Source organism: Mya arenaria, chromosome 16 (genome assembly GCF_026914265.1).
Source record: "Mya arenaria isolate MELC-2E11 chromosome 16, ASM2691426v1".
Taxonomy (NCBI): Eukaryota; Metazoa; Mollusca; class Bivalvia; order Myida; family Myidae; genus Mya; species Mya arenaria.
Genome location: NC_069137.1, coordinates 28,175,847 through 28,247,935, shown reverse-complemented (window position 1 = coordinate 28,247,935; position 72,089 = coordinate 28,175,847). Strand labels below are relative to the sequence as shown.

At 34.2% G+C, this 72,089-nt stretch overlaps 1 protein-coding gene across 1 annotated transcript; it reads right to left on the bottom strand.

Annotated features, from left to right (window-relative positions):
* Positions 1–37,887: 37,887 nt before the first annotated feature.
* LOC128221535 (uncharacterized) lies at positions 37,888–68,599 on the bottom strand. Its single transcript, XM_052930139.1, has 10 exons — positions 68,502–68,599; positions 55,366–55,477; positions 54,842–54,933; positions 53,854–53,921; positions 51,824–52,012; positions 51,043–51,194; positions 50,085–50,179; positions 49,559–49,594; positions 38,443–38,530; positions 37,888–37,994 (listed from the first exon to the last, which is right to left on the bottom strand). Exons 2-10 carry the CDS (start codon positions 55,472–55,474, stop codon positions 37,888–37,890), a joined length of 936 nt encoding a protein of 311 aa, XP_052786099.1. The 5' UTR covers positions 55,475–55,477; positions 68,502–68,599.
* Between the last annotated feature and the right edge of the window lie 3,490 nt (positions 68,600–72,089).

The window sequence follows — 72,089 nt, the reverse complement described above, 5'->3', positions numbered from 1 at the left end:
ATAGTATGCTCAGCAAATGTGCATTAATGACAATTTTCCTGTGAAAATGTTTTGAAAAAACACTCTCATTTTATTTTGCGTTACATTACTTAAGCTTCACATATAAGTACATTATTAATCTTAATTTTCTATTGCAAACTCGAACAGGAACCAATCTAGTGACGAACTTCTACAGTGTGTTTATTATATTTTTTAATTTTTAAATAATATCCGGTAAGAAATGCGCAAAAACAATGCAACAGGGATAGTTTTAAAACAACTAATGAATGCGCTGGTGCTGATGCACCCGCGCAATAAACAACAAGGCATTTGCCATTGGCGAATATATTTGATAAAGGGCCAGTCATTTAAAACATGCAAAATGACATAAATACAACAAAATTCAAGGCTATTTCAGATGACATATAAAATATACATATGACGAACATTCAACAAGCAGAGCGGCGGGCAATAAGATATCTTATATGGAACTAATAATATATAAACAACTAGGTTTGCGCTATTGCAGAAAAAATCGATAAAAAGTGCATTCGTGCAGTTGTTCTGGTTCAGAGGCCCATACTTTCGAATGCAGGTCCATAGCCATTATTGACATGCACTTGCAGATGAAATAGAAACGTATGCAAACAAAAAGGAAATACAAATAAACACGGTAAATACCACAGAAACAGATAAGAACATTGACATGGCATACAAAAGATAATTAAGAAAGACAGCCCGAAGACCGAGACCGCGGCAATTAAAAAGATCTCTGCAAGGGACCTCACCCAACTTGCTATATATAGGTCCTGTTGGAAGACAATTTCAGTGTAAAAGGGGGAAACATTTTATGAGTGCCTCTATATCATTGTAAACAACTGCCTTATCTAAGACATAGTCTGTTTCATGGATTAAAACACGAATCGTTAACTGCAAGCTTAGTTTTATTTACTTTTAGTGTCTCAAACGTTGTCAAATAGTTCATTTAATGCAGAACAAAGCAGTTACCATGTATGACTTCACTCGGCAGAACCAAATAGTTCATGCTCCGATAGTGTGTCGTGAAACCATTTATTTAACAGGGGACCTATCGGATAATAGTTTGAAGCATTCGAAAAGCGTTAACATCACGCCAGTTACTGGACATGAATTTGAATGGATTGTGTTGGGAGTCACTCATAATGAAGTATTACCACAAGTAGAACCAAATAATTTTAATATTTACTCAGGATATTGTTATTATCAATACAATACGGCAACGACATCATATATTGGAATGCTTACCTTTTACTAACATCGTTATCGAAATAAAAACAGGACAATTGGTCTCAAGTATTTAATTCGAGTGTTTTTACGATCAAAACAGTTTTGATATAATTCATTTAAATAATTCCTTCTACGATGCCCCCCTACGCTATTAATGTTTTATTTCCAAAAGACCAATTCCAGGTTACCGATAATATGCAGTGACGTTAATAATATAATCCAATTAGGTTTAAGATAAAATTGTTTCTTTATTTATACGGACGCGTATTTGAATATAAGCAGACACATTCTTAATAAATGTACTTTGCCTGTGTTTTATAATGAACTGACATGTTCAGAATACAAGATGATATCAAACGGTCAGTACATAATTGCCTCTCGTTGTTTATTGGACTTATATAATTTCAATTTCTTTAAAGTGGTCATAGCAGTTTCGGTTTAAAAAGAACTTCGCTTCAACAAACAATGTAACACAGTGCGTTGTTGCCTTACTTGTTGAGAATAACATGAACTATTCATGAACTATGCATTAAGTTCATGAATAGTTCATAAACTATTCATGAATGACAATTTGGACAAATCGAGTTCATGAACTAAATGGGAGTTCATGGACTTGAAAATTCATGAACTAAGTGGTAGTCTCCCACTTAGTTCATGAACTTGATTTGTCTTAATTGTCATTCATGAATAGTTCATGAACTAATATCATGAATAGTTCATGAACTAAGATCATGAATAGTTCATGAACTCCGTTCATGTTATTCTCAACAGGGTAAATTTTTCATCATTACTACATGTCCATTTACAGCAGATTTCACATTTTAACACACATAACACAATGAGTAAGGTCCCTTTATATTGCTTATTTCAGTCCTTGACATTCACAATTAGTCTCTGAAGACTGCAGGTCCGTTTCCTTAATACACTTGATGACAAATATGATTCGACCATGACGTTTTCTTAACTGCTGAGATTTTGACATCCATCTTCCAACCTGAAAAATATTTCTAATATTATTTTTTTACTGCAAAAAATTGCCAATAACTTAAGGTGAGTTGGTTATAAAATCAGTGCGATTTTCAATGTCACAGGTATATTAATTAATGATCGCTTATTATATGCTTTCGAACCAAAAAGCTCAATTCTATTGAGAGTCTGAATTATTAAAAAAAGATTCTCATTCCTGTCTGTCACCCCCCACTCCAAAATGTTTTATTTGATGAATAATGGTAACTGCAAAAAAGGATAAGGAAAATTAACCAAACTATACACAATAATTATGTTTAATTTTATTAAATTTGATTTTGTCATGGACAGTACATTCATAGGGTGTCACCTTTGTGCATTGCAAATAAATTCCACACATATGCCATAGATGTTTTTAAACCAGGATGAGAATATTTCAATGTGCTTTAAAAAAATGTCAACTAACTGAGGGATTTGAAAATTTATGGCTTAGAATGTTTTTCTCATTCTCTGCTTTAATGATATCTCCTTCACAGTAGTCTAGTTGATTCTTTTGTGGACTGACGATTTGTTTTTGTAAGCTCCTATGGCTAAACAGGTTAACAAGAATGTCAAAATAAAAGACAAACATGGCTCGTTAACTTAGCATCAAGTTTCTAAATAGACAGAATTATTATTTGGCAACACTGGATAAGTGATTTGAGATCATGAAAAATGTGATGTTAGGGTAAATATTTTGAAAATAATAACAGTCATAAACTATAAAAGATAAATGACGATTTGTTCCTACTTCTAGACAAAAACTAGCTTAACAGAAGTTTTATTAACAATTACATTAAGAAACATATATAATAGTTGTTAAAAATATATAACAATGAAGACTTAACTGTATGCTACTCAAAAACACTCGCTAAACTGTGTTTCTACACAAACGTATATCGTACATTTGTCGGGAAAAAATATTAAAAAGAACATATTTGCTCACAACTTTTAAATGTTATAATGTCGTTTTAAACAATAATATTAGTGTAAAAGTTAGTTATGAAAGTTATTGAATAACACCCATTGCTTTGTTTTAGCTTACATAAAATCGACGAAATATCACTTAATTTATTTGACGCATTGTCGAACACGGCTGAAGTTCGAAATTACTTAGCGTAAAAGAATAAGACTAATTTGTTAATATATGTGAGGCAATCGTAACAAATTGTCAAATGAATTGCAATATTTTCATATTCATAGAGATCGTAATCCTTTCAATTTTACTTTAATTATACTTATAATTAATAAAGACGTAAGCGATCAGTAAGCGATACCGGAAGTGGGTAAACAAAGAAACACCGGACATCGGATTGTGTCATTTTCAATGCATTTTTCAATGATTGTAGAGTCGTTTTAAGTTTATTGAACCTGTAAAGAATATACCTTAAACCTGTTTGACAACTAATTAGCCAGTGCTGGCAAAGATGTTTTGTAAGTATTTTTGCAAATAGGGTAATTCTGGATACATATTGCGTCAACCATCGAATTCGGACAGCCACGAATACGTGTTCAATTATACCATCAGCATATTTTTCTTGGATTAATTTAATACTGTACCCTTAATGGTCTTAAATTATATTAGTTGAAGTGTTATTTTTTTTACAACACGGTCTAATAGTGAGATCAATACCAGCTCCCATTGTGATTTTCTCTATCTTGGACGATCTGATAAAAAAGCAAGTAATAATATTTAATTGTTTATTTAAACAAATTTTTAAACTGTTTCAAACCTGCAACTTGCTGGATTTCTTATGCCAGTTGATAAATACGCATGGAAACTCCACGCATTTATACGTATTTGCACTTGAATTATCCAAAATGCCTTTTTTAAATGGCTTTTTAAGTTATAAGTTTTCATCCGTACTTCACCAAACAGTCACCACTTTCTCATCTCTCAAAAGCCTGCCTGTTGCTGCCGCAGACTTCTGCTGGACGTCTCATCTTTTGAATGGTTAAACAGTTCATCAAATTCATTAAATTTCAATGATTCAAGTTCATGAACTTAGGTTCATGAACAGTTTCATGGACTTATGTTTTGATGAATTCTGTGCAAGAGCATTGAAGATTTTTATTATTATAGCATAAGGTTCGTGAACTTTTTTTGATGAACTTGATGAACAGTTCATGAAATATTCATCAACTTTGGTTAATGAACTGTTGTTGAACTATGTTGATGATTTTTTCAAGAACTTGATGGACATTAAATAAATGTCCATGAACAGTTCATGAATGTTCATGAACAGTTCATGAATGTTCATGTAAAGTTCATGAATGTTCATGAAAAGTTCATGAATGTTCATGAAAAAATCATCAGTTCATGAACAGATTCTTAACAGGGCAGTGACGCCCGATTGTTTTCTTTCATGTCTTATATTTGAAATGCAATATTTCTTTCAGCGACTGGTTTCTCAAACTGTCGCTGGTAATATGTGAAAGTGACCTGTACAAGTGACCTTTTGATGAGAATTTCATAATACACGGTAGTTTCTATTTCACTAAAAGTTAAACAATCGGAAACGCATGTGAACTCAAACGGCCGTGTAAATGTGGATATTCACCAAACCTGTTGTAATGTTAAGTCATCAATGCGGCGATTTCAAGAGAAATAATTTTGTAAGTAGTTAGTAACGTCTTAATGAATATTTTTTTTTGGAACATTTTAGCAATATGTTGTGATAATTATTGTACGTTGGTACAGATATTCATATAAGCGATACATGAGTATAGGTTAATCAGATCAATAGGTTTAGTTGGCGTAATTGAAAACGTGAGGTTTTGGCTGTGAATATGACATGTCCTTCAGGATTTTTTTTGCAATTTAAATACTTCATTAAATCTGAATATAAATATTGATAGATTCAACCAGGACTGCATCGACTACGCATCAAATTGTCGGTTGATTAATCATATGTATGTCATCCGGTAATTTCTTAAAAGGAAAACAAGCATATTCATGTTCATGTGGTCGGATAAAAAAATTCAGTCCTCTGTATCCTTGGGGCATCCTTGTGTCTCACCGTCAACAGCCCACGTTCTTGTAATATGGGCTGTCTCACGTCAACAGCCCGCGTCCTTGTAATATGGGCTGTCTCACCGTCAACAGCCCGCGTCCTTGTAATATGGGCTGTCTCACCGGCAACAACCCACGTCCTTGTAAAATGGGCTGTCTCACCGTCAACAGCCTGCGTCCTTGTAATATGGGCTGTCTCACCGACATTTTCAATTTAAAAAGTATTAAAATGGTTAGATTCATGTTTATGATACCGTTTTAAACAATCTGTCTGACGATTCGTTTTAAATATCAGTTTATTTTGGCTTTACTTCTTGTCTTAATTTCTCTTCAATCGTTTATGTTTGTTGAGCTTGTGTTCTGACCCCGATTTCTCCACCTTCCAAGTTTATTATTTAAGCTTGATATAACAAAAGAAAAAAAACCACTATTTATCGCGTCATCGTAAACAAACAATTGCTCTTAATCCGATGCACAAGGTCTTTCATAAGATATTTCGTTGAATCATATAAAAAGAATGGTAATATTCACCGAATCGAGGGCGTTTTTCAGCAAATACAATAAACCAGGAAACCTTGATGCACCTGGTATTACTGACCTTGATGTTAACAAAATGAATTGTTTGTCAACACTACTCGATCAAAATCTATAGTGTGGCTTTGTTGTGATTGAAGCTATTTCAAAAAATGCTTTTGCATTGGTTGTTACCAGGAAATGAATTTAATCCAACATTTTCATTATTGTATCTATATAGGTAATGTATTTCTTATTTGAAAAGATTTATTCACGAACCCTCAATACATTATTTATTACATAGTCTAGGGCATTTTGCCACAAAAACATATTTATATTATCGACATTTTTTCGAATCAATGCAAATGCTTTTTGGTCCAAAAATTCGTAAACTTTGGTCAATTCCTTATTACCCAAAGACATGTCGCAACACCGCCGCAATGTATGAATTCTTTACTAATGCACAAGATTCTCCTCAAAACGAAACAAAGCATGTAGTCTCGAACCGCTATCATTTTTGGCCTTCCTTAACACTGAGAAATGACCTTAAAGGAAAGTCTCTTTCCAATAACCGGTTTATAGGAAATATTAACTGCATCACCTGATATTTATGCAATACGATACATAAGATGCTAAACTGCATGTCAACGCTCACAACTATTAACATATATAATCGTAATATGCCATATCATTAGGCGGCGAAATATGCTTCCCCAGAATGTACTTGACTTTTTAATGGATCATAGTGTTTCGTAATTTATGAATCAATCAATTAGTTGTTTAACACAGGATAGAAGCGAAGAGGGAGGTTAACATAAATTTTGTACACGTCAATGTCCATTCATTTAATAAACTGCCTTTTGGCAAATGCGAATTGTTTCCGACGAACGCAATTTTTTTCGGATATATTTGGATTGCGAATTATCGCATAGCAATAAACATGTAAATTAAAAATTATATTGTAATTGTTTGTAATATGTCAGCAATCCCGGAAAAACTTAAATCAACAGAAAGTGTTAACAATTACTCATTAATGATATGTTAAATGCATTGTTGTCACTAGTAAAGAGATTGGTTATTTTCCTGCTTTTCTCAGATATACAAAACAATACTTTCACGACCTACGGTTGTTTATTTTCTCTACGAACATATTTTACTTGAATCTAAAATATTAAAACTAAACTGAAATATTTATAAATGCTTGTTATATTTTTTATGCATCCTCAGTTTAAGGTCGTCCAAACGATTATTTGGAATAGAAAATAAAACAAATGATAAATCCAGTTTGCCTTTTGATCAAGTCCAGAAGATGTATTAAAGATTAAACTTATTATTATGTAAGTTGAACACAAAGTTTTTCTCATTACATGATATATATAATACATTCAATTAAACATTTTCATAACATGAAAGGTTGGGAATCTTAGACATGAAAAAAGAACTAATAATCAATATTTTGATTTCAAAATAATGCTTTGGATGAGATACTTTTACATTACACTAACATTTCACTAACACGTCACAGTGAGTATGGACTAACAACTAATAAGTTAATTTATTTTGCTTAAAAATAAATTTTATTATTTTCGCGAGATTGAATTTAAGGTCTGTTGTTCCGTTGCTAAGCAATCGGAACACTCTCGGCATCTATCGGTCAAGTCAATACGGACTGGTTCTCGATATTTGACACTAGTTTAAAGTGCTTTTTTGAATTAAATTAAACCGGTCTATGTAACGGGAATCTTTCTTTGCTAGCGAAATCTCGTGCGGAGAGGACCGAAATTAAAACGCTCTTGAAAAAATAAGAAAATTAAAGAAGTTTAGTATTTTAATATTTTACACTCGCGGCTTTATACGCCTGTTATAACAATGCCGGGTAGAGGACGTCCTAAAGGGAGGAAAAGGAAGGTGGCGGAAGCGGCAGAAGAAAGGGAAGAAGAACAGCCACGTGCACGGCGGCTAAGGCAACCGCCTCGTGTAAACTTGGAGGCACAACCCCCACAGGCGCCGCAGATACCTTTGCCAGACGCGGAGCTGGGAAACAACAGTGAAGGTAATGTAATTGACTTCCATGACATCATTGCAAGGTCTAATATTTTGCCCCCTATAACCACAGAAAATACGGAAAATAGGCAAAGTCCTGCAGATACTGGGTGTGGCTTGATGGGGTCTGGCCAAGGTGGAGAGTTCCAAATGGGTGCAAATTTTGATGGTAGCATGGACATGTATAGGTTAGCAAACGATGATCTTTCATCACATGTACCAACGCAATTAAAGGAACAAATAATGAGGGGAGAATACATAAATTTGGCTGTCTTGTTAAAAGGGGCAATCGAATTGAACGATATGTGTAAAAGTTCCACACTCTCAATATCACTAGATGACTCACTTGAGGCCAAACCAAAAGAATGCAAGGAAAAGGTACAATCCATCGAAAAGTGGACTGATGCATTTTTGATTTACATGTCCATCTATCTGGCTTTGCAACCCCTTAAAACAAACGAAATGTTACAATATATGTACAATGTTAGAGAGGTGCTTCACGCCAAGGCGGCTTTGCATGGCGCTCATATGATGAGCAGTTCAGGCTACGCCAGGCCATAACTCCGTCGACATGGTCCAAAATCAATAATGACCTGTGGTGGCGTTGTATGATTGTTCGTGACACGTCCCAGGGAACTCGAGCGGTCCCGGTAAACCATAGTCAAACACGCTCGTCTACACGTTTTGCGTGCATTGATTTTAACAAAGGGAATTGCTCATGGGCCGCGTGTAAATTTAACCATGTCTGTTCACGGTGTGGTGCAAGGCATGCTGATATTCATTGCAGCTATTCACCGCCAAACCCGTATGCAAATGTAACCCATGCAAACACAAATTTATCTCGAAACAAGCAGCCCTTTCGGGGCAGGGGTAGAGGTTTCAGATTTCAGAGACGTTAAAAACCAAGACATGTTCGTCAACAATTCAACAAACACTCTAGCACATTCCCCGGTAAATGTTGAAAAACTTGCAGTTTTCTGTTAAGACTATAATCCATTGGAGGCTGATTTCTTGACAAACGGTTTTCGCTACGGGTTTTCTTTGCAGTATAAGGGTCCAAGAGAGGGCAGAGATTCTAGAAACCTCAAGTCCGCAATAGAGCGACCAGATATTCTTATGCAAAAAATTACAACTGAAATTCAAGCAGGTAGGGTTGCCGGGCCCTTTAAGGCAAAACATTTTAACAACTTGATCGTTTCGCCCCTTGGCCTTGTACCTAAACAAAACCCTGGGGAATTTCGGTTAATACACCACTTATCTTACCCAGACGGAAAATCGGTCAATGATTTCATCGACCCAGCGCTGGCTTCGGTACAATACACACATTTCGATGAGGCAATAATTTTGATTCAAAAGTTTGGTTAGAATTGCAAGTTGTTCAAAATGGATCTTAAATCAGCATTAAGAATGATTCCGGTGTCCCCATCGGACTTTCCTTGCTTGGTTTATCAGTAAATGGGCAATTTTATTTCGACAAGGCTTTGGCTTTCGGGACAAGCATAAGCTGCTCAATTTTTGAACGCTTTGCGAAATTTCTTTTGTACTGTATCAGGCAGCGCATGGCGTCAGGTGATTTAATTCAGTATTTAGATGACTTTCTCGGGGCCGCTGAAACAAAATCGGAATGCGTCGAAAACATGCGCATTTTCAGGGAATTGACCTCACAGTTAGGTGTACCAATAGCTGAAGAGAAAACAACAGGCCCCTCAGAAATTTTAGTATTTTTGGGTATTGAACTTGATAGTATTAAGATGGAAGTTCGCATTCCATTAAAAAAGATACAAGAAATTAGATTAAAAATCGAATCCATGCTTACTAAAGATAAAACAACTCATAAAAAAATGCAGTCTCTTATCGGTTCATTAAATTTCTGTTGCCGTGTAATACCAATGGGCAGGTCATTCTGCAGGGGCCTGCATGATTGACAAAACATGCGGTCTGTCAAAACCATACCATCATTGTAGAATCACTAAGGAAGTTAAGAGAGATTTGTCCATGTGGATCTTGTTTTTCACGAGTCATAATGGTAAATCAGTTTTTCACGATCAGTTCTGGCTTTCTAATAAACAGGTACAATTGTTTTCTGATAGCTCGGGCAACGAAAAGCTAGGCTTCGGAGTGATTTTTAAGTCTCATTGGTGTCAAGCAGTGTGGCCTGTCTGCTGGGTTGAAAATGGGCTTTTGTCTGATATTACTGTTGAGGAGCTTTTCCCTATAGTTGTTGCACTTTTTGTCTGGGGGAAACATCTTTCAAACAAAAAGATTCGTTTCAATTGCGATAATATTGCAGTAGTACACATCCTTAATAAACTCACATCAAAGTCCGAAATGTTGATGAAACTAGTTAGGGTACTCACGCTTAGATGCCTCAAATTAAACATAATAGTTAAGGCTAGTCATGTCCCAGGCGTGAAGAACAATATTTGTGATGCACTACTATCTCGCTTACAGATGGAAAAGTTCAGAGAACTTGCACCGGAAGCCAATCCAACTCCAGATCTGATCCCGGAGTTTCTTTGGAATATATTTGCGCTAGAGCTGGGAAACTTACAGCCGCTTGGACGGCAATAAACTCCCAGTTGACATACATAACCATGTTAAGTGCATTTGATCGCTTTAGGGATAAATATAACTTAGCAAAAAGTTGGCCAATTTCAGACCAAACGGCAGTTTTGTTCATTGCTTTTTGTTTTGAAACTGGTCTAGCATCTTATTCTATTAGCATATACCTTTCAGGCGTAAACTACTTTCAAAAATGAATGGGGGCAAAGTTTGGATGACATGTTTATAGTTAAGAAAACGCTAGAGGGTTGCCATCGTTTAAAGAAAAAGTCAGCCGATGCAAGGCAACCACTCACAAAGCCAGTACTCTCAGAACTTTGTGTAGCGGTACCCAATGCATGTTATGATCATTACGAGGCCTGTTTATTTCAGGCATTGTTCACACTTACGTATTTTGGGCTATTTAGAGTAAGCGAACTGGTAGTGCCATCAATCGCCTTAGCTAACAACACAGTGCAACAGTCTGATGTGTTGTTAAATGTGTCTGAACAGAAAGTAAAAATTACTATTAGAACATGGAAAACAAATCAAAAAGGCCCCCCTTCTGTTATAAAACTACCAAAGGAAATAAATGACCCATGTCCGTACAAAGCCATATCAGTTTTCATAGGACTTCGTCCGCAAGTGAAAGGTCCGTTTTTCTGCCACCGCAACGGTGCAGCTGTTACACGCACACAGTTCAATTCAGTATTGCGTAAAGGTCTCATACTAACGAAATATGCATGTACAAAATTTAAAAGCCATAGTTTTCGTATTGGCAGAGCAACCGATTTAACTGGGCTGGGCATGTCTTCGTCAATTATTATGCAATTGGGGCGCTGGAGGTCGGACGCTTATAAAACATATATTCGATGAATTTTGCATTACTTTAGATCAATTTACAGACGTTTGGATAATAGGGGATTCTATACCCTATTGGGCGGGATGCCAGGCGACCAGTAGGGGGCAACCCAGCCTGGGATTGAAGACTTCGATGGCCTGGCTGTGCTTTCGTGGGGCAAAAATCCGGACTATAAGACAGAAGATTGAGACAAATGTACTCTTTCACGTTAGCCCCCCTAAGTTGATATGTCTCCATCTGGGTGGGAACGATTTGGCAGGCGGTCATTTGGGTGCTTTGTTTGCCTCGTTAAGAAGGGAAGTAGGTTACTTGAGAGTTGCCTTCCCAAACACATCAATCCATTGGGTTAACATATTGCCAAGGTTGGTGTGGCCACAAGGCTCGCCGTTGGACAAGAAAAGAAAGCGGGTGAATCGCTTTTGGAAGGTTGAGGTTTGCCGCTCAGGGGCTCATGGGTTCCTGGTATAAATATTTCGCATGAGGACCGGGGTTTTTTCAGCCAGGATGGAGTACATCCCAGCTTCCTGGCGATTGAATTTTACATTGACACTTTAAGGGATTCGATAAAGAATTACGTATAATTTTATAAACATAATTTTTTTGGGGGAAATTGTTTAACAATTTTGTGGCGGGAAAAAACTCGCAAGCCGAGAGTTGGCTAGGCTGTCATCCATTTTAATTTAAAATTGCATACATATATAATTTATGATTTAGATGTATTTGGGCTTGTTGAGACCTTTTACCTTGGCCGAGCACCTCGGTGCTAGTTATCAGTCGGTATGGGAATCAACAAGAGGGCTATACATGTGAAATTGGGAATGATAAACTAAAATCAATTAGGATGAATATAGATATAAATAACGTTTATTATCCCGTTGCTGGAATAACAAGTTCTTAAGGAGTCTGTTGCATGTCTGTTGCTCAAGGCCCGGAACGTCCTTGTACTTGGCGTCCCGGTGGTTGCGTTGTTGCGTTGCATTGCATTGCGTTGCCATGAGATTGCGAAGATATATTGCGGATGTTGCATTAGCTGTTGGCAATTGTGGGTTGCATTGTTGCGTTGCGTTGCTAGGAGTTTGCGGGTTTTGCAGTTGCTTTTGGCAAAAGGAGCATATGCACGTAGACCGTAGTTGCTTGGTTGTCGCATTTTGCCTAACAGTCTATTCCAGCACGGGCATATCATAGGACACTATAGTATTAATAGAGTACACTTTGAATATACATTTAATATAACGGCTCAGCCTAGCCTCTCTCGGCTTGCGTGGTTCTTTCCCACTCAGACTTCCAGCCGTGTGTCGCTATGACTATCATGGAGTCTGTTCGTTTTCACGGCCATATTTTGCCAATCCTTTTATTTTTGTTGATAAGATGTTGTACCAATTGCAGTTATTATGTAGCAAGGTTATTTTAAGTTTATAATATTTGTTATGCAGAAGTTAAACTTAGGAAATGTCAACGTTGTTTTTTTGGTTTCTATGTAACGAACTGGTAAAATAAGTAAATATTTATATCATATTTGTCATGACGAAAGCTTCATTTTTTTATTTTTATTATAGTATGCAAAAAAGCTTAAATGTAAACCTTAATAAAGATTATGAAACAATATTTATAATGTTATGACGACGCTAAAATGCTTTAGAATTAAATTTGCACAAATAAGCTGAACGGAAATTTCTTATCTTGCAGAAGATCATCATACTAGGCCTAACGATATATTTTCTTCTCAAATACATTTAACGCAAATCATTGTAAACATCACAAACACAAATAAAATGAAACTCATCTTCAATATCACCATTGTGATCGATTCCGTTATTACCATAACGCCCAGTTTAAATACGTACTGGTGAGACAAGAATCTTAATTTAGTCAGAGGAATTCGATACGTTGAAGCCAATTGTAAAATGTTTGTAAGTACACAAGACTGGTCTATTATGTATGGAGTTATACCAAGATTGTTTAAAATTGATCAATAAGGCGTTACTTTAAAACAGAACGTTTTCATATCACTACAGCTAGAGTTTATCTATTTGAAAGACCAGTTGCGTTAAGCAAAATGTTTACATTACTAGCCAAATTAGTTATCCCTTTTTTAAAATCTGATAAAAGATTACTTTACAATGTAATAACGTTTATATTATCGTTATTAAGTGTTTTAGACCAACATTTTATAATTCATGTATATCTGGTTATATACAATCTACCTAGTTCGCCATTACCTGGCACTGTCGATATGGACTGTTTAACATGTATTAATAATTTACCAAATTTCAGGTGAACCCATTCAATTTCCTTATTTTTTCCAAATCCCCAAATTATACAGCCGTTATTTTGCGTTTATTTTCATTTATCAATTTACAAATATAGTAGCATTTAGCACAACAATTGCATTAACTGTTGAGCGAACTTTTATAAAACGTTGGGCATCGCTTATAATATCAGACCTTATTTTCGGTCCAATCTGTTATACGTTTAATAATTATTCATATAATGGTTTTAGAGAAACAACTAGCAAGCGTAATACTTCTTCAATTATTTACATCAATCTTAAACAAAAGGCACTATAATACCTTCCATTAATTGGTTAGGAAAACATCCGGTATAAAGAGTCCCGTTAAAATGACTGCAGAATGAGACAACAACGTCAACAGTTGCAGTAGTATATTCATTTTACAATGCCTCCAACGAAATCTTTATTTTTCTTTTATACTTTTGTTGTATTTTCAATTTCCTGCACAGTGATCGGAGTATCAAGCTCTTCGAAAATGCCCCCCCCCCCCCAACTCTTTTGGTTTATAGTGTCTAAGGTTTTTAATTGTCCTTTTCTTACTATCACAACGTCTTTTCTTGTTTTAAACAAGGTATTTATAAAGCTTATTTACACAAAATAATAGCGATTTACTTTCATTTTTACACTTATCATATTTGTTCAGTACATTTATATATAATCGTTCTGCCTTTAAGCATTCATCACCAAACCAATCAGCCTTTTAACATACGTCTTGATCAACAGTGGGCTTATAGGTTACAATGGTAGTTTTTCAAAATATAGGCTCTGCTACAGAAATGTTGGCCTATGTAAATTGTCCTATACAATCGTTAATAACAACACGACTATCAAACGTAACATCTTTTACAATAGAGATGAAAACAGGCTATTTTTCAAAACATTTTTGTAATAGTGCGTCGAAAAATGTCAAAAAGTGCAGCATTCCATCGAATACTAGCTTCGACATATTCATGAGAATTATATAAATGTATCATGTTCAATAGGTATGCTAAAATTAGTCGGGGTATGATCTTTCAATTCGTTAAATACACTAAAGGTAAAATTCTGAGCAAAATTTAAATAATTTAGAAAATTAAGCAAGAGGATATAAGGGCTATTATGGCAATAGATTCCAATATTTCAATATATGTGAATGTGTTTAGAAAGTAGTGGAAACGATCTGCCAAATCTCTTTGTCACATAAAGTAAAATCATCATTTCCAAAATCACTGGGATCAACATTAATATGTTTATGTTCGAGATGGGGCCAATGCATTCTCCGGCCCAAATCAAAAAATCATAATTATTTCGCATCAGGTATTTTTTCTCAAAAATCAACAATTTTATTATGGTTAATAAAAATACTGAAGATTCTGGGGAATTATAGATAGATCCTTTAACAAAATTACTTCGAGCATTGTTATTTTTAAACTGTGAGTTTATCCAAAAAACATATCTGGTTCTATTTTTGGTATAAAGTGAGATTTTTTATTAATAAAACCCCCGGAGATCTCCTGATTTACAACGGTATGTTTTTGTTTTCGATTATAAAAAGTAAAATTGAGGTCGTCTATGTTTTTGTTCAAACTCAGTGACGTATATACAATGTTTTCCTCGGTTACAATCTTTTCTTTGTTTATGCGACCTTTGTACACGGCTGTGCTCGGTTGTTATCGTTTATGTTCTAATTCAGTGACGAATATAAACAGTTAAGCTCTGTTGTGTTCATTTATGGTCTAATGAAATGATTATAGTTCTTTATATTATAATTCAATAAATTAAAACATATCAAGTAAATTCATATATACAATCAGTTGAGCTCGAGTATGGCTCGATTAAGGTCCTTGATCATCTAATGCAGTGACTTATTTACACAGCTTTATTAGAAAATGCTCCCTAATGTTCTATTTATGTAATCTATGGCCGCTGTGTATTGTATGTACGCTCTTGAGCTCGATTATGGTTTTTTATGTTCTTTTTGTTCTAATTCACAGCTTTGTTATGGTCTTTAATGTTCAAATCTAATAACTTAATTGTTAAGACCTTTTTAGTTCTAATTAAGTAATAAGTGTTCACAGCTGAGTTTGGTTTTGTGAGTCCTTTACGTTCATTTTCAGTGACCTTTGTACTCAGTTCAGCTTGGTTATGATTCTAATTTAGTGACATACATATAGTCTCCTCCGTAACGGGATTGGTCGTTTATGTTCTAATGATGTGACCCACGTACTCAGTTCAGCATAGGATTGGAACTTTATGTTCTAATCCATAAACATACGTACACATTTGAGCTCGGTATAGGTCCTCTACGTTCAAATTCATTTTTAGTATAAACGGATGGTCTAGGTTATGGTATTTTATGTTCTAATTCAGTGACCTTTGTAAACAGTTGAGATCGGTTATTGTCCTTTGTGTTCTAATTCATTGACCTATGTCGAGGTTAAGTTAGCTTATGGTCATTTTGTATCTAATTATGTGGTCTTTGTACACAGTAAATGTCAAATATGTCCTTTGTGTTCTGTTTCTGTGACCTATGATCGCATTTGAGCTCGGTTATGGTTTGTCGTGTTCTAATTCAGAGACCTTTGTACTCAGTTGAGCTCGGTTATGGTCCTTTATGTTGTAATTCAATGACCTATGTACATTTAGGTCCTTTATGTTCCAGTTCAGTGACATGTGAACAGTTAAGCTCAGAAGTGGTCCTTTATTTTCCAATTAAGTGATATGTGTACAAAGTTAAGCTAGGTAAAAGTCTTTATATTCTAAATCATTGACCTGTGTACACTGTTGAGCTCGATAACAGTCCTTTTTGTTCTAATATAGTCATCTTCATACGCATTTAAGGTCGGTTGTGGCCTTTTATGTTCTTATTCAGTGACATGTGAACAGTAAAGCTGAGTAGTGGTCCTTAATTTTCTAATTCGGTTACCTGTTAACACAGTTCAGCTCGGTAATGGTAGTTTATGTTTTTAATTCAATGACCTACTCAGTTAATTCGGTTATGATTTTTTATGTTCTAATTAAGTAACGAGTTTACAAATTGGGGCTCGATTATGCTTCTGTTTATTAAAATTCAGTGACGAATGCACAAAGATCAGCTGGGTTATGTTATATTATGTTCTAATTAAGTGAACTAAATACGCAGTTGAGCTCGGTTATGATACTTTATGTTCTAGTTTACAGTTGAACTCGGCTGGCTTCCTATTTGTTGAAATACAGTGACGTATGAACTCGGTTATGATCCTTTACGTTCTAATTCTGTGGCTGATGTACACAGTTTAGCTCGATATTGATCCTCTATTTTCCAATTCCGTGACCTATGTACACAGTTCAGCTCGGTATTGGTTCTCTATTTTCCAATTCCGTGACCAATGTACACAGTTCAGCTCGGTATTGGTCCTCTATTTTCCAATTCCGTGACCTATGTACACAGTTCAGCTCGGTATTGGTCCTCTGTTTGTTAAATCTAGTCCATACTTAGAATTACCATTGTGGCTCATTATAGAAAGATGCTATTTGAAGTCACGGTATTGATGAACTCTTGTGTAAGTTTTCCGATATTTTTTTGCAAAACAATCAAAACAATAAAATTACGATTCGATGAGTGCGAATATTTATTAGCAATATTTACAAGTAATATGGATGACAATGCATGACATACATGTATATAACAGTTATATATGTTCATTTGGTCATTTATTAACACGCGCAATCAAAACGCGTTACAAATACACGCTATTATTTTGTATCCTAGTCTGAATACTGAACAAGCTAAATTGAAATAGTGAAACAAAAACATACACATTTGATTTATTACCAGTCCAGTTCTCATTATATAACACAACACACATATATAAACATAAGAAATGTTTTCCTTTTTTGGGTATTTTTCAGAGATTCATGCGATAAAACTATCAGAATTAAAGTTCATAGTACATAAAAATATTCAAAAACAATTTGCATGGGGGAGGGGTAGGGGCAAAATAGTCATTTCTGGATGTAAAGAAGGTAGAACAATGCAGCAATGAGCTGACGAAAGAACATGCCAAGACGGCCAAGACTTTCCCTCACCAAACTTTAGATAGTTTGTGTAAGATCCCCATCTTGCTTTACATCATGTGGACCGACTATAAATTTATATTAAATATAAGTAGAATCTAAGTCATTAAACATTAATATTATGTTAATATGTGGATCAACAATATAATAAGATAAAATTAATGTAAGTAAAACCTTTTATTATTCTTATGCCATGTGCATCGACTATATAATTAAGTAGAATATATGTCACTTAATACAATTTGTTACTTTATGTCATGTAGATCAACTATATAATTAAGTAGATTTTCAGTAATTTAATACAATTTATAACTGTTTGTAATGTGAACTAGCGCTTTTGGCAAGTAAAATTCAAGTTTCTAAACGCCATTTATAACTTAATGTCATGTGGGTGAACAGTATAATTAAGTAGAATATAGGTCATTTAACACCATTTATATGTTAAGGATTTGTTTGCGTTTATATTTTTTCATAAAAGTTATATTCATTTAAACAAAAACACCAGTTACACGCATGAACTGAAATATGCTTACATTTCGATTGAAAACAACAATACACTCGCCTATAATTTACTTCGGAAATAACACCCTCCATACAAAACAACGTGATTTTGCATTGACTATCACATACCTACTTAGTATTTATAAAAAGATACAGCATGCTTTATAATTATATATATAACTTGCAGTAAATTAAACTGACATACTTAAATATTAAGGATTAAATGGTATATGCCCACTCTTTGCTTATACAAAGATACAATATGTGGTAACATAAACAAGTATAATAAATAAAACATATTATTTCATATCAATTACCTTAGATCACATGCCTACTCTTTGTTCTTACAAAGGTACATCACGTAGTAAAATAAAAAGGTTTCATTTAATAAACTGAACATAATTAAGATATTAAATTACATGCCCACTCTTTGTTTAAACAAAGATACATCATATGGTAAAATATACAAGTTTCATTTAGTAAACTTAACATAATCAAGACATCAAATTACATGCCCACTCTTTGTTTATACAAAGATACATCATGTGGTAAAATATACAAGTTTCATTTAGTAAACTTAACATAATCAAGACATCAAATTACATGCCCACTCTTTGTTTATACAAAGATACATCATGTGGTGAAATATACATGTTTCATTTAGTAAACTTAACATAATTAAGATATTAAAATACATGCCCACTCTTTGTTTATACAAAGATACATCATGTGGTAAAATAATTAACAAGTTTTATTTAGTAAACTAAACAAAATCAAGACATCAAATTACATGCCCACTCTTTGTTTATACAAAGATACATCATGTGGTAAAATAAACAAGTTTTATTTAGTAAACTAAATAAAATCAAGACATCAAATTATATGCCCACTCTTTGTTTATACAAAGATACATCATGTGGTAAAAAATACAAGTTTCATTTTGTAAACTTAACATAATTAAGAAATTAAATTACATGCCCACTCTTTGTTTATACAAAGATACATCATGTGGTAAAATAATTAACAAGTTTTATTTCGTAAACTAAACAAAATCAAGACAATAAATTACAAGCCCACTCTTTGTTTATACAAAGATACATCATGTGGTAAAATAATTAACAAGTTTTATTTAGTAAACTTAACATAATTAAAATATTAGATTACATGCCCACTCTTTGTTTATACAAAGATACATCATGTGGTAAAATATACAAGTTTCATTTAGTAAACTTAACATAATTAAGATATTAAATTACATGCCCACTCTTTGTTTATAAAAAGATACATCATGTGGTAAAATAATTAACAAGTTTTATTTAGTAAACTAAACAAAATCAAGACATTAAATTACAAGCCCACTCTTTGTTTATACAAAGATACATCATGAGGTAAAATAATTAACAAGTTTCATTGAATAAACTGAACATAATTCAGATATTAAATTACAAGCCCACTCTTTGTTTATACAAAGATACATCATGTGGTAAAATAATTAACAAGTTTTATTTAGTAAACTTAATATAATTAAAATATTAAATTACATGCCCACTCTTTGTTTATACAAAGATACATCATGTGGTAAAATATACAAGTTTCATATAGTAAACTTAACATAATTAAGATATTAACTTACATGCCCACTCTGTGTTTATACAAAGATACAACATGTGGTAAAATAAATAAGTTTTATTTAGTAAACTAAATACAATCAAGACATCAAATTACATGCCCACTCTTTGTTTATACAAAGATACATCATGTGGTAAAATAATAAACAAGTTTTATTTAGTAAACTAAACAAAATCAAGACATCAAATTACATGCCCACTCTTTGTTTATACAAAGATACATCATGTGGTAAAATAATAAACAATTTTTATTTAGTAAAGTAAACAAAATCAAGACATCAAATTACATGCCCACTCTTTGTTTATACAAAGATACATCATGTAGTAAAATATACAAGTTTCATTTAGTAAACTTAACATAATTAAGATATTAAATTACATGCCCACTCTTTGTTTATACAAAGATACATCATGTGGTAAAATAAACAAGTTTTATTTAGTAAACTTAACATAATTAAGATATCAAATGACATGCCCATTCTTTGTTTATAGAAAAATACATCAAGTGGTTAAATAAACAAGATTGATTAAGTCAAACGGACGTATTTAAGATATTGGATAACATGCCCACTCTTTGTTTATAAAAAGATACATCATGTGGTATAACACAGACGTTTCATGCAGCTAAACTATCATAATTGTGTGATAAGGATTTTAAATTACATGCCCACTTTTTGTTTGTATAAAGATACGTATAATACACAAGTTTTTCGTACTGATTGTTAAATCATTGTTTCTTTATGATTTTGTATTTCATGTCCACTGATTGTGTATACGAAGAAACATAGTGTGATAAAATACACGTTTTTCTTAAAGAAAGATATTATTAACTGTATGCTTAGGATTAAAATTGCTTATGCGCATTCTTAATCTTTGCTAACACAAGATACATCATGTCGATTAATAAAAGAAATTCGTGGAGTAAAACTAACACTCCTAAATGTTCTGAATAAAACAACTCATAACATGCACACCCTTTGTTTAAACAAAGATACGCTATTTAGATTAAAACGAAGTGAACTGAAAATAGCACAATTCTGTTTTTAGGATTAAATATTACATGCCCACTCTGTCTTTATACAACGAATCATCATTTGGCATATTACAGAAGTTTTATACATTGAAACTTATACAAATTAGTGATAAAGATTATATATTATATGCCCATTGTAAATACAAATAAACATCATTTTGTATTATTACAAGTTTCATGAAGTGAAAATGTACAACAAAAAGCAACAAACGATTAAATAACAAGAATATATAAAACATGTAATATTACATTATGGCGGTTTCAACTATGATGTAAAGTAAAATATTAAATAAAAAGTTTGTACATGTATGCGCAAAATTATATACCAGTGTAATGCTTTTCAAATCTTGAATTGATATTGATCTTTTTTGCGCATTTTAGGAACTCAACCACAAAATAATATTACGAGGAGTTAGAGTCAAAAACTGAAGTAAGTAAACTTAAATAAAGGAGCAGCTATACCTTGTTTGCCGTTATCCCTCAATTCACTTAACAAATAAAATATATATACATAATAATTAACAGCAACATATTTAATTGAAATTACATAAAGTTTATAATCACAAATAGATTTATCTTTATAATAATACTTCATGGTGAAGCAAAACGGCTTGAGGAATCGATTTACTGAAAAGCATATACTACAAACCTCTACAGATACGAGTTTGCATTTTGTGCAATCACGCGTTTAAATATATATACATTAAATATATATAATAACAATTACTGTTTTATTATGTACACACAATATATCTAAATACATGTAGACAAGTCTGTTCGGACTTATTTATATGCATTCGCCAAACGATCAATGATTTTTACCTACATCAAATACTATTTTCATACATTAATTCAGGAACGATTGTTTGTCATATACAATAAAATAAAAACATTTTTACTTGTCAACTTAACTAATTTATAGCAATGGTCATTACAATAACCAAACATCAAATCACACATAATAAACCATATAAGTTTGGCATCAAATTACAAAACGATGACATAAATAAAGGTCATCTTGATTTATCTGATTTAACAAAATATGAATTTGAAATTTATCCCATTTACAAAAGAGCAAAACAAGAACATGTTCATAGTTTCATATACCAACAATCGAAGAGAAAGCAAGAATAAATTAAATTTACATTTTTCATATTTAAGCGCATTTTGATTTGTTTTTACATCTTAACGATCATAGTCCATGCTGCATCAACTGCAATGTAACTTTGGCAGAACTGTTTATCGACTGATTTGTGGACAACCTAACAATTATATATTTGTAGTCGTCTTGATAAAGGCACAACTATGCTTTATACTGCGAAACTATGTTGGTAAAATTATACTGGCTTCTAAAACTTAAGTATATGAATCGATAAAGCAAAATGGCATCAAAAAGATCAAAATTACATGAACAAAACGGTCCGGACTACACAAACCTTGTATATGTATATATATACACACCATTTGCACACGCTTAATTAGTAAAACCATATAATTATAATAACTCATCATATCACCCACTGTGATTTGTGTCACAAGTTACATTTTTGATGAGAAGCCGGAATGGGATCAGTAAAATATATAGAAACAAATAACAGTTTTTGTTATATAAACATATATGTAACACATGAGAAGCCGGGATGGGAACATTAAGAACATCACACACATGCAGACATACACGTACCCTAACACACTCTCCAATACGCGCCCACACGTACTCACACACACACACACACACACACACACACGCACACGCGCACACGCACACACACATACACACACACACACACTCATGTAGATAATGCCTATGTTACTGCACATAATTCTTATTGAGATTCATGTTCCTTTAATTTATTAATTTTGTTTTACCATTCACGATGTACTTCATTTTATTGAAGTTGTTTAACCAGTCAAAGTTTTGTACATTTCTTAATTCTTCATTTTACTGAAGTTGTTTTACCAGTCAAAGTTTTTCACATTTCTTACTTCTTCATTTTATTGAAGTTGTTTTACCAGTCAAAGTTTTTCACATTTCTTACTTCTTCATTTTATTGAAGTTGTTTTACCAGTCAAAGTTTTTCACATTTCCTACTTCTTCATTTTATTGAAGTTGTTTTACCAAAGTTTTTTACATTTCTTACTTCTTCATTTTATTCATGATGTTTTACCAGTCAAAGATTTTCACATTTCTTACTTCTTCATTTTATTCATGATGTTTTACCAGTCAAAGTTTTTCAAATTTCTTACTTCTTCAATTAATTCATGTTGATTTACTATTCAGTGGGATTCATCTTCCTTTTAATTTCCTTTTAGTCATACTGTTTCATCAATCAATGTTATTCACATTTGTAGCTACTTTATTTCATTCATGGTGTATTTCAAATCAATGTCTACTTTACTTGTATTGCTTTCTTCCATTAGAATTTGAATTGCATTTCTCATGGTAACATTGTTGACTGTACTCTTAATCAGAAGGATCTATTTCATTTCATTTGTTTAGAAAATACAGTGGTTATAGGCCAATTGTGAATTCAGGTCTAGTAAGAATTTATGTTCAGTGCTGTTTTACTTTTTGGTGATTGTGAAAATGATATATTGTGCATTTCTACATAAGATTATAAACAATAAAATAACAAATACTGGCGCAATTTAGTTCTTACTATCAAAAACCAGTATGTTATGTAATGAATAATTTATGGTTTTGGTATAGACTAGTTTGACAACAAGCCATTATACTGTTCTGGGTTATGGGAGTGTTTTTCGCATTACGACATAATTATGATACTTTGATAAGATTTACATTTTGCGTTTTATCTTTATTAAGGATTGTTGGGATAAGAGTGAGGTTTGTTAACATAAACTGGTTTAAACCCCCAGTAAATTTACATTTTACTGACCGTTCCAAGGCGGTACCTAACAATTCTTGATAGACATACCTATTTTTATATATATATATAGTATGTATGCACTGTGCGGTTTGTGGAGTTTTGTGCTGTTCTTCTATGTTTCTTGTCTGTGATTTTGTGTACTATGTCTTTGGCGTTTGCCCAGTGCCACTAAACTGGGTTTATGTGAACAATTTTTCCTACTGAGCTTGTTTCTGCAGCTTTTCGCATACGAATTGTTATACATTAAATTGCATAGATAATCGTAAGTCATTCTTTGTGGATTCCCATTTAAATGTTTTCATCATTACTGCCCTAACAGTACACCCTGTATTCGAACACCGTTAAAATGACCTGGCTTTCCGAGTTGTAAATGTTATTTTTTATTAGTATTTATAGTAAAGATTTTAACAGAAAATCGTTCACCAATTTTCATCTCTTCAATATCTTCCATTAATTTCTTTCTCACACCAATCTTCTATTCCCAGTATAAATCCTGATCCATTGACCGTACGCTCCATCTATTCCTCAGACACGGACATGTTGGGTATGTATTGGGCTCATTCAAAATTAAATGTTCTATATATGCTTTTGACTGTTCAATGCATGACATTTTGCCGTAAGCTCGTTTTATCTACAATGTTGCACAAGGCTGATAATTGATACAGTTCATTATTTTACAATAGAATAACATCACATGTACAAAGTTTGAAGTGTTTTAAGTCAGTGCTGAAGGGAATCGAAGGTCTGATATGTATAGTTTTGTCAAGGTCTCTTATGATTATAATATGAACTGGCCTATAACAAGTTCAAGAGAGATTCTAATGAACATTTGTTGAGATTCACTGGTTGAGTAAGAACACAGTCAATATAACTGAGATCGATGACTGCTTTTTTAACTGACAAATAGGACATGATCTTAAAGATACATGTCTCCACACAACCAATTATAACCAACTCTGTCTCCACCACCTTCGAAAGCGGAGTCTTTAGTGCACACTGGGACAGGTCAAGTGGGCCATCATGGAATCATCATACTGAGATTGGTTAGTTTGATAGCTTTCGTTCATTCAAATAAACAAATAACCTAACATGTCTCCACACAAACTGCAACCACATTGTCTGTCTGAACCTCATAAAGCTTCAGCACCTCCAGTCGATACTGAGACAGGTCCGGTGGGCCCAGAAGGGAACATGACAACATGCAGCGATATGCAAGCCTGACTGCATTTGGAAATTCAAATGAACAATCCATATGATCTACCTAACATGTATTCCTTCAACCTGCAACAACCTTTTTGTATTAACCTCACAAAACATCAGCTTTTTTAAGTGGACTCTGGTTCTGGACGTTTAACAACAAAAAAATCACCCTCATCTTCTGAAATAACACCATCAAGCATCAGCTTTTTAATTGGACAATGAGATAGGTCAAGTTTGCCTGGAAGGGAACACGACTCCATACTGAGATTTGTTAGATTCTCTGCATTTGTAAAATCAAATGAACAATTCACGTCCTTTACCGAACATTTCTCCACACGGCCTGTTACCACCTTCTCTGTAATAACGTTATGAAGCATCAGCTCCTTCAGTTGATACTTAGACAGGTCCAGTGGTTCCGGAAGAGAACACGATATCATACTGAGATTAGTAATGCTATTTGCATTCGCAAACTCAAATGAACAATTCATATGCTTTACCGTACAAGTCTCCACACAACTTATAACCACCCTCTTTGTCTTAACCCCATAAAGCACCAGCTCCTTCAGTGGGCACTTAGACAGGTCCAGTGGTTCCGGAAGGGAACACGATATCATACTGAGATTGGTTAGTTTGGTTGCATTCGTAAATTCAAATGAACAATCCATTTGGTCTACCGTACATGCCTTCACAGAACCTGCAACCAACTTCTTTGTATTAACCTTACAAAGGTCCAGCACCTCAATTTGATGCTGAGATAGGTCCAGTGGACCTGGAAGGGAACACGACATCATACTGAGGTTCATAATACTGCTTTTATTCGTAAAATCAAATGCACAATCCATATCATTTATCGTAAATGTCTCCACACAACCTGTTACCACCTTATTTGTCTGAACATTACGTAGCATCAGCTTTATCAGTGGACACTTAGACAGGTCGAGCGTGTCTGGAAGGGCACAGTCTCTCATACTAAGATTAGTTAGCTTAATTGCATTTGTAAATTCAAATGAACAATCCATATCTCGAACCGTGCATGTCTCCACACATTTCGTAACCACCTTCATCGTCTGAACATGATCAAGGTTTAACTCTTCCAGTGGACACTTAGACAGGTCCAGTGGTTCTGTAAGGGAACACGACATCATACTGAGATTGGTTAGTTGTATTGCATTCGTAAAATCAAATGAACAATTCATATGCTCTACCGTACAAGTTTCCACACAAAATGCAACCACCCTCTCTGTCTTAACCTCATTAAGTATCAGCTCCTTTAGGAAACACTTAGACAGGTCTAGTGGTTCCGGAAGGGAACACGATGTCATTCTGAGATTGGTTAGTTTGATTGCATTCGTAAAATCAAATGAACAATCCATTTGCTCTACCGTACATGCCTTCACAGAACCTGCAACAACCTTCTCTGCCTTAACCGCATAAAGCATCAGCTTCTTTAGTTGACACTGAGACAGCTCCAGTAGGTCTGATATGGCACACGAATTCATGTGGAGCTCTGTAAGTATTGCATTCGTAAAATCAAATGAACTAAACGTATTCTCTACCGTGCATGTGGCAACATGGCCTAAAACCACCTTCTTTGTCTGAATGTCGTTAAGACTCAGTTTCCCAAGGAGACACTTAGACAGATCCAGGGATTCTGTAAGGGAACACGACATCATACTGAGATTGGTTATTTTGTTTGCATTCGTACAATCCAATGAACATTTCACATGCACTACCGAACATGTCTCCACATGGCCTATAATCACCCTCTTTGTCTGAATGTCGTTAAGACTCAGCTTCTCAAGTAAACACTTAGACAGATCCAGTGGTTCTGTAAGGGAACACGATATCATATTGAGATTGGTTAGTTTGATTGCATTCGTACAATCAAATGAACAATTCACATGCACTACCGAACATGTCTCCACATTGCCTATAACCACCTTCTTTGTCTGAATGTCGTTAAGACTCAGCTTCTCAAGTAGGCACTTAGACAGATCCAGGGGTTCTGTAAGGGAACACGACATCATACTGAGATTGGTTAGTTTGATTGCATTCGTACAATCAAATGAACAAGTCACATGCACTACCGAACATGTCCCCACATGGCCTATAACGACCTTCTTTGTATGAACCTTATTTAAATTTAGCACCTTCAATCTACACTGAGATAGGTCCAGTGAACCTGAAAGGGAACACGACATCATACTGAGATCGATAAGATGGATTGCCTTCTTAAATTCAAATGAACAATTCATATTCTTTACCTTACATGTCTCCACACAAACTGTTACCACCTTTTCTGTAATAACCCCATCAAGCATCAGTATATTCAGTGGACACTGAGATAGGTCCAGTGGACCAGACAGGGAACAGCTCGTCATTTCGAGATTTTTGAGGTTTTCTGCTTTTTGGAACGGTATGTAGACATTGGTTGGTTCCAGCAAGCAAAGTTTGATCCGTTTAAGTTGTCCAACTTTACTTAAGATCACTTTACCTGTCCTTACTTCGTCCAGTATAAGCTCTTCAATATCGAATTGAGTTAGGTTTATGGTTCTTGGTAGGGGCAAACGAGTTAAACAAAGAACACCTACTTTTTTGTTTAATGTAATTTCCAAATTATGTCTTTCCCTTTTGTTGTCAACGGTTATGAAGTCTTTCAGGAGTATATGTTTTTGAATAAATGAGTCCGTGCCAAAAAGGTTGGAAAGATTGATTGATACGTTAACTTCGTTGACATACTTACAACAGCTGTCAACAATCATATCCTGGATCATCTTAATGTCATCAGTTTGCATTACATGCTTAGATGTTAAATTATCAATCAATGAAACCATTGCTTCTATGCAGGTTGAGTCAGAACCACAGACAAAGTCGAAGACGTTCACCAACTCAATCACATCTTGTAGCGTTTTTGTATTCGCCGTTATTTCCTGACATATGTTTGTATCACATTTTTTTGCAACGATATGCAAGGCTGCAAAAAACTCCTGATATGATTTGTGGATAAAACTATATATTTTATCCTGACTAGAACAGGATTTTCTGGCTGTTCCTTGAATAATTCCAGACTGTCCAATTTCCTTAAACGTATCTTTAATTTCTTGAATGTTTCTTCCAGACAACTTTAAACTACTTAGATCCTTTTCCGAGAACTGAAGAGAGTATTCTGTAGGTCCGGTGAACAACAAATAAAACGCTAATTTGGATAGGTTTGCGATATGTTCGCTTTGTTCGATACAGCATTTTGCCTCCATAGTTTTGAATAAAACAGGTAACGGTGAACTGCAAGTTGTTTTTTTGTATTGTATACCCTCCATCTTTTTCAAACGACGTAACAGAGTCTCAGCCATATTTATATAAATCTGTGTACGTGTTCTTCCAAAATCATTATTGTCATGCCAGCGACACAGGAGCTGTAGAATCAGCACAGGTATCATGAGCAGCTCATCTGATGCTGACGTGTTGAGAGAAATTATTGTTTGTAACTCTTTACCCTTAAGTATTTGAATAAAGTCTGCAGTATTTTTACGTACTACCGTGCTTTTTTGCATTAAATGGTCTGTAACATTATGAACAAGACGTTTTACAAAGTCAAAGCCGATACCAGTGATGGTTATTTTGTTGTAATCCTGCATTCGTGCGGTAACGCAGGAATCTATTTTCCAAGGTCTAGAAGTGCAAATAATTCTTGCTTCGGATACTGAAGTATACTTTGGAATTTTATTTGCCGTGCATTTCCATTCATCAAGTCCATCCATTAGTAAGACGGTTTCTGGACTGTTTATATAAGACAACAGATCACTGGTTTCTTCATCTGAGTACCCTAGATCTGATTGCAGGAAAGTTATCAACATTTTCTTACAATCAGATTCGTTTTCAAAATCTCTAAAATGAAGTAGAAATAGCAACTGTGTTTCTTTCAGGTACTCAATGTCGTTGAAGAGTTTGAACTTTTTCATTTTCTCTCTCATTCTCACACATTCCTCACTCTCATCATGTACAGCACACCAAGCTAAAGCCAAATACTGACTAAATGATGTCTTACCCATTCCGGCTTCACCGGATATGTATACTCTATTTGTGTTGGATGGAATTTTGCATTGATTTGAAGAGAACAATTCTTTAATTTTGGAGAGATACTTTTTAATATATTAGATAGGCTCCTTACCAGGCTTGCAGGTTTTATTGTCTTCATATCTCTTATCTTTATCTTTAGTCTCCATGACGGTTTTTGACATGTATGGAGGTTCATAGAAGTCAACGAACATCGAATCCTGTTGCTGCACGATTGGGTTGAGTTGAAGCGTTGAATATATTTCCAGTATGTTGCGGATAAGTTTCGTCTTCAAAACTGTAAAAAAAGAAAAAATAAACAATGCAACATACCAAAACCGAATATGTTTTGACCTGATGCGCACCAGTTTCAAAGTTAACCATCGTCTCAAATATTCTAAATAAGTTTCATGAAAATTGCAGCAGATATTGGAACAAGTATGCCAATATAACATCAGAGGGAAAATTGTGAACAGAGAATGACAAACCAAAACCAATATTAGGTGTCGGAAATTATTTTTCAAAGATTTGATCTAAGTACTTAGTTTCTCTCCTTATATGACCCCTTTTTGAACTAGCCAAGGTTTTTTGCAAGGAAAATATTCCGAATAAGTTTCGTAAATATAAGATAAGATATATATTACCACTAGTATGATCCCAAGATTGTCACACCTGAACATATGAGATAGATTTTTGCCCCATATGACCTAGTGTCAAAATGCGGACAGAATTCATCCAGGGTAACGTTCTGTCCAATTTTGCACATTATGATAGCAATAATTTCCATGATATTGTTCAAAACAAAAATTAAAGAACTGACCAAGAGACTTCATTCACATGTAACCCAGTTCTAAATTTATCAAAAAGTGCGTAAGAAAAATCATTCTGATTAAGTCCGGTGCATAGTGGATCAAATATAATGCCTCTAGTGTGTTCCAATAATTTCTTTTGTGATATAGTTATTTATCCCAAGCGACTTTCAATTACAAGCGGTTGAGGGAAGGAAACTGGTCAAGTTCGAAGTTTATCTAACCAATCGCTAACAAACTATGTTTCCGACTATTTGGTTCCATACAAAAACTATTGGAACACATATAACCCATTGAGATTTTACCATGGGAATTGTCTGGTTTGAACATTATCTTGCCAATCCCTACTAAGATATATTTCTGGGAAGAAAATTATGTGACGAGCTGAGGGACGGACGGACAGACTGACGGAAGGAAGTTAGTACGGACAGACGGACAGACGGGCAGAAGAACAGAACGACGGATGGACAAACAACGCCAAAACAATATCTCCCTGCCAAAATCCTAGTACGGCATTCAAATTTGGTTACATTTGCAAAACATGACTAAAGGAATGGTCGCTTATTGAGTTTGGTGCATATTGATGCGTTAAAGACGTTTGTAGTCATACGTATTTGTTGATGCTCGTTGTCATATAATGAGTGTTTGCGAATGAAATTGGACCCTTTAATCTCTTAAAAATGGGTCGATATATCAACATTAGGATATGTGCGTTGAACTATTTGAGAGCTTTATCTAAATGATCTAGTGTTATAAGGCATTGCGCAGTTTTTGTTTTTAGAAACGTGATGTTGTCTGGTGTTTAGAGGAAATACTAGTTGTATGGGTACGAGTACAAACTACGTGAACGATAGTACAAGGAGAGTGATATATATATTAGAGAGTTTCAATGAGTACACAAAGTGTTTTTAATCCAACAGCAAGGGCTTCAAGTATTTGTATCTACACGTACAAGAGCATGTACACGTCTTGTTTCACAACCATTCTATTTTTGCACAGTTTATTGTGTTGAGCCCATATATGATTTGGAATTTTAGACGAGGTTGAACGTTTGTCATTAATTTTGAATAGGAAACGGTGATTCTTTAATGTTTTAAATCGTTTTTAAAGCCATAGAACCTCATAATGTATTAAAATGTACTTGTTCTATTACAACCGATCAGAACCATCTGAAAATTGGGACTTCCCAGGTCATTAACTTTTCCTGCACCGGAATGGTATGAAATTACATCATTTTTCTATATACAGGTCATTGATCATTGCTGGTAAATTATCTTCGACCTCTCTCTAGCTTTTCCTCGTACGAGTCCGCAAGTTTCTGTTTCAGTCCGATTTCTGCAAACGGTAATTATAAAACGTAATATTGTATAATTTTCCTAATATTCTTTGCCCATATTAAATTTCATATGTCCTGCGCTTTAGTGCGTTAGATGTTAGGAACACTATAAAAAGTATTACTATTATGCTATGGGCCCTTTTCGTTTATCCTGTGAATCAGATAAGAACGTTAAATTTTAGAAACAATTTAAAATGTTTGTTTTTTAATGGAAAATTTATTTGTCTAATCAGTTTATGTTCATTTTTTCGAAAAAGCAACTAGATAAATTTTACATATTTCTTAGAGTTATACTGATCAAACTTAAAAGCAGAATCACGTATGCAGACTTTTGAATAATTAGCAAAGCGTTTCCAAACCCCCCATGAATAGACACCTTTTTACGAAGTATCGATTCTGGAGATATAAGGAACCGCATGCTTAAATTAAACGAGACCTTTGAACGGAGTAACATTTATCGAGATATGAGGGACCTCATGCGGAAATGAAGCGACACAATTTCACAGAGTAACATTTCCCTAGATAAAAAGGATCACCATTGCACGGCACCTACTTACGTATTATGCATTCCGGAAATAATAGGGAATGGCTTTCAAAATGTGAGGAAAAGTCATTACCTAGAAACGTTTCCGGAATATAAGGGAACGTATGTCAAAACGTAACGATATATTTTTAATCAGAACATATTGAATGCATCATTATTATGATCGTCATTCCGATTTTGTTACAAAGAATATACGCAAAATAACTAAACGTTTATAGTTATATGCAAACTATTGTTAAAATAGTCATAAACATGACGATTGCTGTTATTGTATGATATTGACGTATAAATGTTTTGTTGTAACGGCCGGTGGAACTGATTTACTAAATAAACTTGATTTGATTTGATATATTAAGATTTTGAACGAATGTGAAAAATAACAAAAATATAATAAGTGTTTCATTTTGTGTATGAAAAATATATTACAGTTCTGTCACGCGAGAGTTTATCGATTAAGGAAAAGTAATACATTTCACCTATATAGTTTCAAATCGTCTTTTCAAAATATTTTCCATATTCTTTACCTATACCAATGCAGTGTTGTTAAATGTCGAATCATATCACTATTTATACACATCACTTCACCAATGTTTTGAGTCAATGATTCCATGCGCAATATTCTCTGTACATTCTACTTTCTCAAATGTAGACTGTCAATGTGTCATATTACATTATCCTCTTAATATCTTCATCAATGCAGTGTCTCAAAGCATCATACCACAATATTGTCTATATACCCTCTCATCATAAATGTAGTGTGTCAAACAATTACAATATTCTTTATATGCCCTACCGTAATAATTGCAGTGTGTTCTGCCATACAATTATCTTTATCATTAATGCGCAGGGTTAACTAAACTTAATTTTCAATACAGTGTATGAAAGCATACTTTCACAATGTTGACTATACTTTACATTCAGCAATAAAGTACAATAAAAATATGCTCCTAATACCCTATTGTCTGCAATTTATTGTGTCAAAAAGTGTCCGATAAAATATTCTTTATATAAGCGTAAAAAGTGTGTAAAAAATCCTATCAAAATATGCTCAATACTATCGTCAATGCAGTGTGTCAAATTGTCGTCTTCAAATATGCTCTTAAACACAACCTTCAACAATATAATGTTTAAATGGCAAATCAAAACAATCTTTATCTGCTCTATCATCATAAATGCCGCGTGTCAAATATTTCGATCAACATAATACGGACAAACAATACCTACATCAATGTATATATCAAACGCCATACTCTGCTCTTGTAACCCTAACCTCTCCCCTGAGGTGTATCAAAGCGTCCTTTCATTATATTCTGTATACATGAGGTTGCCTACTCTCAGAAAATGCAGAGAGTCAATCGTCAGTTTTAGATATACTTGTACTTTACTATCATCAATGCCATATGTTAAAGCATACAATCACTGCATATTCGCTATTTATCTTACCTTCACCAATGTAGCTTGTCGGGTTTCTTGTCACAATATTTTCTACTCATCCTAGGTTCACAAGTTAAATGTGGTAATCACAATATTCTACATTGTACTCTGCCGTCATCAATATTGTGTCACAAAGAGCTTTATCATAATGTCCTTTATATACCCCGCCATCATCAATGTAGTTACAGAGCCTGCTGCATTTATAATGGTATATGCCGTAAAAGAAAACAGTGCCGCTGCATTTATGATATTATATATTCCGTACAGGGAAACAGTAAATATATTATAATTGAACCTGAAACATCGAGATAATTACTCATCATATGGCTGTATCAATAATTGAATTAGCAGATGCAATTGTACTGGTCCAATTTACCAGATGCTAATGATCCAACTTAACACAAAGGCCGACAACGGACTCAATGTCAGTGAGTACCTACGAAATTCTGTACGACAAAGAAGCTCTCAACCATGAGGTCACTTCGCCAAAGATGTGTCGACAAACATGAAACCTGCTGATTTAAATGCCATGTGTGTGCACCCATGGGACGCAGGAAAATGATTCAATGGACCATATTTGCAGAATGTTAAAAGTGGCTGCCCACAATAAACTGATAGAATAAAAGGGAGGATTGCACTAAAACTCGCTGTTATATCTAAGTAAACCCGTAAGTAAAATTTTTATCATTCAAATGAAGAGCAAAAACTGATACCTGAAACACTAAACAAACGAATTGTCTTTAGTTTCTGTTTGTCAGTGAGTGAAACGCAGCCAGTGAGATCATTCAGGAAAGTGCTTGCAGCGTTAAGCCCACTGGCCAAACTCGTCATCAGTTATGTTTTACTACAAGTAGGAAGTCGACTAAAGTATACAGTGTTTGATAATCCTACCTAATGCGCATTATGTAACTCGACATACCTTCTCACTGATCAAACATAACTATTCGACAGTTCATAGGCATGGACGAGTAACACGAGTAATAAATGTAATGTTTAAACTGTACACGCTAAGAAATGAAATATATGACGTTGTTACCTACACATTACAGAATGAAGAGTAAAACTGTTTAGATGAATGTTTGTGGCAAAAGTCCTGTCCGTATGTGTTCACAAGGGTCTGATCCCAGCTGTAATGGACAGGATGACTTTCAAAGAATTCCCTTTATATCCAAATGTACAACAGGTGTTCCCAAGGGCGTGGTAAATTTTGACCTTAGGGATTGATTAGAAAATTCGTGGTAAGGAATCACTAGACATTGTTAAAAGCCAAATATCTAGGTTGTTGACCTTACGGTGTTTGTCTTTTTTAAGTTTATCCTGTTGGTTGTCATGGCAACCAGAGTTATGCATAGACTTCATTTCCTTTTGGATAATATTGAAAAAGTGCCACCCCTGGAACATCCTTTTGAATTTTCATCAACATTTTAAGAGCGGTTTAGGAGGACAAGTTGTTAAGGGCGACACACGATCCATGACGGACACCGGATGCCGGATAGAGACCGATCACAATAGCTCACCTGAAGCACGTCATGCTTAGTGAGGCTAAAAGGATGAGTTGCAAGTCTCGGTTTGTAATGTTGTGATATGAGACATAGCAGAGAAATATGTTTAATGAGACACAGTAGGCTCATGTACTCTGTGTATTTCTAAAGTACGCTTTGTTCTACTATACCTTTATGTATTATGTAATTACATATTTTAGTCTATACTAAATACTTGAAAATTGACTTACCTTTAAGGCTGCTTTCTGGGATTTTCTTTTCCATGGCATCCAGCCATCCAGAACCAACTGGTCTAAATGCAAGGATACGATCAACTTCCCGTCCAGTGTCGGTTTGGTTGGAAGGTTTTGTAGTGTCGGGTCGGTTTAGGTGTCGTGACAAATAGTCTTGTAATTCAGAATGTTTGAGAATAGATGTATTCTTGCAACACGTACACGTCCAGGGCTTTGTCATTGCTTGAACAATTTCATTTATGAACTGGCTACCTTTTGTATCACACAAAGCACTCTCGCTGCTGTTAACGGCATTCAGCTGCAGATATTTTTTATCGCTCAAGTTCAGTCCTTTTGGAAAACAGCAGTCAAAAACTAAAATGATCTTCTCAACATGATTTAGAGTATGCAAGTTACATTTCAAGTCATCATCCGTTATAATATTTTCAGAGTCTAACCAGAATCCTGCATCAGAATGGTGTCCTGAATAAACTAATACGAGGGTGGATATTTTATTTTGACGAATATTTTTGAACGCGTTATCAAGTTGTTTTTTGTAATTTGTTGTGGACTTCTTCACTGTGATGACCTTTTTCTTGCTAAAATAAATCAAGTTATAACGTGAAACAATAATATGGATAAACGTAGGTACGTATTTTAAATAAAATGTATCGATATTACAAAAGGGCAAGCGTGATCTTCCAAATAAAGAACTATGCTGATTAACATGCCTTTTTATAATTATGTCGTTCGCTAAACGTCATTGCGTATTAATAAAAACAAGAGGCCCAAAAGGGCCTATGCTCTGCTGACTGGGTTTGTGTGGTCAACATCACTGTTTTCGAAAAGAACCAACCCCTTATGGGTATCTGAATACTCAAAACTGAAGACTGTATCATGTTCACAAGCATTTATTACACAATAACATTTTTTATACTATCAAGGCCCATAATCTTAATCTAATAATTTCAAGGCCCATAATCTAGGCATGCATTGGCGGATCTGGCTGGTTTTCGAAAGGAACCGAGCTCTTATGGATATGTAGATACTGTACAAGTTTCATCGAGATACAATCAAAACTGAAGGCTGTATCGTGTTAACGAGCAATTGTTTACATGATTTTTATACCATCAAGGCCCATAATCTAGGCATGAATGGGCGGATCTGGCTGGTTTTCGAAAGGAACCGAACTCTAATTGATATGTAGATACTGTACAGGTATCATCAAGATACAATCAAAACTGAAGGCTGTATCGTGTTTACGAGGAATTGTTTACAGACGCACGGACGCACATACTACATACACATTACCATCGCATAAGCTCTTCTGGCCTTTGGCGCTGACAGCAAGCTCGACTAAATGCCGTTTTGTCTAAGAAATGAATACGATAATGATGTAATACGAGGCTTATGGATATATTATACTAATTTTCTTAAAATTACATGTTTTCACTATCTTGACCCAAATAAATAAATAATAATGAAAAAATAAATGAAAAAAGGATGTATTACTGTATCCAGGCAATGTGACAATCACCTGTGAGTTGAATGAAGGAGCAGAAAAGGGTGGCTTTTTTACATGGAGCTTGACATAATTTGACATGGTATCGCCAAAATAGTTCGCAGTGTAAAAATTGGAAATATCATTGCCTGTAGAACAATGTAAATTGGTTGTTTGTAGCCTTATTCTGTCTTGACCTCATGGGCAATGTATTACTACTGAATTTTGTGAGAGAACGCATTTTTCAACCCTATGTTTTCCTGTGATTAAATTTTGTGTCTTGGATTGTTCTACAGCAGCCAGTTACTTGTTTTTCAATTGGGACTTTTTTAAAGTTAAAAGCCAGGTTAGTGTCTATCAAAAGCAAATTCAATAGTCAAATAAAAAACAACAACACCGCAATGCAACGAAATCAAGTTTTCAATGATAAACAAAAGAACTTCAGCCTTCGTTGTGAGAATCAGTTTTAACTGGTTTGTTTCTATGTAAAGTAACAGTGACCTTGACCTTGACCTATTCATGGCCCAAAATGCAATCCCATGGAAGTTCCACATGGAACGTGCCAAGTTTAGTCACATTTTGTCAACCATACCTAAGGTACCAAACAGTTGTCTTTTCTAAGTAACAGTGACCATGACCCTAGGGGCCCCAAACAATATCCCATGAAAGGTTTAAAATAACTATTTCTATGTACCAAATTTGGTTGAAATATGTCCACCCTAACTAAAGTTGTTCAGTTCTAACTGCTTTTCTATTTTTGGTAACCCTGACTCTAGGGGCACTAACTCAATTCCATGAAAATATCGATAAACTTGCCCTCAACCTTAAACCGGACACCAACAAAGACGCAGGGGCAAGTAGTTTAGCCTCATTATCCTTTGAATAGTCGAGCTTAAAATAAATACCTTACACCCATCACCGTCACTTCTGTTATGACGTTTTTTTCCATCTCAGCTAAATCGTTTTCAAATTGTTCTGTCACAGCGGTTTCTTTATCTGTACCAGCAATGAGCAAAGCACCCCATCCATCACCTAAAACACCCACGAACAAATGCTTACGACCAATTTCTTCAGTGCAGCTATTATTTAAGATAAATTTCCGGGCTGATTGATGCGACGAGTTTTACATTCAACCCTAATTTTTTTTACGCCACACAGATCTCTACAATGCAAATGTCATATACAGCTTCTTGAGAGACTATTTGTGCTGATTGGGATTTCAAAAAATAGTTCTGCCTTTTGTTCAGGATGACGAATACAAGTACAAGTATTTTTACAGGCTTTATAACAACATCCCTTGTATTCATGTCTAGACGTTTCACAACATGTTACAGTCAAATACAGTGCATGCGAAATCTTTACAGCCTGTCAAGGTTCTTTTCTTTGGTTTCAGTTGTGTTACATATCGAAATTATTATGCTAGTTATAGCTTATTTTATGGTGATATGTCACTATTTCAGATCATGTCCACACCACGCATAGAATCCTACTGTCGTTATAAGTGAGAAGAATGCTAGTACTAATTGAAAACATTCCTTGTTTTGCTTTACATATACCAGATAAGATGTTTTATGATAAAAAAGAGCATCGGTGTAAAACTTAACCGGACCTTAATAAGCTTGGACTTCTGATACAGTAGATTTAATCTATACAGATAATAGATATCTAGATAAACTATGTACATGTTCATTCTCTCTGATTATGGCTTACCGACTGGGGACTGTATTTTTGCTTGATTACAGCTATGGCACTTGACAGGATTGTATTGCCAGTTCCTCATACAGCCAACGCACATCTGTATTTTGTCTGAACAGGATGAACGATGTTGAAGCTCATTGCAAAACGGCTCTAAAATCACAATTTTATCAAATAAGGTTGAAATGCACGCATCCAAGAACTCCTGTTGAGGTAAAAGTACCTATAACATGTGTTATTTGGCATTAAACGATGTCCTATATATTTAAGTCGGTTTCTGTTTTTTTTTTACACAAAGGGTTAAAGGCGACATTCATGCAATGCGATTTTCATAGGCTTTTTATGAAGTACTGGCGACTTGTTCACAGTATACGGGTGATTTGGCATTATTAGATACGCAATAATCTCATCAATACTGAATGTATTTTGTTACGCAAGATTGGTGTCAAACATAATGTATTTATTTTGATGCTTCAGTTCTACTGTCTTTGAAATTCAATTTCCATTTGACAGTTTAATCACCATCAGTTTAACAGATAAATTAATAAATAAACCATACCGGGTTCATTAACGCAGCAAATCTCACATTTCTTTTTAGCGTCCGGGGATGGCGTCCACCTTTTGATGTCATTTCTTCTGACAAGACCCTGGAAATTAAGGATGGTAACAATTTCTAATGAAAACATGATAATTTTTATCAGCCTAACAAAAATGGAAAACACATATAAAGATTGCATCATCCAATCGTAAATATGAAACATACACAATTTGTATTATTATTATATGACCTATAAAGAGACATTCTCTCATTGGTACAGACATCGAATATGACAGAATGTTTATCACGTTAACTGGTTTCGTATTCATAATCTTGATCTATACAGAATGCCAATCCAGTGGCGGATCTACCAGGAACGGGCCCTATATGCCCCCCCCCCCCCAGCGGGCCAGCAAAAATAATATTTTTGGGGGCACATCTTTATTGATGTACAAATAAGTTGTTTTGTCACAATTTAAATTTTATTTAAGCATTTGAGCAAATTAACAACCTGAGTATTGAGTATAATATAGTTTACGAAACGAAAAAGTCCCGAACTCTCGATTAAAAAAAATCGGCGCCACATTTTACACAGGCAGCTGATAAAAACTAGACAAACAAGAGATGATTGTCAAACATTATGCCCCCCCTGAGCGCCATGTTGTCAGGATAGTATAGACAATTGAATGAAATATGCATGAACCGAAATGACAGCTGATTTGTTGCTGTTTTAAGATTATGACCATTAAAGTGTGAGGATAAAGTGTGTTATGACAGTCATGACCTTTGACTCTATGAACTCAAAATCCAGAGTCATCAGCTGGTCACCAGAAACCTAAATGTCAAGTTTGAGGGCCATGGGTGCAGGCATTGTCAGGTTATCACAAGACAAGTTTTTTTTTGTTCAAGGTCACTGTGACCTTGACCTTTGACCCGATGACCCCTTTAATCATAAGGGGTCATCTACAAGTCAGATGCAACTCCAAGTCAAGTTTGAAGGCCATGGGTTCAGGCTTTTTGAGTTATCACTCGGACAACCTTTTACCATTCAAGATCACTGTGACCTTGACCTTTGGCTCTATGAATCCTAAAATCAATAAGGGTGATCTACTGGTCAGGTTTAACATCCATGTCAAGTTTGATGACCATAGGTCCAAGAATTGTCGAGTTTGCTTTCAAGGTCACAGTGACCTTGACCTTTGACCCCTAAAATCAATAGGGGTCATTTACTGGTCAGGCCCAACCTCCATGTCAAGTTTGAGGGCCATGGGTGCAGGCATTGTTGAGTTATCACTTGGACAACCTTTTATCATTCAAGGTCACTGTGACCTTGACCTATGCCCAATGACCCCTTAAATTAAAAGGGACAATCTTCTGGCCAGGCTCAACCTCCAAATCAAGTTTGAGGGCCATGGGTGCAGCCATTGTCAAGTTATCACTCAGATAACCTTTTACCATTCCAGGTCACTGTGACCTTGACCTTTGGCCCAATGACCCCTTAAATCCATAGGGACCATCTTCTGGCCAGGCCCAACCTCCAAGTCAAGTTTGAGGGCCATGGGTGCAGGCATTGTCCCCCAAAATCAATAGGGGTCATCTACTGGTCAGGCCCAACCTTCATGTGAAGTTTGATGACCATACGTCCAGGAATTGTTGAGTTATCACTTGGACAAGCTTTGGTCTACCGACGGACCGACCGACCGACATGCCTGTGCAAAGCAATATACCCCTCTTCTTCGAAGGGGGGCATAATAATAGCTGCAGTTATACGCGTAAGTTTACTGTTTTCAGCAGGGCTTCTAAACTTTTCGAACCTCAATCGGTTCGGACCCTGCCACAATCGGTCTGGACCCGGCGATAACTACTCCCCCCTCCAAAAAAAGAAAGGTCTGTTCAAAAGTCCCGATTATTTAGAAATGTCACACATTTTCGCGATATCGCAATTTCAAGAGTCGTATAGCCGATTCAAATAGTCATTGATACAAGCTTAATTCAAATAAGATTATCATCGAGTTCTGCAGCGTTTCTAATAAGAACGACTGCGACGTAAATAACTGTGGCTGTCGGGAAGCGGTCAGACGACAAAAAGTGAAACAGTATTATGAGTTATTTGCTCAATGAATCTACAGTGGGTCAACATTCAACTGATACTCTTGAATAATAATATATATCTAGATTTATAATCGGTGCTACAAGCTATAAGTGTGTTATCGACAACGATTTTTTCACTACTGTACTGCGAATTAATATGACGTAAGCGGCGCATTCAGCTTTCCGACTATGTAGTTAATCAAGCGTGTTGCTGTTGATATACTATATATTACTAGGTTAATTTATTCGGATTTTAATGTTTTCACGGATTAAAATGACAAATGCATTTATCTTTAAAACAGTTTTTACCCAGCGATGGTTCTTTATTACAATTTAAATTTAACCGTTTGGTAATCAACAAATGGATATATCATGTTAAATGATCGACGACGAAATAGCATATTGCCATGTGAAGATATGGACACTTAACACTTAATCAGGATAGCTGCAAGCACATAAATAACACATAGTTTGTTTGATTGCGTCTCTTATGCCAATACCAAAACACGTGATTGGACCGATTGCAAGCGTCTGCTAATTAACAGATAGGCTATAGAGTGATCAGCGTAGCGGAAAAAGCAGCTGGTCGCATCGGTCTCATGGTAATGAAGACACTTTTATGACCTATTGGGGGTAGTTTTGAATGTGTGAATTACCCAGAGATGTTGTGTATTACAATTTCTACAACTTTTACTGACTTAGTCATTTTGGACCGAAATTACACAAAAAAATGAGAAAATTTCGGACCGATTTTTTCTTCACTTTTTAAAACTAAAATCAGTCTGGCTTGATCAAAATCGGTCCAGACCGGCAAATTGCCGTTTTTCAGAATATATCATATACCAGAAATATAAGTTGTTTTAAACTGTTAACATGTGCACATTATATGTTCGTCATTGCTTTTAATAATGTCATTGTGTGCCAACAAGATATGTGTTTGCATGACGTGCATTTAACAAAAGTTTAAATTCAAAATGTTACCGCTTTGAAACTTTCCATTTCGGCCTTTATTATCGTCTAGTTCTCGAAGTATGCTAGAGCCTTTGTAAATTAATGCATAATAATTTATTTCAAACCCTTTTTGGAATTTGTTGTCAAGTTGTTTTTACTTCAGTTAACTTAAATAACAATGACATCAGAGGTACCTACAGTATCGTTGAGTGCAATCAATATACTGTAGGTTTATATAGCATTTATTCTACTTAATAGGCTACTTCATATGTGTGTCTCAGGTGGACGAGTGGTTAACGACATAACCTGTTAATTCGTCAACCCTGGTTCGATTCCCCAACTAGCTATATATCTTTGTTGTTTTTTGAAAGGTTTATCTTAGATCAGTAAATGCTATATTTTTTATTCAATTGTTCTGCCAAACATCATTGACAGTGAAGACAAATGTAAATTTCATGTCATTATATGATTAAAATAATGCATTAAAAAGGTTTAATATGTTTATAATTAGTTGTCCCCCCCCCATTTAGAAAGTCCTGGACCTGCCCCTGAAATGAGTGTGTCTAAGGTGGACGATTGGCTAACAACTTAGTCTGTTATTCCGTCGACCCTGGTTCAAATCCTCAAAACAGCTAGATATCTTTGTTGTTTAATTGAAAGGTTTATCTCAGTAAATTATATCTTTTTAATTCAATTTATCTGCCAAACATTGTTGACAGTGAAGACAAATGATAATTCAATTTCATAATGTTATTAAAATAATGCATTAAAAAAAAGTTTGATATGTTTATAATTAGTTGTGCCCCCCCCCCCCCTCCCATTTAGAAAGTCCTGGATCGGCGGCTGCATTCTATTAATAATTCAGTGTTTTCTGGTTTTTATTCTTTCTTTGCGAATTTAAATGAGAATTAAATCTAAATTGATTTTTTCGGAATATTATAATCACTTCAGACAACAAGGTGAATAATTTTATAAAAAAACGACCTAGCCTTAGGTTTACAACACTTTCAGGAATTTGGCTGTATCGATTGATCGGTGTATTTAGCTAAAGAACTTCAGCGAACACGTTATATATTACCTTCGGCCAGAGTTTTTTTATTTTTCGTTTTACGGGAGCGCCGTACCTAAATATTGCAAAACCCAAAAAAGAAAAAGATTCAAATTCCTAACTTTATTTTTTTATTTTTTTCCACCGCCCGTTTCTTCGATCTCCGATAGAAAATAAAATTTAGTATTATTTAACCTAACGTTAATTTCACAACAACAAAACATTATCGCGCACAGTTTCCAAGATGGCGGAAGCCGGCGGTTATTGCCTACAAAGTTAACTGAAATATGTTTCATTGTTTTGTGACATCACATGAATATCATCTTAGCGCTTGTAAGGAATATGGCTGCCTTTTACGAAATTTTGAAGTGGATTTAGTTTGGAGACTGACACTGTTGTTCATAAAATCGTGGCGTTTTTTTTGTGATATCAGAACGAAATTGTATTTTCTTTATATCGAAGCATACAATAACCTAAATATTTCTGTGTGTAGACCTGTTTACACGGGGACACGCTGAAAATTGGAATTTGCTGTACAGTTTCTGACTACAGAAAAAGACGAGAATGTGACATTGGATTTGGCTTGTTTGTCTAAAAGACAATATTAAAAGTTATACCAACATATTGCATACCATTTTAAAGGGCATTGACTCCTCTTTTCATGTCACCTATTTTAAAATGGATTGTTTGTATGTTGATTGAGTTACATACCTTGTTTCTTGTATATCAGACATTAAATTTCCTCAGATGTGTTGTTTATCTCATATATATACCCAAAATGATATTAATCAACATTTTAGACACAAACAATGAGCCAGATGTCTTTGGTTTTGCCAGTGCAAGTTTTATTGACTATTAAAAACACTACAGAAGTGTAGAAGCACATATTAAAATCATGCACTATTACCAGTTATTTGCAAATATTTAGGTCCTGAGTGAGAATTGTTTATATTTATATGTTAAATCTGCGTTAGGAAGTCTGGATTTTTTTCACTAAACGTTTTTTTTTTCATCTATCCATAATCAGTGTGTGTATACCACGTGATAAATTGCGTCATAAATGCTACGTCGGAAGGCAACATTTTGCTTCAAATGAAGACTTTAAACAAAGATAACTTCACTATTTCTTCACCATTTTAAATTAAACATAGCGCAGTCTACGCCGCTTATGGAGCCCCGCCTTCGGTCTTTTACTAGAGTTTGATTGAGAGTTTAGTTTCTCAAAACACTTCGACAAACCTTTTCACAATACGGAGCACTGTCAAAATATTATTTTGGAGGCAGGTTTGTTGAAGTATTTGTGGAAACTAATCACCTCATGAAACGAAGGCGGTGCTCTGCAAGTGGCATAGACTGCCCTTTGTTTCATTTAAAATGGTGCAGTAAAAGAAAAGTTATCTTTGATTTAAGTATTCATTTTGAGCAAATATCTGAATATGGCTGCCGCTGTTTCTGCTTCAGCGGGGTTGGCCAGTTCACAGCCACCGGCCAAATGTCAGGTTAAAAGTTGGCTGTTTTATGGCCATTTCTTGGCCAAATGTGGGCCGCTCTGTTTAGACACCGGCCAGAAAACAACCCAGCCAATTTATGGCCAAATCGATGGAGATGGCATTCTTGTTTAGGTTTTCATTGAGACAAGCCGCATTTTTAGTTTTCTTTAATTATTTTAATAATTTTGGATTTTTGGCGAAATGTTTAATAATTTTACAAAGATATAAAATGAATAACATTTATGCTGCGGATGTCATTTTATTTTCTACGAACTTGGAACATTTTGGCATTTATTCTTGTTAAGAAATACATAACTTAGATAGTATTTAATTTTCTGAAAGTATGGACACTACAAATATATTTGAAGAAGTTGTAATTATTAAATGATGCCCTCTAACAGCTGTGGTGCAACACTATTATACAACGGGCAGTATGGAGTACAAAACAAGTGTGCACAACTTCAAAACATGCATTGTATAAAAAAAATCAAAAAAAATATAAAAAAATATGGAAAATCCATCTTATTTTTATTCTTTTTTCTCGACGCTCATTTTTCGACATCTTTTTCTTATTTTAATCCCTCCTCCTGGTGCTTATTTTTGAAAAAAATCCCGTAAAACGAAAAATAAAAAACTCTGGCCTTGGCTTTTTGGACGTGTAAACATCAAAAAAATAAATATTAACATTAAAGTTATGGAAGCCAGAACTAAGAACTACGATGCTTTGTGAAATCGCGATTCGTTACCTCGACTAAAGATTTTAATGCTTAAAACACTTCCCAAATATCTTTGCACGATCCGGTCAATTTGTTAACTTTCATTTTTAACTGTCAAACAGCGAAAGCCACTTCGGCCGCATTTTCGCATACAACTAGCTCGCAGATTCCAGTTTTTTTTCATATCTTTTGTAAATCAAATTAAAAAAAAAATTGTTTTAATAATTTTATTTTCATTTTTCATTTTTGTTTGAAAAATAAACACGGTGTAGATAAGTAAGATAACTAGTTGTAACGTATTTTATTGTGCCAAAACCTAGAACACTCATGGTACCAGGACTTAATCCACACTGATGCTTCTTTTGCTTGGACATGCACAGTGTGCGATAATTCAAACCACTCTATCACATCCAGTATCTTATCAATCTCTTCGACAAACAGCTTTTCAGCCCTGTCTCATGAAAATACGCCTCTAAATCAAAAATCAGAAACTCAAAACCCACACATCAAAAGATTTGCTTCTAAACTAAAATTTCTATTGGTAAATTGCCAGTCAATTGTTAAGAAGAAACATGAATTCCATAACCTTCTTTCAGACCAAAACCCAGATATTGTGGCCGGTACTGAGTCATGGCTTACTGCGACCATTATTCCTCTGAAATTTTTCCTGAAAGTCTTGGGTATACAGTATTCAGACGGGATAGAAAATCAGGCAAGGGAGGTGGGGTCTTTATCCTTGTAAAAAACAACTTAATTCCATCAGTTCAACCAAATCTGAATACAAACTGTGAAATCCTCTGGATCAAACTTGAAATCACAGGTAGCAAACCAATTTATATATCTAGCTTCTACAAGCCACATGAACTTGATATTGATAGTATTTATGAATTGGAAAAATCCTTATTGCTTGCTCAAAAACTTAAAGGTCAGAAGATCATACTTGGAGACTTCAACTTGCCAAAACTATCTTGGGACACAGAAAATAACCCAATTTTACAAGCAGGTTACAACCATGCTGTATATGACAAGTTCCTTGACATTTTAAGTGACTTTAATCTAACACAAATGGTTAATGAGTACACACGAGAAGGAAATATCCTAGATCTCTTACTACTCGCCAATCCGACCTTAGTACAATCAGTAAACATTATATCTGGAATCTCAGATCATGATATTGTTTCTGCTAGCATTAGTGCACGTCCGACTTCTCTTAAACAAAAACCTAGAGTATGTAGCGTTTACAGCAAAGCTAACTGGCCTGAATTCAGGAAATATTTCTCTACAGTTAAAGTTGACATCCTTCATAATCATGAACAAATATCTGTTGAGGAGCTTTGGCAGAGGTTCAAAAGTGCAATATCTACAGGGATAGCAACCTATATCCCTATCAAGCATATACGACCTAAAAGATCACTTCCCTGGATTAATAAATCCATTAGAAAGCTATTGCGTAAACGGGACAAACTATATCAAAAAGTCAAACAAAATAAAACAAACCACCAAATATGGAAACAGTTTAAGAAATTGAAATGTACTATAAAGATTCAAATTAAGCAGTCATATGACCGATACCTTGAAAATATATTGGATATCTCAAACTGTGAAAAATTTGAACCTGGAGTTCAGAGCAAATTCTCTACTAAAAAGTTGTACAATCTAATAAAGAACTCCAAGCAAGACTCACAAGTATCTTCCCCACTTATGGATAGTACAACTGGCACTTTGAAAACAGACAACACTGACAAGGCTAACATCCTCAACAAACAGTTCCAATCTGTTTTCTCTCCAGCTTCCCCATTGTCTCTAAAACAGTTATGTCTTCAAAACCTCCGTCGCCTAAACCCCCGGCAGTTTTGTAAGTACACCCCCATGAAGGACATAGTTGTTGACAAAAATGGGGTTCTAAAACTTCTCAAAAACCTTAACACTGGGAAGGCCTCTGGCCCTGACCTCCTTAAACCTGTTGTCTTAAAAGAACTAAGCCATGAAATTGCTGATGTTGTGTCAGTCTTATTCCAAAAGTCCTTGTCTTCTGGAAAAATCCCATCTGATTGGACTTCTGCATTTGTTTGCCCTCTTTTTAAGAAAGGAGACATCACTGACCCAGCAAATTACCGCCCAATTTCTTTGACCTGTATCTTATGCAAAACTCTCGAACATATAGTTGCGTCTGCCCTATCTTCTCACTTTACAGAAAACAAAATTCTTTACGACCTCCAGCATGGGTTCCGAGAACGGCGTTCTTGTGAAACGCAGCTTCTTCAATTGACAGACTTTCTTGTTAATAATCTGGCAAAAGGGAAACAGACAGATCTGATATTGCTAGACTTTTCGAAAGCTTTCGATAAAGTTAACCATCTTAAACTTCTATATACACTTCAGGAACATGGTGTTTCATCCCAGATTCTTAATTGGACTAGATCTTTTCTTATTGGTAGAAACCAAACAGTTGTCCTAGAGGGCGATCAATCTAGAGCAGTACCAGTCACTTCAGGTGTGCCCCAAGGCTCTGTCCTTGGGCCCCTCTGCTTTCTGATCTATATAAATACACTTTCCCTTACAGTACAATCCCAAATACGACTTTTTGCCGATGATACGGCAGTTTATCTTACAATAAATTCACTGTCTGACTCTCAAATGCTTCAGGAAGATCTGGCATGTATGGAACAATGGGAGAGAGATTGGGACATGGAGTTCAACCCCTCTAAATGTCAAGTACTCCACATCACCAAAAACAAAAAAAGTCATTAAGCACAATTACATACTCCATGGTCAAACACTCCAATATGTCCCCTGTGCAAAATATCTCGGCTTAGACCTTTCATCAGATATTTCATACAACTCCCACATTACAAGAATAACAGCAACAGCCAATAAGACCTTGGGCTTTCTTAAGCGTAACATTACCACAAGAAATGAATCTGTGAAAGCTATGGCTTACAAAACCCTAGTTCGCCCGCAAGTTGAATATGCATCAACAGTCTGGAGCCCCTACACACAGTCAAATAAAAATAAAATCGAAATGGTCCAGCGAAGAGCCATCCGCTGGGTTAAATACAACTATTCCCCTCTTGCAAGTGTTACTGAGATGCAAAACAGCCTTGGCTGGCGGTCACTCGAATATCGCAGAAATGACATGCGGCTCATCATGTTCTTCAAAATCTTATACAACATCGTGGCCATTAACCTTCCACCCTATATCCAGAAGCCTGTCAGACTTAGCCGGCACGTTCATCCCCATAGCTTTCAGCAAATCCAAGTCCAATCCGATTATCACAAGTGGTCCTTTTACCCCCATAGCATAGTTCTTTGGAATAGCCTGCCCGTCAATGTAGCAACTCTGCCAGCAACAGAACTTGATAGGTTCAAACAGGCAGTGTCAAGCTTACAATATTAGTTTTACGTACTATCATATTTTACTTTTTAAAAATGTTCTCACGACTAACATGTTTTAACCATGACTGGATTTTGTTTTTCTATTCCATGTCTCACAATGTTATCTTTTATTTCTTTCTTTCACTTTACTAACAGTCCGACGCGCACCTGCCAGTAATACTCGAAAGAGGGGTTCGGCAGTATTCAAAGATAGATAGATAGTATTTTGCAAGCTCTGCCTGCTGCTTGCGAAAATGCGGTTGAAGCGGCTTTCGGCAGGAAATACTACCGGTAGTAAAAAGAGAAACCCTATAGAAATGCGCCGGCACAATAGCTTGGGAGAACTTTGGTTTTGCAAAGTCAGACAATAAACTAATTATTTGTAAATTGTGTCTGGCCGAATTAAACTACAAACATGACCAAGCATATTCGCCGCCACCATCAAATAGATCAAACAGTGACCGAGGGTGTGGCCATGTACGTGCGATAAAACACATTTTTTTTTCATTTTAAGAATACCAGATCAATGAGATCATACCTCTGTGTGTTACTTGTGTTTTATCATAACAAACGTTTTGTACTTTGATACCAAAGGAAAACCCCAATGCAAATGGTAAACAAAAGACAAATAAAATAATACTCATTTAATAACCAGAATAGGCTCAACAATTAACATTTAACAAAGATGCAAAACTAAATGGATTTTTTTAAATAAAAATATGATCAACAATTAATGAAAATGGAAAACATTAACAAATAATATTCATTTAATAATATAGCAAACAATTTACAAAATTATAAAAAACATTAAAAATATAGTTTTGGTAAGGATATGCTCAACAATTTACATAATAGGCAAATATTAAAGTCCTACATAATATATATATATATATATATATATATATATATATATATATATATTGTGAATCGCACACTCCGTATCGTGATACGTATTGTATCGTGAGTTGAGTGACGATAAACAGCCCTATTCAGGAATTGGTAAAAATAACCGGGATGCAGTTTACACAAGGAACACAACCGAGAGCGACTGAAAGTGCAAGGACGATCAATGCGTGTTTTGATGAAAAGAGATTAAGTATTGTTGTGATGACATGCACAACGTGATCCCGGGATAGTTGCGCTGCAAGGCCACTTAATGGCAGGAAGCGCGCCCGGAACTCAACATACGATTAACTAATTCAAAACAGGGTCATTCCGTGTTCATAAAAGGGAATTACAATTGATCTCACGGTGGCATTTTCACACCTATGTTTGCAGTGATAAATATACTGTGTTTTCACTGATACAAATTCATATGTCACCGAAAAGCATGAAGGAAATGCTTTATATTTGTATTCATTGACCAATCATTGTTATATTAATTATTTATATATAAAAATGACTGCATCAAGTTTAAGTTGGATACAGGAACCGGTTAATCTGATATTAAATGAATATTATCATACCTCCAGTTTGTCTGAGATCTTTTTCAGTGTCACATCCTGGAAATTAATCACAGAACATACATTGTCTTATTGTAGACGATTGTTCTTATTATTATATATTTCAACTGTTATCCCTTTATTTGGATTACATTTAACACTTGACGTTGAGTTTGCAGTGTAATATAATCATAACTTTTTATATTGCACTCTTATTTTGACGTCATTTTGTCTTGAGGTTCATAACTGTCTTCCAAAAATGTAAAATAGCTTGATTTTTGTCAGGTGATATGAATAATCATGAAAGAGTTTCCACACAATTTTATGAAATTCGTCACGCAGAAATTTAAACTCGTAACTCCCTTAATAACTTCTCCTCGAAAGTTACATTTTATAAATGTTCGTACCTATGTTATATACTGTTTCTCATGATCATCTAAATATACATGACATGGTTTTCAATAACATTGACATTGCAATATTAACCTCTTTAATCAATACTTATTCACATGTTATTCATGTAGTATACCTTACGTCTAATTACACATACCTTGTCTGAGGCATACTTTAATAGTTTTTCAGCTTTTAGCTTTAATAGTTGTTCAGCTTCTCGCTCAGGAGTGTCTTTCAAGACCGCGCATAGCACTGTAAAATATGTTAATGACACTCGTTAAAATTTAGATAACATTTCACTGTAAAAAAACATATATGTTCTAGAAATTCGTACAACTTAACATATCACTCGAAAATATAGCAGATATGTTGATGACAATCGTATAAATACGGGTTTTCCCCTGACCCCTGCATTGAAGAAATATTTCTCCTACCGCAGATAAATAGATCCAAAAACTTGACCATGCTAGAAATTCTTATCTTGCCCACAGGCAAAGATACAACAAGCACCCGTACGGAACTTCCTTTCTTTTGTCATCACACAATTACATCCTTTGTTGAAGAACATCGTCTGTAGCATCACGGAAACATTGTCTTTATTTTGTTAAACTGAGGTGGGAGAAAAAGCGTCTACGATAGGTACTCGTCTACGATAGGTACTCGTGAAAGATAGGTTCATCCCAACCCCCGCGCAGGCTGTTTTGCGGAAACTCGGTAGACCTCGTTCCTGCAAAACACCCTACGCTCGGGTTGGGATGTTACACTCTCGGCCATTGTTAATATGAATGGTTTCACAGCAGTTTAAGGAACTTTTAAAAGGAATATTAGTATTAATAGTAGCAGAAACAGCAGTTGTTATACTAGTAGCAATAGTTAGTGAATAGTGTTTTATTAGCTGTAGACATAAATATACTGTACATATAATACATTTTCGTAATAACAGTAGTAGAAACTTAAGTAACAATAGCAATCGTAGCAGTGGTATGAGTTGAACATGTCATTGTTGTAGATGTTTTAGTGTTTAGAAGGATTTGATAAATGTTCAGAATATAAAAATTATGTCTTTTTTCAAAAATAGACTAGAATTATCTGATTCAGTTGTAAAATAAGCATACCCTTTATGAAGTCTTGTACATCTTTAGATTTGTCATTTGTAAACTTCTCATCTCCTTCGACAGAACTGGGTGTAAAGAATAACAATCGGGAATTCTTTTGTTCATCCAAAATAACCCTTTTCAAGCTGATGTCGCCGTGGGTTACAGCTTTTCTGAAATGGTTTTATAATTATTTACAAAATTGTTTGAGAAGCATTTAATTGGTTTTGTATGTGCTAAAATACACCAGCAAGTATTGCCTGTGAAATGAGTCATGTCCTATTAACCATGTTAACTTTCTCCTAAATACATTCTCGGGTATAGATGCTTTGGAAACACAAACTATATCAAAAGTTTGAAAAAGAACGGTTTCGCTATTGAGTTTTTCAAGAGACATACCCAATGATCCAGAAGGATCACAACATAAATAAGCACACTGTGGATGGCAAATCAGTTTTCAAATAAAATGTTCCTTTGAGTGAAATACACAATAAAACTACACAAATAAAGCAAAACATTCTATTACATGTTAAGAGCAAAAAGAGATCATATGACGATACGACGTTTTTCTTTATCATTTCGATTTGTAATTGCATAGCCATTGGATGCAGGTTTATTCACCAAAAGGGAGGTGATAATGTCTCCTATTGGTATATTCCTTTATGATATGCATCCTTTGGTTCTGTTCATGTTATGCATATGCATATAATAACATGTTATATCTATATTTACGATAAGGTAAGCTTATTTCCTTATAGTATACATGCGATACTAATAGTTTAAGAAACATTGTATGACTGACCTGTCACAGTCTGGTGGCTCGTGAAGATATTCAATGGCGCAGCATATTTGGTAAAGTATTCTTAACTTTTCATTCAGATCTAACGTCTGTGGTTTTGCAGTCGGTTTGTCCTGTATCTTGTCCGTTTCTTTCTGTATTGCTTTCTCCAAGCTGCCTCCTCGGAAATATGGTGAGACAAAACTGACGGTTCTAGTAAAATAATCAAGATACGAGTGAGTTATCATTTTTAACGAAAGGATAATATTTGCTGGCCAAAATCATTCATGATACGTGTGAGTTATCAATTTCTGACGAGAGGATAATATTTGATCATTCATGTTACGAGTGAGGAATCAGTTGCTGACAAAATGATGATAGTAAATGGCCACCTAACATGGTACGAGTGAGGAATCAATTGCCTTTAAAATGATGATATTAACTGGCCAACATATCATTCATGATACGAGCGTGAAATCAATTGCTGAAAAAAAAACATGATAGTAAATGATGTAAACAAAACATTCATGACACGAGTAAGATACAAGATACAAGAATGTTTATATAAAGTCGGGTATGAGTTAACAAGAAACATTAGCTCAATGAGCTATTTTCCGACATAACAGGAACAATGAGCTTGTGACCTGGAAATTAAAGTACATATGTTAAAATGAACACATATTGGAGCATGCATACTAATACAAATAGGATAAAAGGATTAGAGCATTGTGAACAGTGATAACACCAACAAGTTTTCCCGGCTGTACGGCCAGTCCACACGCGCACGGTTCCACTAGTTGATATACCACTGTAAAATGGTTAGTTGTTTCAACAGTATAGCTTAAAGGGTAATCATATACATTGAAGTAGCAAAATTGTAAGTAGCAATATATACAAGGAAATAGCAGCTTTGTACATCGACGTGTAGTTTGTAATAAAACAACAACAAAAAAGAAACTTATAATCAATCTAGCATGATAGCAAAAATACTTTGCAAGTATTGCTTAGAGGAGGTATAATATGTATTATGTTATTTTGATATTATACCTATCACTGTAAAAGAATGTTGATTGAAAAAAATGAAAAAGTAAAGTCGCAACACCTCAACAAAAAACTTGCCGAAAGAAAAAACACAAGAAGTTGTATGTGTTCGACAGGTGTTATATAAATTTGAACAACCATAGTTAGATATTAGCCCACGTGATTTAATTTGATAAGTTGCTATTTTAGTCCGCTGAAATCTTTTCTGGTATTTGAATCCCATATTATGTTCAGTGGGTGTAAGCCAACCCGCTGAAAACAAAACTCCTTTTCCGTTAAGACAGAGGATAAAAGATATTCAGTGCAACATCTTATAGTTCTCAATTTCTTCTATTTTTAAAGCAAAAAGGTATTATTTACACATTGAGCATTTACAAGAGGGACCTGTCCAGGTGCGGGTCAGCCTTCTTAATTCCAGGTAGTAGTGAGTAAAGAGTCTATATCCGATAAAATGATATATTTACTCCCAAATTTCTTTTCATTAAATAAACGGTCTTTCGGCAATTGCGAATCTTTTTCGACGAACGCCAAATCTTCGGTTTTGTTCGGATAGCGAATCTTTGCCTATCAATTCAAATTGAAAAGTGTTAATCTTGTTATTGTCTGTATTGTGTCAGAAGGACATGGAAATACTTGAATCAGCATGATTAAAATGTGGATTTATGAGGGGTTAAATGTATTGTTGTCAAGGTTTTCCATTTAATGTTGGTAAAAGGGAGTTAACGTATCAACTATGAATTTTTCACATTTCCACAGGCTTTTATGACTTCATGTGATGAACAACTGTTTCCGGTAACATTCAGGTTGTTCTGTGAACAGAATTATTGTAATTCAATGAAATAAAAAATATTTTACAACTATTTTGGAAATAAATAATGAACTGTTGATGTAAAACATTCCTTTAATGACAGACATACAAGGCGATTAATGTTTAGGAGCGTAAACAATGATTCTGAAATAAATATATATAGATAGTTCCGATGACACAACTAAGTATTATAAATTGCTCTTACTCTTCATTTCTGTAGTAGGCCACTTGGGGAACTATTGCGTAATGTAGATATCGCTGCTCTAGCTGTACCTGAAATACATACATATACTTAATTTATACAACAGAACACATTATTAAGACGTTTTCGAAAGCGTTTTTTTATCACTTCACAAATGATTCGCCACCACAAGACACCAACACGAGGCGTAAAGTGTTTAGCAAACGACCAATGAGATCTGTTGTGTTTATAACTAGGATAAAATGTTCCTAAATGTATTTTATGTTGACAGAAAGTGTGGAATAGTTGCTCAAAATGTTATTAACAAAGATCAATAAAAGAAAGAATCGCAAATAATGTAGTAGGTGTGTCACAATAGTACATTGCGGTATGCAGCGACAATATTTCGTACCGCGGTAGGAAATCAACGTACTGGTATTTGGAAGTTTGTTTTTCATTTTTAGTCGTGAACATAAATAATTTCATTAAATACTATTTTAGTACATGAAGACGCTTGCAATGTGGTGTAACCACGATTTTAGCAACAAGAAATCGAGTTAAAACAACATGGCTGAGAAAAGCAATATATTCGAAAAGAAGTAAATTAATAGATATAAACCCTAAACAGTTGGAACAAAAAAGCTTACAGTGAAAGATGGAACCCCGGACTACATTATGACTTGTTACCAAACACTGACACCATGGACACCATTGTGATGTGTGTAAAAAAATGGAATAACAGTCGTACAGAATAGTTTTTTTTTTAAAATAACGTAAACATTTTAGACATTTTTATTTTTCAGTGTTAAAATGTTAACTTTTTGTTTTAATAGTCATGTTCCTAGTTAAAACATGAAGCGTATTTAATATATGTTTTGTTTTAGCAGATTGCATTGAATTCTAGTCCTCACATCGTGGTTATACCGTGGTGCGTATTGCGGTACGTTACTGTAAATAGTTATATACCATATACGCTCTCGGCGTAACTTAACTTTACGTTGCATAAACATACCTTTATTTTTTCAGCTGTGGTATCATCCGTCCATGTTTTTTCAGCTTTGTGAATAACAAGAGAAGTGTCGTAGAAGGGGACACTACCTTGTGCTTTATAACAGAAAAAATACGCACTTTTAAACTTTATCTGTCAAAAAAAATTCAAAACTTGTAAATAATATCTACATTAATTTACAGTTATAAGAACCTGAAGTCATGCATGCTTAGCAATTTTACTCACTGGTTGTAAACTTTGCATGCGAAGACTGCTCATTGTTTGTAACATCATTGTAACGTTGCTTACGTTCCTAGACCGGTTTTGTATTTGCGAAAAATGTAAAATAATTCAATGTAAATGTCGCCGAAATACATGATTGAAACCTTATGAGTATAAATCTACAATTTTCTTCTTCCCTCTTTGTATGTGTACACACGAAATATTTCTCATTGTTTCTCCCAAAAACAAATATAGACACAGTTCAAACGCTTGCACTTAAAACGTTTCACAAACGATTTAGAATAAAGCATTGTTGGTCTACTTACAAAAAAGAGTTGTTCCTTTTTCTTTGATAGGCATACAGACAGACTCCAGCAATTTAAACACCCGCTCGTTGAGCTCCGCTGCTTTCCCATTAAATGCAGCAAAACTCATTGCCTGAAAACAGAAATTCATTGACAAATTAGTTAATGGACAATCTTTATACTCATACTATAGACCCCTTGAATATTATTTCCGAAAGGTACTATGTTGCCCATCCATTCATTCATAGTGTATTGAAACTCAATATGTCTGTTGTATTGAGAGCCACATAACGATATAGACTTAATATCAAAAATGCGTACTACAGTTATAATTCATGCATGATTTTTTTTCTATTCCATGTTTTGTCTTCTTACAGCATAGCAATTAAATGGCAGCATAAAGATCCGTAATGTAAATTATTAAAAAGGTAAATGAATGAAACATAGATTTATTTATTCATATATATTGCATGTACGTTTTGTTTTATAAAATGATAAACGGCGTGTCTTGAACAGGCAATTCCAAAAAGAAAAAAAATGCGTTAAAACATTATTTTCAAATCTGGTTTTGCATTTTTAATATCTTTCTTTAGTTAAGAATGTTTCAAGAATATGTTATAAAGTGTATGATTCCATATAACAAAAGTGCCAAATTCAATTACTATATTTTATTTGTTTTGTGCAATTTATTGTCGCAGCGTCAGTTAATCTCGAATAATGCAGGCTTACATTACCACGTTCAACACAATATTATATTCATTGAGATGCTAAAAATTAAAACAAGTCAAAACATGAACGGATATATTGTTCAACTAATTATATATAAAATGTGTTAAACCTTTGATACAAGCAATTTCTTTTCTTTATGTTGATGTCATTTTTGGTGGAGCACCTTGCCCAATCCCATATCGTTGACAAACTAATTACTTTAGTACAGTTTCAATTTCGCAAACTCCATATGTATGAGGTGTTTTAACTTCTTAAATATCAATTGTATGAAGCAACACTCGGTCGTGATATACTACCAATTTACATAATTGGAAGCCAGATGAATACTTTTGCTACATTTTATTGATATTCTACACCGGTGCATTTACAATAATATCTCATAGTCAAAACAAAGTAATGTGATATGTATATACTAATAAACAATGGGTTGAATCGCTTGTTTGGATCATGAAATACGATACAAAGGTTTGTCTGCCGTATCAAAAATTAAACGCATTTCAGCATTTCAGCTGTGGCCTGTGGTTCTAGTCAGGGTATGCTGTTAGCTAAGACCTCTGTGTTTAAGTCAGGGCTGAAGGGCATACTTAGTATAAAGTTCCTTAAGGAAAATATGTTGCAGTCCATAAAATAAATAAATGGTTTGTGGCAAACAATTCAAAAAACTATGTTTGGACGAAAAGCTAGAAACTGTTGTTTGGCGTTTGTTTATAAAGGCGGATAAAATACATTTCAAAATAATTCAAGAATGTTTTTGTCATCAGCAGTCTAGGAACGTGTGAAATTAGCATGACTAAATTATCAGAAGACTTTCATCAATTGGTAAACTAACAAGACCCTTCAAATATTCACAGCTGTTGCTTGTGTTGATGAATTGAAAACAATTATCTTTGCAAGGAAGGGAAATTTCATGTGAACTGTATATGACCTCTATGGTCCATGCCACTTGACCTCTCGTAACCTTGTTGTTCTGAGAAGATCATGAAGGAATCAGTCTGGTATTAAACGTCTTAAAGAATGCATCGCCTCCCTGTGTTTCCGAGTAATAATTAAATACTAGTATATGACAGAATATATCTACAAATGAAGGTCAGATTGAAAGATTGCCAGGATTTGTGTAGATTGATTTAAACCTCTGACATACATGTATATAAATTTCATAATATTAACTTGTTAATACTGTATATACACGTTGACATAACATATTAAAAATTGTGAGTATTATAGATGATGTACGTTGTACAAGTCCTAATAAAATAAATTGTATGTTTTGTGCTGTTATCTTATGTGCACAAGTCCTCAATGTAAGTTATACATAACACAGATATTGTCGAAATATTTTCCCTCAATGTGAAAAATATCATTTATGTGCGATGTAGCTATTTTTGAAACGGCCATTACATATACTTATTTTTTGAAAGCATATTTTGACACCTGATAGCAATGTGTATATTGCAAAAATTACATCAACAGTACCGTTAATTATAATTTTAATCATGTTTGCATAGCGCGTTAAAATAATGTCGTTACTCATGTTTTTAATTTTATTTGGATATGTGGTTTGGTGATTAAATTCAAGTAGGTATTACCTATGATAGCGTCAAATGTTAAACCTGAACGACTATGTAAGTGGTATTACTGCACCTGTATACAATTATACAGCTCTTCTGAACAGAATATTTCACAAAAAACAAACACACTAGATTTAATAGGAAAATTGCATTAATGCAGTGAATCATGTGTTTTTGTGAATGGAAAGTCTGAAATTTAATTATTCATTAAGTATTGCATTACATGAAACTTAATAGTAGAAGAATAAAATCATAAAAACAATACAAACAATTAATCTGTCCGTATGCACTATTCCATATATCGTTTCAAGAATAGCTTTACTGACTCTAAGTCATATGCAACATTACATAGAGCGTAACTATGCACACTTCACTTACTGACTCTCAGACTAATGCCGTATACAATATGACCTTATCGGATGACAATTCAACTATTGACCCATAAGTAAAGGTTATTTGTAATACACATGGAGTTGTTGCAGAATTCCAATTCTGACTCTATGACCAGAGTCGTATAATTTATTCCACAGATCGATTGAAGAATTCAACAGCTGTCTTTCAAACCAACAAAATATACTTAGAGCTCTTATTTTTATGCAAAGGTCGTATGAAATATTCCATAGATCATATCCAAAAATCCATCGCTGACTCTAGGTCCAATGCTATATATAAAGTAATTGATCGATTGCAGAATTCAATGTCTGACTCTCAGACATAGGTAGAATGGAATTTCTATACATGCGCAATTAAACTACTCATTATGATGTCAAGGCCGTATGCAATATTGTAAATGTCGTATGCTGAATTGAACAACTGCCTACCCAGGCAAGGTCGTATGCAATATTTCCTTAATTAAATGCATTATCCAACTGCCTTCTCGTGGACCAAGGTCACTTTCGCTATTCAATTACTTAGCATCAGACAAATCTCTTAGCGACATGTTATAAATTGTTAGCAAATTCTGGCTATCAAGTTATTACGTTTGCGATTTTCTGTTTTATGTATGTTTAGTTCAACTACTGGCTCTAAAACCAAGGTCTAATGCAATGTTTCATTGATCGTATTAAGGATGTTTCTACTGACTCTTACGGAAAGTCGTATGCATTTGTTTTATTATTTCGGATCAGAAATCAATACTTTTAGATAAATGGCGTATGTAATATTACACAGATCGCATACAAAATTCATCAACTGACCCTTTCAGCATGATCACATGCTATGTTACATATATCGGATGTATGATGCAACTGACTTTCATAATAATGTCATTTGAAATACTCCATATATTGAATGATAACTTCTATTACTGACTATAAGATCAAGGTCGTATGCAATATTCCATTGATCTGACTCCCATACCAACCATAGATTGAAACATGCATAATACAACCTCTGACCTTCCGTTCAAGGTCGAATTCCACATACTGCATGCATAGTAAACGTCTGATTCTTAAACTAAAACGGCAAATGCAATATTCCATTCCTCGTATACAGAATTCAATTGCTGACTCTTAGACTTATGTCGTTATGAATATTTTTTAGATTGTATGCAGAACTCAACAAGTGCTAATTTCCAGGAGTCCGTAGATTTGATGTAGAATTCAACTACTGACTCTAATACAAAGGCCATATACAATATTCCATAAAACGGATCAACAGTTAAATTACTAATTTAAGGATCAATGTCGTTAGTAGTAATACAGAGCTAGTAGGTATAATTTAATTACTGACTCTCAGACAAAAGTTGTATGCAAAAATACTTAAGTTGATAGACAATATGCATAATTGAAAGACAGTCTCAAAACCCTTGTTGCCAGCAATATTTCGTCGATTGTATGCACAATGATATGAAAATAATCTAGGACGAATGTCGTAGGTTATATTTCGTAGATGGTATGTAGAACTAAAACAAATGACTCTCAGTCCAAGATCATATGCAACAATACATCGATCTAGTGACACTCAAGTAAAATTACAGCGTTTGCAATATTCCTTTGATCGTATTGAGAAATTAATAGTAGACTTTCAGATCAGTGTCGTATGCAATATTCCACATAATTAAAGCTGATCACATCTATCGACCAAGGTTTTAGGCTTAATTCAACTACGACACAGGTCGTAATGCAATAATCGACTGAGTGCAAAATTCAATTACCGACTATAAAACTCATTGCCCATAGATCAGAATTTAGTTAATGACTCTATGAACAATGTCGTGTGCAAACGTGTATTGATCGTTTGCTTGAACTACGTGCTCTCATATAAATGTCGTATGCAATAGTCCGTAGAGTGTATGTATAATTCAACAACTTTTACTGTTAAACCAATGTCGTATGAAATAGTTCATAGATTGAAATGACAATTAAATTACGTCTCTCCGGCCAAGGTCGTATGCAAAATACCATATATAGTTTTCAGAATTCCATGACTGACCCTAAGATAAAGGACGTATTCAATATTACACAAAACGCGTGCGCAATTTAATTACTAACTCTCAGAGCATGGTCTTATTTAAATTTTCCATATATCGAATGCTTAATTGAACTACTGACTCATTTTGCAATGTCATTTGCACTATTCCACAGATGGAGACATCAGAATCGGTACATCAGAAAAATGGTCATATGCTATACTCCATACGTCTTATGCAGTATTCAACAACTGATTCTCAGATTAAATTTGCATGCAATATTCTGATCAAATGTTAAAATAATCTCTGAAGGTCGTAGTCATTATTTTATACACAATATGGAATTTGAATACTTACTTTTAAGGCAAGGTCATATTCAATATTCAAGTCATCGTTGGAATATTTTTTTTCAACTAGCCTGTGCCTTTGTAGTATTACCTAAACCTAATGCAGAATTTTGTCATTTTTACTAAAATTCTAGATATCGTAAGCAGAATTCAACTTCTGAACCTAAAACGAAGGTCGCTTGGAATCCTGCAGAATTCAATTGATGACTCTCAGATAGGGATGCAAACGAATATTCGATTGCACATTTGTTATTCGAATGTCAAAATCGGTATTAATTTGTTGAATAAATTAAGATATAAACCTTTTGCCAGCAAATGTTGTTGTATAATAAGTACGTTTGTCTTGTTATTACAACAATAAGCCCTTAATGCCAGAGGTGTAAACTTGATGGCAATACACTATACACGCGCCATATGTCATTTTAATAAATATCGTACAGTCCCCGTAATTTTACAGCAACAGGCAATTGACATTTAACAAGTTTTAATTAATTTCGGTAAATTTAAATGACCATGCCAATTCAGGATTTGAGTATTCGGCCTTCACAGCGATAAATTGTCTTGGCTGGAAATTCAGCTGTGCAATATTGCACAAATCGCTGTGATGATATGAATGACATGTACTTGTAATGTGCTATAAACTATTTTCCATGTTTCGTGCTTTTACATGCAACTGTATAGTATAGCATTTAGGATATATTGCCTGTATTGTTGTACAATAGATGAGTCAAAATCCATGTTGTTTTCGTTTTATTTTTCTATAAGTTACCGAGTTAGTTTGTTTTTTCCATAGTTATTAGTAAAGATCAATCCCAAAACGAAAAATGTTATTTGATAAGCCCTTTCATCAACCTCCTTTTTTATTGAAACGTTAACATAATTTAGTATACTACTACTGTAATGGTTAGGGTAAGGTTCCTCTCAGGATTTATCATATATGTCCATCAAATCCAACATGGCCAGCACGTTAAATGGGTTGAATGAATACAAAATGTAAAAAAATTCGCATTGAAAAGGCAATATATGAGAAGCACATTGTTGTTTTGCTCTGATGTGATATTTTAGGCACAGAAAATGCTTATTCGGCTTTTAATGGGCTTTATGATTGCAAAACTAAAATGATTTTACGGTTTCCAATATATGGTCTATTTGTCACTAATAAGACTTAAGTACAGCTGCATATTGGTTTAATGGGCTCTGAAAGGCTTTATGTCTGTCAAGATATGGCTGTTTGGAATTAATTTGGCTTCATTACAGCTGCACATGCGTGAGTTTGGCTCTAAATGAGAGATTTTTTATTGACTCCATTAAGTTAATAGAGAACTGAACTGGCTTTATAATAGCCCTTTGTATTTTTTTTAAAATATGATGCTATCTAGCACTGCACTGATTGGACATAAGCTGCGCATATGTTTTGGCTCTGAATAGGGTAGACAAAATGTATCTTTTGGCACTGAGTAGGCTTAATTAGAAATGCACAAATATTTTTTTGGTGATGAACAGGTTTGTGGTACCCAAACTGTATGTTTCACAAATAAGGCTTAGTTAGATTTATACTTGAACTCGTTTTGACCAAAAAGGTTTCATGTTTGCCCAAATATGGTCTGGTTGGCATTGAATAGGCTGAACTTGAGTATGGTTTTAGTCTAAGTTTTATTTGGTAATTACGTTGCTTACGTATAGAAGAAAATGAATTTGTTTGCTTCGAATGGGGCCTATGTGTGCACAATGCAGTCGTTTTTGCACTGAAAAGACTCACTATGAAAGACACAGTTTGCTTCAAATGATTGCCAAAATTTGATCGAGGGGGCACTGAGGACAACAACAAATGCGTTTGTTTGGCCTTAAATGCGCTAAAAGCGACACACTTATTCAAAATAAATACATACATATGTATGAAAAACATAAATTTTGAGTGATAAACCTTAAACTTCTTACTAATTAATGCATTTATGGAAAATATCAAATACTGATAACACGATTGTAACCGTGTATTTAATAGCTGAAAACGCAAACAAATGAATGAGTGGTGAATGATAAAATGTTTATTTTTAGTCTCATACGGCCGATATACCATGTTTTCTGCACCTTTCGATCAAATTAAACTCGGTATCCTTCATAAGAACCATTGTTTTCGACAATTATTCATCTTTTTTTGGTATAGCAAAACATTTGTATTCATTGTAGAAGAGATGATATGTCTAGCCCAGACCTCCATTTGCTGATATAATTGTCGCTGAGTCTAATGTTTAGTACGAGAACAAACCCTTCGATTTTTACAGACTCAGGATATTGCCATACTTGATGATTTGAGAATCTCCTTAACTTTTAAAAACCAGTTTGTAAAAGAACAATTCTCAATACTATACTCTTGGTCCAATAAGAAAGCAAATGAAATTCAAGTATCTTGGGGAATGCTTGAATTTTTGCTTGAAGTTTTGGGAAATACGTAAACATTCAAACAAACTTATTGTGGACTCTTTCTGTCACGCCCGAATTTATAAAACATATAACCCGAGACTTCAGAACCATAATTAAGAACTGATAATACGTATGTATAAAAAATATTTAACATTAACTTTGATAAAACAAACAAGCGCCATCAAAAAGAGGATGTATCTCAAACCCTTTCCAGCTATATTTTGGTAGCTTGCATAAATGTATCACTACTAGTAAATACAACATATTAATAATTGACAGAGCTAACTCTTTCCACTTTCTGATAATCTTAAAACCATTTATCATTAATCCAAAGTCTTCCACCCTTCCATAATCTTAGTTTTATTTATTTTAACCGTAATAGTCCATTTGTGACAGTAGGAATGTAAACTAATTCGTGAATTCTGCTATCCTGCCTTAGTCTCTCATAAAAATACATCATTCGGCAAAAGGTGCAAATAAATTGATGTTCATACCGGCGTTCAGGTCTTGTGAATGCATTTCAATATCATAAAGGAAAAATAATATTTATCGGCGAAGTTATCTCCCCTTGAAACAGGTCAATGTCACTTTTAAAAAATCTGTTCCAAAGTGTTTTACACAAACTCTCACCTGATTTAACATTAGTGTTTCAAGGGAAAAACTTAATTTCCAACTTCATAACTTTATATCAGAGCCTGTTTCTATCAATACAATTGTAAGTTGTTTTTATAATCAATAAAACAACTGTATTTCCTTTTCCTTTGAACCGCTTTTGAATTACTGCGTGCAAAAAAACAGGATTAATAATACTGTTCTTATTTTTAAACCCAAACTCAGCATCAGATAATATACTGACATATATAATAAATATAAATATAATATATATAAATTGTATAATTATTTGGATCTGCTTAATTGCCCTTTGTTGTGAATTTGGATTAAACACCAGATGCTCAAGAACTTGCCATTGCCACTAAACCGGGTTTATGTTTAAACTGCTACTGAGCATGTTTCTGTAGCTTTTTGCATATATATTGGAAATGACTTAATGTCCAATATATGATTAAAAGAGGATTTGGAAGGCCATATGATTATTGAAACTTACACGTTAAAATACTCGTATAACATATTGTTACATTGCTTGTTTAACCTAATTTCCCAATTGTTTTTTTAATTTCAACATTATAAATAGGTACATCAAATGTTCAAACGTTCCATTTTGCTCAAACTCTGCAGCAAACTGACCAACACAATTATCATAGTCAGCATTATAAGGCCTAAACAAAAAACATTTGGTTCGGGTTTCCCGACCCTACCTACGGAATAGGCGCCGACCCTACCGTTTTTATAGTCAGTTTGAAAAATAAATGAAAAACTAAAAAGAACAAAACTTTTTCTTTAAATTGCTTTTCAATATGTAGTTGAAAAACCTTAAATGCTTATACAGAAGATTACTTTAACACCATGTTACAATGATGAAAATGACATTCGTATTAAAAGCCTTATAAATAAATAAATAAAAAAAATATCCTACCTACCCTACCTATTTTTTATAAGGATGTGACCCTAACCAAACAATTATTTTTTTAGGCCTAAATGTAAACAAGTACGAAATTCCTCGTATATGATATTATCGGCATAATTCGACGGTTTAAATATTATCCAAAATTCTCTATGGGACTTTCGGCTGAGCTCATACATTTTACGACAACGTTTATAGTTAACCTTTTTAGACCTCCGACGCTGATACTTGTAGTCTTTATTAACGTTTAACAAATATCCTTTTTCGATATCCGAATATGTGAGTATAAAACAGATTTGGATGGAAAAACAATGAATGAACTTACGAATAGATACTTCCGGATCAAGGCGCTTACATGAAACTGACTAAAATAGTGTTATATGTAGCTTGTTAAGCACTTAATGAGCTAAAGAAAGGATATTGGAAAAGGAGATGTATAGTAATATATTTTAAAATGCTTAGTAATTTTATCAATGTTAGGAAAATTTCGAATTAAATTAAGGTATACGTAATTATTCTGTCGTTATCTGCATGAGTATTTGCATTTTAACATTCAAATGATTTTGAACTACTTGATGTTTGGTGTTATGGGGGCAAATATGCACCTTGGGTATTGTTCGACGTGTTTCCAAGGTAAATGAGAACATTGTTCTTTCAATAAAATACCGATAGTTTTTGTTGAAAAGAACATAATCCATAATGATGAAGCTAATATTACTTGTGTAAGATATCATTATCTGTATTTAATATATCTCGTATTTACTAAGCTATGTTACCTTGAAGTCATTTAAGGAAAATAATTAAAACAAAAATGCATTAAATGAATCTGCACGTATTCACGTTTGTTTCATTAAAAAAAAATCAAGGATATGTTTAAATTAATAATTTCCAGAGTATCGCTAAAATTGGAGAGCGGTAGCCTTTATCATTACATGCATTTGCAAGTTAATCTTTCCACTTTGATATCATATGAGTCTAAAAGAAAAACCAACTTTTTAAACTTGAAAACAAATTATTGAAATCACACATACACTTTGTATTTCAAAGTGTTCAGTCCTTTGTAGAAAGAGTCTTTCAAGAAATTTCAAAAACGTTTGACATAACAACAAAAGTTTTAATACAAACAATTTCCTGTGTTTGTTTATTATTATTCGTCAAGTATGTACTTTTAACCCTGTCAAATTCAAAATACCCCCGAGGAAAAATTAAGTGTTGTGTTTATATGACATGAATTACCAAAAAGTGGGAAATAACCCTATTTCCAGACCAGGGGCAAGTCAGCCCTTAAAGGTCAATACATCCCTGTGAATTATGGCACTCATGACCACAAATATGAACCTTTGGGTAATATATATTTCAGAGTGAAAACACTTTAGTATTTAATCCACACAGCACTAGTTGTTTTCAGTAAATATTAAAAACATAACAAGAAAAGTACCTAAATATAGAGAAATATAGAGAAATTCATTAACTTCGTCAAACTCTTGTGAAAAAATACTATCAAGAACACTCCGTTGTTAAACGACATGTGTATTTGACCTAACATGATCTTGTTATTCCCCGTTAAATGGTCAATTATGTATATGGACATAATCAACAGTATGCTATAGATACCGTACATTTAGGTTGACTTTTGATTGACACCAGCACATTTTACCAAAGCATTCTTACATCCATAGCAATTTTATGACCAAATTTAGCATGCTGAAGTTCTATGAAACGTTGGATTTTTCAAAAATGATCTGAACACATGTTGCGTTATCTTTACAAATTTGATTAAATGTAGTACACCACAGTATTTGTCGATCTTTTACTTTCATAAAATTTAAATAGAGAAGAAATGGACAAGGTATCTCAATTATTAAGAAAAACCTTTAATTAAGTTTTGAGTGTCACAACTACACTATTAACCATATGATTAAGACTATATAAGCAAAAGCAACCATCTAACCTCCTTTGATCAACGTTGACACCCTTTAACGTTATAAAATTTACAATTCTTTACGCAACAAAATATGTTTCAATTGAAAGAACATACTTTATACGATTTAGCCAGTACTTTTTGGCACAAACTCCACTTAATATCACATTTTAAGCGGCTCTACATCACGAACCCAACAGCGATTCCATACCTAAGATATAGGGGATGTTATGATGGGATGTATTCTGGTGACCTGTACCACATCTTGTTCGTAGTCGCTGTAGGATTCTTGATGGACAGCCGTCTCGACTGTTACATTAACTAGTAATGTACATGAACGCTAATGTACATGAACGACGGTTAAATCACAAAATTTAATTGTTCACAAAGTTAAATTGTGCGTAAAAATACACATATGCTTTTGAAATATGTTCTCCTCTTCATTTTTAAAATCGCTTATTGTCTTTATGTTCATTCTTAGTTGATTGTTTCTTTTTTAAAATATAACAAGTGTATTATATTTCGAATAAGAGTCTTTCAAAATACGTAAAGGTTTAGTTGTATAGCAATGTTTCAATAGTTCTTATTTCTGATATCGGAAGTGCAATTTGGCGCTTAAAAAATACATTTGGTTCGGGTAACCCGATCCTACATAAGGAATAGCGGCCGACCCTACTGTTTCTATATTCAGTTTGAAAAAAAAGAAAAACTATTAAAAAAAACATTCCGCTATGATGAAAATGACATTCTTTCATAAACCTAATAAAAAAGCCTACCTACCCTTCCTATTTTTGAAAAGGATGTTACCCTAACCAAACCTTTTCTTAGGCCTAAGAGACGAAAAACTTGATAATGTAACAAATGATTCATGTAATGCTATGATGTTTTGACATGATCTTGATATACCAGTTCTTATACATTTACTATGTACCCCTCAACGATAAAAATACTAATAGTCTCAATTTTTCCCTTTAATTAAAAATGCATGTATAATAGGGATGCAAATGAATGGCAATGAAATTAATTGATATTTGAATATTCGGTATTTCTTTCGATCGAATATTTGAATACCAAAATGAACCTTTTAGAATTGTCATAAAACTGTTATTCACTGTAGTCACAGTCGGGGCCCTGTTACTCTTCTTTGTCGTATCCGGTCCACGCGACGGACACTTATTGTTCCACAATTTAGACTCTGAATTCCCCCATTTTCAGAATATATCCAAAGCGATACATTTTAAACAAAAAAATCTAATTATTTCAATTCCTGTGCATGAATATTTGTAAACAATGCAAAATAAGACCGGAGATTTTCATTATTTCCCGGTTAAATGACTATATGCGCCAACATGTGAATTGCAGCCTCGTTCTGGGATTGTATTGTACAACAATACAGGACATATATCCTTAAACGCTAAATCATACAGTTACGTTTCAAGGCAAGAACGTTAAATCGAAACACGGAAAACAGTTTAAAGCACATATCAAGCACATGTCCTTCGTATCTTCAAGGCGATTTGAGCAAAATCGCCAAACTTGATTAGCAGTGAAGACAAAACATTGGTATAAAGGCCGATCTCTTAAATCCTTAATTGGCATGGTCATTTAAATGTACCCAAAATAATTAGAATGTGTTTAATGTCACTTGTCTAACAGCCAGTAAATGCAAAATTACGGGGCCTGATAAAAGTTACTTGTTTTCTTGTAGATGGGAATCTTACCTTATCAGAACAGTAAAAAATATTAGATTATCTCATTTATTTTAGGAACTATGCTCTATTGATAAGGTCCGTTTGGAATTGATGATTTTTTGCACATGTTCACCTTATATTTATTTATATATTATACTATATTTTCTTTCATAAACAATTGTGGAATATTTTTTAAAAGACATATATTCACTATTTTGTCCAAAATATATAATAATTAAAAAAAAAATAATATTAAAAAAAAAATGTCATACTGTATCCAGGCAATGTGACAAGCACCTTGGTGCTGACTAACATTTGATATGGTGTCTTTATGTTTGTTGTATACATTAGATTGTACTCAATCAATACGGTTCAATAACGTTTCAGAAGCATTTTGAGCTCTGTGATTTTTAATCAGATGAAAAAGACAATATTAGATATTCGTACGCAACACTGTATCTTTTTCATATGTTCACTTGGAAACAACCAATACAAATACAGGAGATTTGTTAAGAGTTTTATAAAATAACATATATTAATCTACTCACTGTTTGAATCAGTCACACAAATTATGATAAACGTTTTGAGAGTCTTTGTGGTAATCCGTCATTTTCTTTTTAATTTAAACGCACTTTTTTAAAATGAACGCAAATGTTGTCTCTCAATGATCGCCGGTTTAAATGCGCAGTTTTTGGTATGGGCTGCGTGCGTCGAATGAAGTCACGTGTTTAGTGTTACCTTCATGAACTTCCAATTACTCAAATGGTATCATGTTAACATTGATAAGGTAATATAAAACCGAACCATGTCTATACTACACTAATTTAATTTTAAGGATTGACCCTCAAATGTTCATGTACAAGAAAAGTACTCGTAATATTTTCTTGATAAATATTTCGCTATAAAACACGAATATATTAAAGCAACTTACTTAACACACTTAGTATTTATATAATTCCTATAATCTTATTTTAATATTCAAAACAAGAAACAGAGATTCATAAAGCATTTTAATTTAACGCTTGATTTATGATGTACCTTTTCAAAAAGTAAATAAATGTATTTTTCGGTATTTGGAAACAGAAACACTATCAAAAAAGGGAGTTCTTGAGTCCTTACGAAACATGACATACATTTAGGGACACTTTGTCTGTAGTCGCCGACACACGCTTATTCGTATCAAGATCGTTCGAACAATTCTAAACATGTTTCGCATTGGGGCAATAGAGAGTAAATTACCCCTATTGTTTTTTGTCAGTAGGCAGCAGTCCTAGGTCATGGATACATTCACTAGACAAAATGAGGGCTAAACGCGACATATCTGGCTCATACAATTAAACAATATACATCCAGTGAAAAAAAAGTTTATTGAAAGTTAACCATGTGTTAATGTTTTTGCTTTTTTTTTTGCTTACAGATAGATAGAGAAAGGGATTATTTTAGATATTTTTTATACGTAAAACGGAAAGACGGCCATTGTTCGTTGCTGCTGCAGGACAATTGAGACGCCTTGTTCTTTTGTAGATTGTCACCTCAGGAAGGTTCCTCACGAGGTTAAATAAATTGGACTCAGTAGTTTCAGAGGAAATGTTTTTACAGGGAAACAGAACACAGCCATGTTGATGTTGTTGGTGTTGGCATATTGTAACGTCTTGTTGTATTTATAAGAAACTAAAGCTATAAAGCTTCTTTTGATATTGTATTCACTTTGGCCTGTTTGTTTTAGAGAAGATGTCTTTCAAGCCATTGTTGACTGACAAACAGACAGACACCGGACAAAGATCGATCGCTATAATTTAGGAAAGCTAATAATCTGTGGCATATGTGGCCATTTTTGTTTCACATACCAAATAAGAAGAATAGCTGTTTGCATGGTTCGTTACATCATCTTAAGAAACCAGATAGTTTCCCTTGACTGATTAAATAAATTATTTTTTCTTCCTAAGATCGACAAGAGTGAAAATAAACAATTTTTGCCATGAAACAGATAACAATCACGCTTCATTTAAATAAAAAAACGGTTCCAAAATCAAAATCTAAATTTAACAATCCACAGCAATATATAACTTAAACGTTGAGGGAATTTTTTTTTTCTTCATTCTCTAAAATCTCAAACAAAAGAACATGTTGTTGGTACTTCCTCATCAACAACTACTGAAACAAGTACTTTTCAAAAGATCTATATTGCAGTGCTTGACTTTTGCAACGGCGGGTATTGTTTTGTATCTCTTATTTTCGCATTTTAAAGTACGTTTCATGTTGAATATAAATGCAGTATCTCGGTCTGTAAGACGATCCACAGGATGTTTACATCGTCCTGAGAAACAAGATAGTTGTCCTTGTTTTATTTTAGAACACCAAACGTCCTTGACACAGATGTGAATCACGTTTTGTTAAGATGAAGATAACGTCCCAGACTGATAAATCTTACGTTTCACTTTAAAACTGCAATAAAACAAAAAACGTTGGGGTATACGATATTTCTTTGTCCGCTAACATCACAATAAAAAGGAAAGATTGCTGGTTTAAATATCGTATTACATTCTTTAAATTCTCACTGCGATGATACTTTACTTAATATATTCGTTTTTAGGAAGTCTAAAACATGTTTATGTTTAATTATTCAATTTTATTCTAGACGTTTTTTCGACATAGTTATTTTAATGTATTTTCGGGATATCGGGTACAATGAATTTTCCAGTTTTATCCAATGAAATAACACATGTGATAGTTAATTATTGAAAACACCAGGACCCACAAATTACAAACACATACAAACACATCACTCAAAAAGAACTAATGGATTTCGCTAGCAAGTTTATTTGTATTAACCCCTTCCAATTCATCAGTGTGACGTTAATATCGCATGCATTTAATATTTAACATTAATAGAAAACTAGTAAGCTAAGACTTTTAAATCAGATCTAACATGTTCAAATAGAATAAGTTGCAACTATATTTTTAAAATGAATTCATTTAAAATGAAGTAAATCCCAGACCTAGAAGTTGAGGGCAATAATCAAAAGAAAGGCTTGGTTACTTGTTTAAACCTTAAATATTAAGGTACATAGGGAAAATATATAACTGCAGACCGAGTTGTATTTAATTATGTAATTCAAACCTGTTTGGCTGAGCAAGGGACTATTTCATTTAACGTGCTTTTAAGAATAAAGAAAAGCTTATTCTTGCATACCGGACGTGTGTTTCCGGTCATGTGACCAGTGCTAGAAAACCCCATCTAAAACACCCCATGTAAGATGAGTCACGCGCAACAAAGCGCCACTTCTGATTTCTTTTATTGTATGGTTTATGAAAAGTATATTATGCCATTTTCATAAAGCGCAATTAAATGAATAAGTAGGTGTGAAAGTATGTTTTTTAGAGGAATTATTTGACGTCAATAGTGATTTAAAATTACTGCGCTTTATGACGTCAGTAAACAACGTCGCATGCGCTTTGTGGTAAAAAATACAAAAGAGCGTTTTCTACGTCAATTTTCCAAAAAAATATTTAGATATGCAAAAAAAAAATATCAATTATGTTTTTCCGGCCCGGATCGAAAAATCTGAACCTCGGGCACGCTGCGTGGCCGTTAACTCGGCAAGCTCGTTACCGGCTTACGAGCGGCCCTCGGGTCGGATTTTCAATCCGTACCGGAAACACATGAAAGATACTTACAATATGGACCTGCTAGTAAACGAAAGTTTATATGGACTGAGGCACTAGCCCAATTCCATTTACCTTCGGGGGCTGACTGGCCGGTCCTTATAATGTCATTTGGCTTGAAGTGGTGTGTTAATATTTCATATATTATACCGAACATTTTATATAACCAATCAATTCTCTAAAAACTTTAAAAATGTGTTATTGAAGAAAGTTAATAATGTACGCCGTTGTGAAAATAGCAAGCTGCACGACACAGTTTTATGACGTCAGTGGTCCATATTACATTTTTGGCGAGGCCCGGACATGCCAAAATATGAAATGGACCGCAATCGTCATAAACCTGGAATTTTGTCAAAATATCTATTTATTTATACGGACCGATTGACTTTGGTATACAAAGAAGGGACACATTAATGTAAGGTATAGTATTATCAGATATTTCCGGTTTACTTATTAGCTTTTGGAGGTTG

Coding starts and splice junctions, on each gene's coding strand:
- LOC128221535 (XM_052930139.1), bottom strand. CDS start 55,474: ATGAGTTTTGCTGCATTTAATGGGAAAGCAGCGGAGCTCAACGAGCGG. Junction 49,595..50,084: donor TAAAGTATGCCTCAGACAAG/GTATGTGTAATT, acceptor ATTAATTTCCAG/GATGTGACACTGAAAAAGAT. Junction 37,995..38,442: donor TTGCTGCGTTAATGAACCCG/GTATGGTTTATT, acceptor CATCCTGTTCAG/ACAAAATACAGATGTGCGTT.